This window comes from Opisthocomus hoazin, chromosome 1 (assembly GCF_030867145.1).
Source record: "Opisthocomus hoazin isolate bOpiHoa1 chromosome 1, bOpiHoa1.hap1, whole genome shotgun sequence".
NCBI lineage: Eukaryota > Metazoa > Chordata > Aves > Opisthocomiformes > Opisthocomidae > Opisthocomus > Opisthocomus hoazin.
Window position 1 is genome coordinate 150,273,391 of NC_134414.1, and position 60,948 is coordinate 150,334,338.

Genomic DNA, 60,948 nt, shown 5'->3' on the forward strand with positions numbered 1-60,948 from the left:
GCATGTACTTTCATCTGGGATGACCTAATATTTCTGACACCATTCCAGGGGATTGGCAGATGTTACACAGGATCTACAGGAGACCTTCTCCCTTCTGAGGGGGGCACTGGATACTAGAAGGAGGAACTAGGTGGTCTAAGATGGCTCTAGATGTTCACGTTTAGGTATCCCACCAGAAAACTCTCTGTACCGAGTGGCTTTTCCATTCCATCAGTAGAAGATCTTCAGGAATCAGTTTGCTTCTTTCAGAAACGAACAGTTTGGCAGTAATTCAGGCCCAGTGCTGGGCCCTGTTGCTGCTTCTAGCCTCTGTATGGCTTCAGCCAGGCAGCACATCGCAGCCAGCCACCCGACCACTGCGCTGGCTCTCTGGACACCATGGGGCAGTCAAGTTCAGATGGCCACCTAGAAGACCGAGGGCTGGGCTTTGAGCCTGGGCATTTATTGCTCCATACTTGAGGTATCTGTAGGAACCCCACTAACTGCTCTGGGCTGTTTGATTCTTCACTGCAGCCCCGACCCAGACCCCTGTACCTGAGCTGAAGCAGGTAAGCTCCCAGTGACCCAGGCAGGTAGGAGCTAGAGGGAAAGTGAAACGGCTGGAAACAGGGGCAGGGAAGGGGAGAGCAGGAATGGCAGAGAACTCCCCTCCCTGTGAGTGCCATGGAACTATTTGGTAACTACCACACCCTGCTACGTCTAGAGCTATTTTTATCTGGTGACACTTCTGTGCTGACTCATCTCAGTACTCAGCTTGTGACACACGCCTATGAACCACCAGGCAAAGTATCTACCCATGCTCACGCTTGATCTCCAAAGTCACTCTTCTCCTGCCTATAATGCAGCAGTGCTTTAAAGCATGAATGAAGCATAACAAGCTTCCTTTTTAACAAGACCCAGTGACATGCATTTACCCTGCCATCACAGCACAGTGATATTACCCACCAGCTCCTTAGATAATTAGAACGTGAGGGAATTAATAAGATGCTTATTTAAAATAAAGCTTTAGATAGAAAAAAACCCCAAACTAATAAAAAGCTCTGAATTTAAAGAGCATTTTCCAAGTTGTGTGTTTACGTGGTGTTGTGAATGAACTGGCACAATGCTGGCAAGAAGGTGCCAGCTTCATAGTCCCTAAAAACTCTCTTTTGCCCCAAATGATTATAGAACCATTTGCTACTTAGCCACTTCTCCCAGAAGCTGAGGGGAATTTGACCTGTTTTTCAGCTGTTCTGGTTTTTGACTGGCAAAGATAAAGCGTATAGTGGTTTTCTTCTGTAATTTATATACCTGTTTAATCAAGAATAAAGTGAGGTTTACTGCTTCACAGCCAAAGGAAAGCCAGACAGGAACTGAAAACCAAGAGCTGAAAACTTTCTAAATTTATTTTTTGAAAAAGTCATTACTGCCCTGTACTAAAAAGCTTTTAGTGGTCTTACAGCTGAAATGTGTCTTTATTTACGTTAACTATACTTCTCAGCTCACATTAGCAACGAGGAAAAGCGGTTGCCGTACCTAAAAGCACTCTTTCTCAGGATCTGGTTTCAAACATTCAGCTGGACAAGAGACAAGGAGAATCACAGAATCACAGAATCACAGAATCACAGAATGGTAGGGGTTGGAAGGGACCTCTGTGGGTCATCTAGTCCAACCCTCCTGCCGAAGCAGGGTCACCTACAGTAGGCTGCAGAGGACCCTGTCCAGGTGGGTCTTGAATATCTCCAGAGAAGGAGACTCCCCAATGGCTATGGGCAGTCTCTGAAAAACACCTCCACTCCTGTTCTCGCACTGGAACCTGGTGCCTTCAGCTTCTTCGCAGCTCCAGAGAGGAGCCTGCGCACGCAGAGGCCTCAGCCAGGGGAGGGCAGCAGCAGCTGTGCCCTGACACAGCAACAGTTCTTCAAAAATTGACTGAAAAGTCTTTAGAATCCACAGTTCAGCCTCAGGACGCTGAGAAATAGATTCGTACAGTGAATGATTATTTTATTTTAAAATCTGTTTATGTTTCTAATTTATTAACAAAGATGGTAGTAACAGATTTCAAGTAGAAAAAAAAAAAAAAGCAAGATCAACCTAGCAAAAACGCTAATAAAGACAGGAACCGGAGTCCCAAGTAATTTTCGGCATCTTACAGAAAGTGAGATTTGCAGTTACAGTAACAGGTGTCACTCATGCCGTCAGCTTTGGGAGAACAGATCCACGGTCACGTCAGTCACAAACACATACACGTTCTGCGCAGCCTTTGATGTAACTGCAGCAAAAGGCAGCTGACTTCCAGGAAGAGCTGCACAGAGCAGCTACAAGGGCACGAACGCCATCACCTGAAGCGATTAAATACTGCGAAAGCAGCATGGACATCGCTAAGAAGCAATCAGGGAAAGGCTCGAGGAAAATATTTCAAAAAGAGTCTCTCCCAATTTTTTCCTTCCTAAGGTCTGGAAGGCCAAGCACCCCAGTAAAGTAGAAATAGGCAATAATAATAATTATAGTAATAGTAAAAAGCCTTCCTGCAAAAAGCTCAAAACTTGTCTAAGCAAACCAGCTAGCAAAGAACTTTGGCAAATAGGTTACAAAGCCACAAAATCTGGAGGGAGAAAAATTCAGGAAAATCTTCCCCATGGCATAGAAATTACCTGATGATTTTTTTTCATGCTTGAGTCAAGAATCGTACCTGAGGGTTTGTAGGGCCAATTGATGATGCTTTTTTAAGCGTGGCAAGCAGAATCAAAGAATCCCTTGGCCTGTATTGTGGAGAAGGTTAAGCAGGTTCCTGCACCAGAAATTTGTTTAATGAGGGAGGCAGCAGGAGACCTGTATGTCCAACTGCAGTATCAGTTGATGAGATTTGAATATGATGTGAGGAGAAGAGCTAACGCGGACGTTTAACAGGGGCAGTCATGTTTCATCGATGTGCTAGAATTCTTCATATCTAGGCAAGAGTGATCTGATTTACATAATAATTTGAGATGTTTTTAAAAGTTTACAAGGAAATCCCTTGGAGTGTTTGAAAGAAAAGAAAAATAAAATGAAAAAGGTCATTTTCTGTATTATTGTCTAGTTAAGAATTAGAAATAAAGAACAGAACTAAACTGTTCGCTTTCACAAAGGACGAACGTGACTATGTCCTAAAAGGAACTTTGCTATGGCCTGTTGTGTTTTACGTGCTCATGAATGATCTTGCAAAATGGGTACAGGGGAGGGTGCAAAATCTACTGATACTGAATTGTTTAGCACCATAAGAACAAAGGCAGACTGTGAAGACTTGAGAAATACTAAGTACCTAGACAATAAACCAGCAGATATTCATTCATTCTTTACTGAAAAATGCAGAGATGCACATCAAGAAAAACAATCACACGCGTACGGACCGATCAGCTCGGAACTAGCTGTGGCCAGCTGGAAAAAGGATGCTTGTCTAGACCCACTTGTCCTATAGGGACAGTACAGGACATTTCTGGTTAGCAGCTCCAGCATATACTAATTCATCCGGTGGCAGGGCCAAAACAAACCAGCGCAGGACCTTTTCCCATGTTGTTACATTAAATTGTCAAACACGCGGTTACAGGATGCTGTATAACCCCAAAACCTACATCTACACAAGATAATTAGATGAATTCCTGAAACTCCTTGGAGGACTAGTAGACAGTAATACGCAAATATTGATAGGGAAAGTCACTAATTAACAGATTGCTGAGAGCTGCGAGGCAGGGCCAGAGGTAGTATCACTGCGTAATTGCCCCATCCTTCTTTTCTTGCCTCCGTATCTGCTTTCGGCCAGCAAGCGGGAGAGCACACCGCAGGGCAGGTAGATGGACCATCTGCCCCCGTGCGCAGCCCGCTGTGTAGCAGAAGCACATTGCCACTGATGGATATGGACCGGCTGAGTGACGACGCAGTCCTAAATGGGGAATGTCATCACCCACTCAAAGCAGAGAAGAGCCCCATCCAAAAGACACTTTTTCTAAGATTTAATTAAAGCCTATCCACCTTGATGACAGTCAATTTGTGAAGTAGTTTGCCACTCATTTTACAGAGGGACGGGGAGACCTGGAGCATGTGAAAGCCTGAGTTGTAGAAATGCTCACATCACAGACTCAGGGGGCATTTTCAGTGATGTGCACGTCTGAAAACAAAGCCAACGGATCTGTCACGGAACCTGCGACAGCCTTTACTCACAGCCACCAGACCACCGTGCAACGTGGCAGCACCTTGGTGTCTTAAAAGATTTTACTGCCTTCTTCTGTACTCTATCTGCCTACCCATTCCTTGTCTGTTGCTGTTCCTGAACAGGATGAAAGTCTCTCACGACGCGAAACACCTACTTTTGCAGCCTACAGCCCCAAAGGCTTTCTCTTGTGCGTAATCTCTTTTGGCCCTTTTTGCTATCTGGAACCACAGTTCAGTTCCTCCTCATGTAGCTTTCAGCCTGGGATGGCAGCTAGCAATTGGGAGCAAAAAAAAGTAAGCCACACTAGAACACCAAGTCGGATGGGGCGGTGAGGAAGACAGGTCAGGCAATGCTCTTCAGGCTCCCAACACGTTTAAGCTGTGTCTGGGGAGCTGAAGTGACCATCGTTTTGGTGGTATACAAGAAGCCAACTGTGCTGCATCAACCAGAGCTGTAGCTTTCCATCCCCGCTCATCTTTGAATGGCCAAGCTGGCCAGGAAAAGAATGACGAGATAGCCTAAAAAATGAAGCGGTTCTCTGAAGGCTCTCCATAGACCTTTCAAAAGTGATTTTTCTTTTGTTTCTGCCAGCTTATTTTATTTCAAATTTGGGGCTTTGGATGGTCCATTTTGTTGCTCTTCAAGAATCAGCAGAAATATTTCCAGCCCACAACACACTGTTATCACACCTAGCAAGGATGTGGACAGAGCATCTTTTTCTGCTTGCGGGGAACCTGACCTCTAAACCTGACATCTAAGCCCAGCCGAGCAGCCAGGGTTCTCTATCTCTTCGTCCTCTTACTAAAGAATAAAATTAAGGCACTACAGCATGGCAGGGCAAACACTGATGCTGATTTATTGCAATCCAGATTCCAACAATAACACAAAGAGGATTCAAAGCAAATTTTACAAAAGGATTCCCACCCTACAAAACAAATTCCGTACTTTAGGAATCAAATGTTCCTGCGAAGAAGCTGAAATCACCAGCTGATGACCAGATTTCTTCACTCTGTGCATCTCTTTCTATATGGGAAGAGAAGAAAAGAGTTAGATATCAAACCATGAGGCCCTGAGGTATCTCTCAACTGTCCCAGCACGATATAACACTAGGAGACTGTTCCATCTGATGGGAGACACCATGGGTATCTGCTAAAAAAGTCAGATAAAATGCACAGTTATGTTAGTTTGGATGCCTACAAAAAGTGCTCACTTACAAGGCTGATCGTTTCCTCCGGCATCTTCCTCGCTGTAGATGGATCCCTCTGTAACAAGACATCAGCAGGGTCACACTGCTGGACGTCACCCCCAGCGAAGGTAACAACGCAGCCCCATGCCTTGACCCGCCAAGCCAGACACAGCGATGCCCGAGGGCTTTGGTACAGGTCAGGGGAGTCAGGAGAGAACGCTGCAGGGAAGCGCAAAGACAGGATGCTCTGGAAGAGCCCAGGCTGCCTGTTCAACTAAAAGGGCTTATGACCTAAAAAAGCAGCCACGCAACAAGCAAGCGTAGGTAATTTTAATCTACCCAAAGACATCTTATGCTTTTCTTTCCACCCAAAGAAGTCACCTTCAGAAGCAGACATAACCCTACGTTTTAAAATGAAGATTTAGATCCAGTTCCAGATCTAGACATGTCCGATCTGATGTGGCAGACTGAGCCTAGTCACTAGCGAGCCAGGACCCAGATATGAACTCGAGGCAACAAGTTCTGCCCTTCCTCATGCATATGCAACTTCATAAACTTCTAGCAATGGGGGAAAGTTGCTTTATTTTGTCTAATTGGGCACCAGAGCACTGTGTCTAGATCATGAAGATCTGGGATCTCCAAGCTGACTGAGACCCGGAAGAACACAGATAAGGCAATATGCGTATAAAAAGAAGAGCAGGATTTTCACAGTAAAAGAGCAGAAAAAAAAAAGCAGAAAAGAAATGAAAACTCACGTGGATTCTCAATCACAGGCCCTTCATTGAAACCAATGCTGTGCTCGACTGCTGGCATAAGGAAAAGATGTTAAAAAACAACGGACAAGCAAAACCCAGTTAAGCCAGTTCTTTGCAACAAATCACTCTACAATTCAGCTGGTCTTTCTGCTTCCAAACTGGGTATGAGGTACCCAAAGGAACGCGATCCAGAAGCCCAGCAGTGCTGGTAACTGGCACACTGCGTGGGCCACCCGCCACTGGCACACCGGACCTGACGCCTCTCCAACTACGCTGTGCTTGCAGGGAAGAAGGAAGATGCAGCTGTGACGTCCTATAATGGTAAAATCAGGAATCCTAGGATTGCTGTGCAGTGGCCGCATCCCTTGCAACGTACATTTCTTCTCTGGAGATAACCCACGTCTTACCTGTTGATTTTTTATGCCTCGTTTCTCTTGTGCTGAATTTAGATCTGAATCCTAGCACAGCCAGGAGGCCTCCATACACGATATTAAGACAACTGCTTATTCTTTATATCACCAGAATATCTGGGTACACTCATTATGAACCATGGGACTGTTTTATTAGGCACCACTGTTGAATGTCACAGCAAAAATATGTTGCCATGTTTTCCTCAGACAAGAGTCACAGGCCTCATGCATATCTTTATCAAGTTACTGAGGCAAAAACTACTGATATAAAACTACTAAATAAAAATGTAGAAGAAATGTCTCACCTGTTCTCTTCTGCACGTGTTGCTCAGCAGAGATGATGCTGGGCTCACCTACAGAAAAAGGAAAATCAGTACTCCATGGCAATGGATGTTTCACATCCTTTTCAGCAAAACTCTTTGCAAATTGGCACCGCGGGGCAGCGCAGGGCTGGCTGCGCTCAGCAGAGGAAGCAGAAGCAACAAGCTCGCTGAGTTTCCTGCGCCCCCCTCCCGGCAATACCAGCGACTGGTAACAGAGCTTTTCACGCAAAGCCTGCCTTTGGTCACAGACGTAAAACCGACGGCGCTATTTTTGCCTTCTTAAAATAAGTGCCCACAGATACTTTTTCCCTTGGCTTATGCTTTATATACATAACTTGTATCTGCTGTAGGCTTGAAGAATTTACGACAAGAATAAAAATTAATAAAATGCTGGCAATACAACAGACAAAAAATGAAAGAAGTGCCAAATGAGAAGGGTATTTGGATATTGTTCAGCTGGGGTTTGGGGTTTTGTTTACATTTATTTCATGTCCATAGTACATTTACAGCTGGAGAAAGGAAATGATAAGAACTTGGCTATTTTTCCTATTTCCAGAATAATATAGCATACTAAAAAGAACTACTACCTCTCTGAGACCCCCAAGAAATTTTCTGACTAAACTAGGAGACCAGACGTGAACTTTTTAATATTTTTAGGATGATGAAAAAGGCCAGAAACAATAAAAACCCTCAGTCCTTCTGCCTCTCATCATACTTCACAAAGGAATAGGCTAAGAAACCAATACCCAGGCAATGACCACAAAATTTTCCTTCTCTCTGCAGGCCACTGCACACTGTAAGAATCTCAGGTGCGCGTGAGAGAGGGTAACTGTGAGGCTGTTGGCTGAAGACCTGTGTAGGCAGAAGGGTAGGAGAAACGGAGCTCCCTGGACATACCAGTCATGTAGTCTTCCTCTGTGATAGAGTCGTATTCCACTATTTAAAAAAAATATAATTATTAACAATAATATTGGCATCTTTTAAAAGGCAAAGTTTTCTAAAGGCTTCAGAAGCAACCTCAGCCCATGAGAAACATAGCGAGGTTCAAGTTTCATGCTGTGGAAGAACCACCCAAGCCAGATTTAGAAGAGCAAGAGGCAGACAATGGGATCCTGATCCACCCACCTCTCCTCCCCTTCACTCTAACCCCTCTAGAAACCCATACTATCACGGGAAGAGTATTAAAATAGTTTATTTGCTACTGGGCAGACTGAAAAGCAGTACTGCTGGTGGAAGCTAAAACCCTCAGATTTCTCAACAATTCTGGCCAACTGCACAAGTGTTGTGTGATGATACAAGGAAGCCGTGCTCCAGCTGGTCTCCTCTCTCGCTCTGGCACGCATCCCACCAGAAGGCGCTCGCCTCCCACAGCACGCAAAGGAAGCTGTAAGCACACTGACCAGCTGTGAACGTTTTGCATTTTCCTTGGATTTGGGCATCCAGGACACGAGAGAGGCTTTGGGGTTGTGTCCTACCCAAGCACAAATGCAAGAGGAAGGGCAGGAGAGCCGTAGTCAAGGGCCAGATGAGCAAGATTTGTGCAGACTGCATGAAAACACAGATAAACCTGAATTCTATGAAGTAGAAGAGCAACCACTGAAAGATCAAGGTTATCGAAAAGCTGAATTTGGAGCTATTTTTGTTGGTGTGGCAATTTTCCAAGTTTAATAATACATCTGACCTATTTCACATGGAATATTGTGTTCTTTTTTAACCAAATGTTGAAAAGAAAGAAGATAACCAGTGGCAGAGGATGCCGCAGTAAGGGAGGTGTGGAGGGAGGACACAGCTGTCATGGCAGAGGGAGGGTAGGTCAAGACTGGAGGGATACTGGAGGTGTTATTGAAGGAAAAAGATTTAATAGGAATAAAGCCTTCAAAATTGAGCCCAAAGGACTCTGTTGGTAAAGAGAGAAAGCAATCTGAAGAGCATTAATCGGTGACTTGGGTTCAAGCTGGCTTTCCCACAGTTTTGCGCTATGAAAACACGCTTGGGATCTCAAAGCAAAATCTACACACCTTTAACAGTCTGGGTCTTAGTTTCTCTGTGGCCCCCGCAGCCTCCCACATGGAGGGAGCTACAGCCTGTCATGCAGGTATCGCAGGATATATAGCACAGTAACAAGAGTTAGGTACTTTAAAAGCAACAGAAAGTACAAGACCAACTTACTGTATTCACTCCTTCTGCCTCTGCTTCCGCTGGTGGTCGCTTCATCTGCAGCAGCAAATACAAGAGATTACATTTGGGCCAGCCACGCTCTTCTAGCTGCTCTCTAACACCTACAAACCCTCAGGCAGACGTGGCCAGCTGCCGTGGCTGTGTGCCCAAGGAATTAGGTCAAAACATCTGGGCTACAGGGAAAATATGGCATCAAAGAGATGCTCGGCTGCATCGCTGGTATTGCAGCAGCCACGCCAGGCTGTGCGCGCTGTTACCTCTGCGATGACCTTTGGCTCCTTCTTGTTCTGTACCAGAAAATGTTCAGCTTTCAGCTGCGATCACTGAATTATCTGAGACATTGTGCTGTGAGCCCAGGCCAGAGAACTGGTCCAAACAGGGGAAAAAAAATGAAAAAAAGGAAAGCTGGGGTTGCAGCTCATGCTCCAATAATCAGTCAAGACCTTTAAAGAATCAGTCACAGACCGTGGCTAACAGGTAGCCCCTTTCTGAAAACAGCAGGGTCTTGTGCAGCACAGCAAAAGACAAAGTATAACACCAAAGAAAAATTTAAGTTGCAGGATATTCACTGAGCTTATCTCCATTTGGGTCAAAGGTGAGTTCAGCTAGGGAAAAAGAAAACATTACACATATTGCCAGGAATAACTGTCAATCACTGCTATTCTTTTATGCAGGACACCTTTTTCTTAAAAATGCTTTAAAACCACCTGCTACAGAGGGATTTCAGCGTAACGCGCCACCTCAGACTAACCTGCAATCACACCAGAAGCCAGAAGGGAGCAATTGCTGCGGGGTGGAACTAAGGTGTGCCAGCACAGCAACACAAAGCATTAAAAAAACCCCTTGAAGCTGCCCTGGGACATACTGAAATCTACAACTAAAGCTGTGGGGGGAGCCCTGGACTGGGCCAGCAGGGGGGCTTCAGGGCCAGAGCGCAAAGCCCCGGCAGAGCTACGTGAAAACAAAAGTAAAATAGAAATGATATCTTCTTTTAGGATCACTGGACTCAAAGATGCATATATTCTTCACTCTTTAATACCACACTTTAAAATTGAACTAATACACTTTACAGTTATTTTAATGTACTCCTTAGACCATCAGCAAACAGAAGAACAGGCAGGCTTACACATCTTGAAAAAAATTCAGTTTGTCTGACTTGTAACGACTGATCAGGTAAAGACAGCAGATATCAAGGCTGAGCAGGGTTTTGAAGAAAAGAAGGACGACACCCATTCACCTGTTGCCTTTCCAGCTGAGTCTTCGTTGTGAAAGGTGGTATTTAGGAAAGTTAATTAAAGCAGACAAATCAGTTAAGTCTTGTACACTCGCTGGTGTTGGCTGAAGATCAAAGTATGAAAGCAAGAGACTGAGACTTCACAAAAAGGCTTCTCCCTATTGTTCCAAAGATTATTTAAAAATGCTTGCGTTTTCTTATATTTCCTTATACTTCACTGTTTCCTGACAATTTCTTTAATGTTGTCATTGACAAAGAGCATAACAGATAAGAGACCCAGCTACAGGAGTCTTCTTTTCAAGAAAGTCTTTGATAAAAATTGTTCATTTCCAAAAAAAATGAGCAACGTCCACGTGGACAGCTGAACCGTAACAATGTCACGTCTAAAAGAACAATTTTCCTGACAGTACAGAAGACAGAGAGTACAGTTAGACTAAAGCAAAGGAAAAAGTGATATAATTACCTATAGCAAACCACCAGAGGGTAATGGAAAATTTTCTTAGAAAAAAAGTAGAAGCAGCACTGCCAGAGAAATGCATATTGCTATTCATTAATATGTCACAGGTTAGGAACTGAAATACTGTATTTTTCAGAGAAGAATTAGGACAGCTCAGATATGAACTCACTCCTTTTTTTTTCTGTACATGTTTCTCCTACAGAAGAGCTCAAATGTGGGATAAATCGAACTAGCTTTCATTCAAAACCTACAATACTTGCTGGAAAACTGGGAAAAATAGTCTTTTATTCAAAACCTCACCTTTTTGATAGTGTAAATTCATTATTCCTAAGTGCAAGATTTTAAAGTTCTTTTTTTCCAGAGAGGGAAAGGAGAAGATCCACTGTTTCATAGCTGTGCTTTTTCTTTAATATCACAAACACTGGGATATTTTAGAGGCATTAGCACGCTTCCATGGGATCCCATGTTTCCAGGAAATCAAATAATGTTGCAATTTAGGTGGAAACTCACCAGGTATCTTTGTTGTTCCTTCTTCAGTAGACGATTGTATGAAACCTGGTGAAACAAAGAAAGACTCAACAACAGTTGGAAGCATTTTAGAAAAAAATTATTACATTTATCTTCATTGCCTCTACCAGACATTTCATACTCTCAGCATGTGTGGCGAGTACTAGATGAGATTAAATGAACACAGGGAAATCTTGCCTATGAACATATTTCTAAAGAGTTAGTTTCTAGTGACAGCATTCCTCTAGGAAGTGGTGTGATTTACATCACTCCAATCTCTTGATCTACATACACTAGGTGACAGAAAACACTGTATGACTTAATCCTGCACAGACAAGAGCAGGAACAAACTATATGTAACAAAATTTCTTATATATCCAATTTCTACAGCATTGCATTGCTTCTCTTGGGCATTTTTGAAGACTTTTAACTACACTGGATACTAATCTGACCTAATCTAAAACCTGAAACAAGGCAAAACAAGACTCAGCACGTCTAGCATGTTACTTCCACTCTGTAAGAAAAAATCCAGACAGCTGCGCACCGTGCCCTCGAGATGCAGTTGAAACATGGAGCCAATTTCAATGTCAAATAAAAGACAGTGAAGCCCAAGCAAGATCCAGAAAGGAAAAGCAGTCAACAAACTCCTCTAGACATAAAGAACGGGGGTTGCTGCAGCACCAAGAACTCTGCATTGGTGCCTGTCCTGCCCAGCTGTTCAAGAATGCCTGTATAGTACTTATAAGCCAACATTTAAAAAGAAAAATGGTTGTTGGCTTCAGGTACTCTTTCTGGGGCTCAGCCTGAGATAATTAAAACAGGAGATCGCTTTTCACTTGCCACATCTAACACACAGACTGTTATGTACTTGGGATATTTCTACAGGAAAAGTTACATACATTCAAGTAAAACTGTATTTTATGAATGTTTGTGGGACTACACAACATTATTTTTGCTGTCCTCAGCAAGCTGGTTCCTTCTCTGCAGTCAGAGTTTTATCTGCTGGCTTCAGTAATTAATATTTATCTCTTCCAGCTCCTATGGACTTTACAGCGCAGATGGCCACTGGTTAGAGCCCTGATGTAGAATTTCAGACAACTACGTTCAAGTGCTTGTTCTGTCACCAAATTCCTGTGTGACTGATGGCGAGATGTAAAGCCTTTGTGTATGCCAGTGCCCATGTGCAAAATGAGTGCTGATCAACACATGAAAAGTTGTATGACAGTGATGGAGAGCATGCGAGTAGCCTGGATTAAAACAGAGATTCTCGAAAGCATTCTGGTTACCAGGTGTCCCCATTTTCGGGGTTGACTTTCACAGCAGGAAGTTTACACTGCTTAAAATGCCACGTGAGCCAGCATGCAATGCCGTACGTAAACCACCGCTCCGCACAGCTCCCCAGGGAGCTCCTGGTCTGGGTGTCCACTCCTTCTGGAGCTGGCTAAGGGGAGAAGAAACTCACCAGTAGCTTCTGTGGTTGAGTCCTCCAGGTAAGAAGCTGTGATGCCTGAGGACAATAATTACGAGAAATAATTAAGTATCTCCTGGACACGAAATACTTTCTGGAGTTTTTAATCTCCGCAGCACGTATCTGAGCAACCCAGCGCTCCCCACTGCCCTGACGGACCTTCGGCTGTGGGTCCCCAGGAGCTGTTTCGGTCTCTAGAGCCCGGCCCAGCCCGGCCTTGCTCAGCGACAGAAACCTCCCCGCCGTGCAGATTTCATCGGATCCAGCACAGCAGGCCGCCCGACCCGCCAGCAAACCCTGAGGATGCCGGCGAAGGGCCCTTACCAAGCACCCGGCCTAAGGCTGCGAGACCCCGCCCCACACGGCCTTCCGGGGACAGGTGGCCTACCCACAGCAGCCCACCGCGCCCCACGGCCCGCACGCCCCGGGCAGACGCCAGCCCCGCCGGGCCCGTCCCCGCTTACCCGGTGCCGCGGTGGCGAAGGCCAGCAGCGGGGCCAGGCAGGCCAGGAGGAGCAGGGCTTCCCTCGCCATCGTCCGCGGCCCGGCCGGGCAGCGCCGGGCCCCGCCGCTACTTGAGGAGCGGCCGGGGGGCGGGCGGGGCCGCGCCGGGACCACCCCGCAACGCCTGCCCGCAGCTTGCGGGCGGTGGGAGTCCCCCTCCCCGCCGCAAGCGTGGCCCGGGGGCAGCGCTCCGCTCCCCTCCCCGCCGCCTCATCGCTCCTCTGCCCCTGCCCATGGTTTTGACCATCGCCAAAGTGCAGTTCAGGGGCTATAATATACATAATGTATATAAAATATGTAATTCACCGGCGCTTTTAACATCTTTGTCGGCGACATGGACAGTGGGGCTGAGTGCACCCTCAGCCAGTTTGCTGACAACACCCAGCTGTGTGGTGTGGCTGACATGGTGGAGGGAAGGGACGCCATCCAGAGGGACCCTGACAGGCTGGAGAGCTGGGCCTGTGAGAACCGCATGAAGTTCAACAAGGCCAAGTGCAGGGTCCTGCACGCGGGTCAGGGCAATCCCAAACACAAGTACAGGCTGGGCGGAGAGTGGCTCGAGAGCAGCCCTGAGGAGAAGGGCTTGGGGGTACTGGTGGACGAGAAGCTCAACATGAGCCGACAGTGTGCGCTTGCAGCCCAGAAGGCCAGCCGTGTCCTGGGCTGCATCAAGAGCAGCGTGGGCAGCAGGGCCAGGGAGGGGATTCTGCCCCTTTACCCCGCTCTCGTGAGACCCCACCTGGAGTCCTGCGTCCAGCTCTGGAGCCCCCAACATAAGAAGGACATGGATGTGCTGGAGCGGGTCCAGAGGAGGGCCACGGAGATGATCCGAGGGCTGGAGCACCTGTCCTACGAGGACAGGCTGAGGGAGTTGGGGCTGTTCAGCCTGGAGAAGAGAAGGCTCCAGGGTGACCTTCTAGCAGCCTTCCAGTACCTGAAGGGGCCTACAGGAAGGATGGAGAGGGACTTTCCACAAGGGTGTGTAGTGATAGGACAAGGGGGAACGGCTGTAAACTAAAAGAGGGCAGATTTAGATTAGATATTAGGAAGAAATTCTTCACCATGAGGGTGGTGAGGCCCTGGCACAGGTTGCCCAGAGAAGCTGTGGCTGCCCCCTCCCTGGCAGTGTTGAAGGTCAGGTTGGATGGAGCTCTGAGCAACCTGGTCTGGTGGAGATGTCCCTGCTCATGGTAGGGGGGTTGGAACCAGATGATCTTTAAAGTCCCTTCCAACACTTACCATTCTATGATTCTATATCCAGTTGTTTAGGAGGAGCCGGGTGGGTTTTACTGTTGCAAGATGCTTTCAAGTGTCAAACAAATAAAAGTTTTCAGAAACATTATGTAGGTCTGGAATAATTCCCAGTACAGGTTCCTATAAGAACAGGAATTGTGGGAGGAATACAAATATTAATCAGAAGGAAAGGTTCTAAATTGGGAAACGGCTCTGGCAATGAGACAAAAGTCCAAGTCATTAGTGTAACAACCTCTAATCCCTATCAGAGCAGCCAGTCTCATGACAGAGATGGATGTGAAATGGCTTTGTCGGTAAATATTTCAGTTTTGATTAACTCTAGCATTCTGTGTCTGGACGTAAAAAATATGTTGTGAAATGTATCATGAAAAAACAGAGACATTTGGCTGAATAATCCAAAACCATGTAGAAAACTCATTTTCCAGGAAATGGAAAAACAAATTTTAAAGCTGTTTTCTTCTCAAGTCGATGCAGAAAATTCCCTAGTGTTCAACTCTGTAAAAGAACTTCTCCCCAGAAAAGCAACCTATCTAATTAAGTCTAGAACCATGCTACCATTTTGACCCTCATTTCCACTTGCAACTCCCTGACAGGCACCAAAATCCAGGTACAAAATACAGGCACAGATCCACAGCCCAGGAACCGACAGTCTTTGGCTTCTCGACGAGCAGCAACACTTCTCCTGCACGGGCACACCAAATACCCGACCGCAGGTGAGTGAGCACTATGAAAAGGTACAAAATGAACCAGCACAGCTCACAGACGTTCCTCCGTGTTCACGGCTTAGGGCTTAACCGGACCCTTGGTCTCCCAAGCATGTCGGACCCTGGGTCTCCCAAGCATTTCCAGTGGAAGATATGGGATGCACTGTGGCTCCCTTTGCTGCCCGAGCTGTCTCCTGTCCTCTGCCCACATGGAGGCAGGACACAACTGAGGGCAGATCTCCCGCTTTCAAGTTCTCCTGGCTGTAGGGGTGACTTTGTTCTGCCATGAGTTTCTGCACAGGCAGGTAGAGAGCTTTTTCTAACCAACTTCTCACTCTGTAACTCGTTGCCAGGTGTTGGGCAGAACAGCATTCTGCTGCTTTCCACATCAGCAGACTTTACAATTTCTTTCAGAAATTGATGCAATGGTGAGAATCGCTAGGCAGAGCCTGCATATTGAGTGTTCTGCTAGCTCAGAGTTTGCCTGTCTAGGAAAGAAGGTGTACAGGGTTGAAAATATGAACAAGAATATCTCCTTCAGATGTGCTCCTGTCCCTCCTGTTCCCACACTGCAGCCTTTAAGAATTGTGCTGAATTTCCAAAGAAAATGGTTTGAAGCTACCCCTATTTCAGTTTTTCAGTCGTCCTTTCTACATTTTTACATTTGCCTTCATCACGGTCCTAAAACGTTTTCTCTAGCCTGTGCAATTCAATCAAGACAACCCTTCAGTGGCTTGTCTGCATTCTTTTAATTATCTCCTTCAGCCTTTACACATGCATTGCTGTGTCCAGAATACAAGGGATGGCGCTTATCAGCCAGGGCTGAGAGAACGGCTGAAAGGCCAGGCAAAAAAAGGCCAAGCCAGAAGAGCAGGAATGAGTGTCACTCATACATCCCGGAGGTGCCTGAAGCCACAGGGAGAAAGAATGCCCTGTAAGGAACTGGGGAAGCTCCAGGGAATAGGAAAGGAACAAGAAACAAAGGACAGAGACAAGACAACTCCCTAGTGCCAGATTTACAGTCACATACAATTTTTTAGATGTCATATGTAACATGCATGATGTCCTATATGTAGCCTGTGACCAGGCAATCTGGTTTTAACAGCTCAGTGACAGACAGGGCATTTTCCTCTCAAACTGTGTCTAAGAAGGATGGGAAGCAGAGCATTAATTCCTTGTTTTGCTTTGCTTGTGTGCATGGCTTTTGCTTTAGCTATTAAGCTGTTTTTATCTCAACCCACGAGTTTTACTTTCTTTTCATTCTCCCTCATCCCACTGAGGTGGAGGAGGGTGGTGAGCAAGTGGCTGTCCGGTGCTTAGTTGTCTGCTGGGGTTAAAACACTACACTGTCCCTGGGAGCAAGGAGGCTGATGAAGCACAGAGGTGACCCGCTGGTGTGGCCCAGAAGTAACTGGAGCTCAGCAGGGATCTGCAAGATCTGTAACAACTTGCTGCTCACCTGCCCGTCCGTCATCCGTAGCTTTCTGTCTGCCTAGAGCCATCAGCCGGGAAATATTTCCCGTTTCAGAGATGCCAAATAGATTATACACATTTACAAACTCCCCCAAATTCAGTGAACACAATTGCATTCTCTGCCTGCGGAGCGTGAAGCTCGGATTGAAGTTTGTTGAACTTGCCTTAAATGCTACAGTGCCTTGCCAAAGCCAGTGTCACAAATCCTCGGTAGCCAGAAAATACCCAGTCACTTCAGTTTTAGTTAACAATTTCAAACAATTTTAATCAGAGTACTTTCCCCCCTGCAGAGTTACTGGGCAGTGTATGCACGCTTCTTACCCAGTTGTCTACGCAGTGCAAATGGTTGCCTTTCAGATGCTAGGACCTGCCACTAAAGTTCCCGGCGACCTGCCTGCGGCAGCTGGAGACCTGGTTATCTGCTGAGTCCCTGTCGGGCTTGGAGTGAGTGATGATCTCCAATTGCTCCTGAAATGCCTTTCCCTTTGCTGCGTTTGCACACGCAGCACCTGGATGGGTGAGTTCAGTTCAGCTCCTTCTTCTGAAACAAAGACTTTCTACTTGGTAGGACCTGTACGCCAGGAACAGCGGCCGCTGCTGCGCGTCCCTCTTCAGCAACCTGCTATTATTGCACAAGCTGTATATGCATAACCACGTCACTTTAGCTCTCAGAGACTGGATTTTTTCTTGCATCTGAAGAAACCCGGAGCTAATTAGTTTGGACTCGCAACTTCATTTGGTTGTAGGGGTTACCTGAAGTCTGATGTGACAGACAGCTATCTTAAGAATCTTCCAGCTAAAATCAGATAAGGTTAGTGAATGACAACAACATGCAGGTCCATTTCAGGTCAAAATGTCACCTGCCACCTCTTCTTTTATTATCTCTGATTTTCAAACATATCATTCTCCACTGGTATTTGAAGACCTAGATTTATCCCAGAGCACCTGGTATACAAAAGGATGATCTCAAGAAAAACGTAACCATTTTCTTCTGCTATTCCTTTGGTGCTCTGCTGTGTGGGCCAGGGATTCTGTCTTTAGACTGTACTTACCAGCACAGCATCCTGCTTCACGACAACAGCTCAGAGGTGTTACAGCCATACAAATGCAAAATGTTATTTTTCTTTTAGTTTGACTAACATAGGAACAAACACCAGCACGTCACGTGCTTTACTAAATCTCTTTATTGATTTCTGGTGCATATACTGTAAAAATGTGGTGCATTATAAACAGCAACAACAAGGCTTAAGTACAGATAAACTTAAATACAGGGAACAATTCTAGAAGTATTTGCTACACAGACCCCTCCTGCTCAGGGTCTGAAAATCATTGATATCAGCCTGCCCAAAAGGAGTTCTAACATAACTGATGAGAACTGAAAATAATATAAAAACAGACAGCAAAATAATAATTACAGGCAAATGCATTTGAACCTGAGGTGGCTCAGTTCCAGTGGAGGACTCTGATTTAACTGAAGCTACAGCATTTGGGGGAAAAAACCCCAGACAAATACAAAATTAATTACTACCCCAAGACAGAGACAACATATTGTATCTGTGAGAAACTCTTCTGGACAAGCAGAACAGAAGAGTTGTATTCAAGCCAATGGGGAGATGAGGCTGAGAATTCTCTACTAAACGAATACAGTTTCTTGCACCTTCAATACCCCTTTCATACAAATCCCACTAAAGGCTGTCAGGAGAAGAAAAATCACATCCAAATGTGAGCTTCATAAAAAAGTTCAGTGCAACCTTTCACATTCCCTGTTTTATCCATGAATTTTTGCACTTGCACATATGGAATCTAAAAGCTTACCTATATGGCAAATTATTGCAAAATCAGATCAGGTGTGAATTAAAAGTGATGTCTCAAACCAGTCCACCTGGTCACTTGTCTAGTCTAGACAAGACCCAAATCCAACTTTTGTTGCAGCAGCTTGAGCCCGTGCCTTGGTACACGCACTGATAGAATTGGATGATTGCTGGCGTTACAGGATTAAGCAGACTCCAAATAAAAGTTATAATACATGTTTTGTCCCTATATGGAGATGTCAGAGGTTTAATGGAGATCCTGGAAGACACAACTGAAGAGTGATCAGACTGATGGCATGTCATCTTCCATAAAGGTCTCTTCAGAGAACACAATGTCAATGTAAACAAGCTTTATGCCTTGTTTTGTGGAAGAAGCAGAGCCTTCTCAAGTTGAGTTATCTGCAAATGGAAAAGACAAAAGCTAACAGAAGTCGAGTATCTGACTGAAGCTCAACCTGCTGTGAGTGTCCTGTGAGTGAAGAGAGGGCACCTGTATGCAAGATGTGCTGTGCCTCGGGTGGAGGTGTGATTGTGCACACCTGACTCGTGAGCCCCTCACTGACAGGGGCACTGGTCTGGCACAGGATGGGACATGGTGTCTTCAGTCTGGCCAGTGACAGCTTCCAGGGAGAGCGACCTGGAGCAATCAAACACGCTTTGCAGGTCTACAAGAAGCACTAGGTGTGGATGGGAAGGTTTTCTCTGGAGGGCTGTTCACTGCCATTCCTAGTCCAAATTGGACAACTCTTCTGGTTTCCTTCAAATCCCAGACACAACAATACCACTTGCTTGTCTCCTGCCAATTCACCAGGTCACTGTCAATCCTGGCCTGGATAGTGGTGGTTATGGGAATCACCTCCAGCTGCACCCGGCCATGTGCTTGTTTCACACCATGGCCAGCCTGTGGGGTTATTTCACTCCACAGCTGGCAGGCACCTACCATTAAGTGATGAATTTTCTTGGGCTAAAAGCAGCAGAGCCCACTTCCTGCTCTGCCAGGTGGTCCTGGTGAAGCTGCTGGCTATTGGGACATGCTCCATTAAGTACAGTCTGCAGCAGCAGCAGGGAGCTGGGTGCTATCTAGTGCGACTGTGAGTGGCTGACGGGTTGAACATCTGACTGCGACTTTAGCATTTGGTTTGGGATGATTCCTTGCACCTTCTCTGATAAACGCAAACCTACTGTATGGAAATACAAACACAGCTAATAGCAGCTTACCCTGTACGTCAGCAGGATGGCAGGGTCCACCTCAGAGGTGGTGACATTTCACCGCCAAGACGATGACGGTGATGAGCAGAATCACTGCGGTGAAGTACAGGGTGACTGCAACGTAACACCAGTGCGAGTTCTCCAAGCAGGTCGCTGCCAAAGGGACAAGGGAGAGGGGTCTCACCACAGGCAGAAGCAAGATGACTTTTAATCTGAGTTAAGGTAGTATGCAAAACCATGGCAGCTAGGCCTTCAGCAGGAGCTTGTTTCACTGTGTGCTATAGATCTAGCGCTTGTGGACAGTGAAGAGCAAGTTTATGAGGATATCCTTGGTGTGCTGCAGATGCAACTGAAAACTTTTTGGAGTTTTTTTTCAGATAAATGTGCCTGCAGAAGATAAATCTTGCTTTGGATATTCTTAACCAAAAAACAAATGCCTGAAATGTGGTTCCTGGCATTTTAGTTATTAAGTGAAAAAAAATCCCTATATATTTATATATGACTATAGCTTTATATGTATATATGTATATAAACCTGTACATGCGCATAAGTTTACGTAAAATCACATTTTCAGGGTGTGATTCCTGGCATTTTAGTTATTAAGTGGAAAAATCCCTATACATTTATATATGAGTATAGCTTTATATGTATATAAACCTGTACATGCGCGTATGTTTACGTAAAATCACATTTTCAGGGTCAGAAAAACCCTTTTCCTGCCTGTCCTAGTTTTTCTCATCATAGCTGTTGAGAAGATGCCTCAAAATGTGACCTCTCACCCTCTGTGGCAGGGCCCAGCTCTGCCAGCCCTGCGGTGCCAACACTGCCGTGCGGTTTGCCTGCGACGCCGGCACAGTGCTGCCAGTGCTGCTGGGTCTGGAGTGTGCCCTGCCTTTCTCTGGCAGAATGGCTTGCAATCGCCATGCTGTCGGGGGTTCTTTTGCTGGGGTTACACAACTGAAGACCCACAAGAAAATCCTCAAGTTCACAGACAGAATTAAAAAAAGCGTTTTAGAGGTAATTTGAAATTCTAGAGACTCTTTCCAGGTTATCATCCTTTTTAAGCACAACAAAGAAACACATGTTTGATTAGTCATTAAATCCCTGCCTCCATCACTTTCTGCTCCTGCTGTTATCCTGTCCAGGATTTCTATGTTCTTTTGATCCCCACTCCTTAACAATTCCCAGGCTGACCTGTATGGCAAAAAAAAAAACCCCAGTCTGAGCCAGAATTAGAATAAACACCTGATTTCCGTGATTTCAAAGAGGTTTCGGTGAAGAATGTGAAGGGACAGAGGTGACCTACAGCACTTATCCGTATATAGCATATATGGATTTTGATATTCCTAGAATAAAATTCAGAAAACCTGGAAATGCAGACAGTGTGGGCAGAATCCAAGAAACACGGGAGGAAGTGAGGACTGGGGTGTAAAGGGCAGTCAGCAAACAGGTGGGCTCATGGTGATATATCAAAATTGCATTGCTGACAATACTTTTCCTGCTGCAGTCCAGTCCCAGTTGCACTGGCATAAAATCAGAGGGCATTTAAATGGAGCGAGTAAATGGGTTTTGCCTTTTCAACAGCAGGACTGAGATCTCCACTTGGCCCACCCTCCTGTCTGCCCGACTGCCACTTTCAATCAGAAAGACCATCGGAAGCTTTCAGTTTCTTTCTCCTTGTGGTAAGGCCAAATTAACCCACCGATGGAAACTTTCGTTCTCATTCAACATTTTCTGCAGCTAACATATTTTCCATAAATAATCTTAATTGTTTTTATGCTTCACATGAATGCAGTATTTTCCTTCCTTTTCTTCATTTTCATCTCCTACAAGAGTTAAATCTCATATCCAATATATTATTTCACTTTGCAAAATGAAATTTACTTTCAGGGCTGGTTACACAGTTTGAGAAAATAGTATAATGTGCCTTGAAATCTTCACTTTAGATAGACACAACTTATCTGAACTTGTCACATAACTGTTCAAAACCTGATTTTTGCTCCCTAGCCATTGCTTTCTAGAAACAACTCAGTTTCTGTGCTTTAAATGCTATCGCTGACCTGTTCATTCAGCCTAAATGCATGTGGAAGTGAAAAACGAAATGCATGAACCAGCAGCTGGGAAAGGTTTTGAAGGTCTTTTCATCCGCCTAGATCGTATCAACATCTCTTCGGCCACCAAGCTCAAAGCAACTCCTCCACTACATCTAAATATGTAATTATGATGGTACACAAAGAGGATAAGATATAATGAGAACATATGAAGCGTCCTGTGGTATTGCAGTACCTGTGTGCCTGGTCTCGGGTGTGCTGTCCCATCTGTCAGATCGCCATTTCACATTCACCTCGGCGTATGTGGTCCCATCACCTGTAGAGACAAAAACCGCTGAAATTAGAGAACCTGCCCCCGGCCAGCCCTTGCCATCCTCATGGCGTCCAGCACCCCTGCAGCATCAGACCTGCTCCGAGAAATTAGGAAGAGCAAGAACACACAAGAGAGGTTGTTTTCTTTTTTTTTTTTTTGTCTGGTAAGACTTGCATGTCGCTAGACGAATGTGCCAAAAAGAAATTACTAGAAGAGCTCATGCAAATAATTGTCCTGCTGTGCAGTTTTCCAAAGAAATACAAAAAAAAATTATTCTGTTATTAAATTTTAGAAGATTTAAAAAAAAATCTATGTGACTGTAGGTTATCACACACAGAACTACTCTATTATTAATTCTATTTTTTTCTTATTATTCCATGTCTTATAGACACATGTACACATTCTGTCAATCTTTAAGCAAAAGTTAACTAATAGCTACTTTTTTGGCTAAAATAATTTTTTTCTGTTTACTTCTCCATAAACATTTTCTTCCTAGTGAATTCAGATCTTGTACATGGGCACAAAGCTTGCCTGTTTTCTGCTGTTTCTTTTACAAAGAGGAGTGCAGTTGCTATTGGAACAAAGCTCTGCATGTGCACAGAGCAGAGAGAAGCTATTTTTTAGTCACTTATGAATTAAACATAGTTTTTAACAAAGCAGAATAAATCAACAGATCTAAAACATTATGTAAAAAATAAACATAGTATTTTCATTTCATCCACAGACTTTTCTTCCTCAAGTTCATTCTTCCAAGTCTTTAAATGAGGTTTTAATTAATGGTTGGGAGGCAGCACTGCAAACAGCACTGATTTTCAGTACAAATTAATTCAGCTTTCTCCACAAAAAGGGGAAGGAAAGCCTATCTGTAGTTAATTCTCAGCCAGAATAGTCCAAAAGCAGCTTCCCTCCTCCCCCCCGCCTCGTTGTTAGTCACAGAAGACAGAGACTTGGGGAGAGAAGACTTAACAACAGACTGATCTGAATCTTAGTTGCCTTGCTGATTTATGACCGTTCTCATTTGTCAGCAGAAGAGAAGGCCCTCTCCTCTCTTACATCCGTGACCTGGACACATGCTTTCCATGACTAAGAACCATTTGCAAGGGAACCTTTCCATTTTCGACGCAGAGCTGGCAGGGCCGCTCAAATTGCAGCAGCCTTCATCTCTGCTGAGTCAAGACACCCGTTCCTCCGGGCTTGGAAATCCCCGTTTCACAAACCCAGGCAACAGAGCAGGTCTTTCTCTCACTGTGAGCATTTGTGCTGTTTGTTGTCATGAGGTCTAGAAACCAAAGAGAACAACTGATCTTCCTCCAGTCACTGCTGCCTTCTCTGTTTCTTCTGAGTGTTACTTGTCATGTTCCTTCATGACTTTTTTCATGTTTGTCAGCTGCTCATCAGGATAAAGATCTTACCAGGCCATCCTTGTTCTCAGATATCTGTTTTTAGAATTTATTTTGCAAAAAAAAAAAAGCTTCTCTATCCTTACACTTGATCTGACTACCTTTACACACATCAGGAAGAAGCCTTTGTCAGATGCTCGTGACCCAGAGCATGCACCCATGCCCTCCGAAAACCACCTAGCATCTCCAGACTGCTTGGAGATATTTGCCTCCATAAATTATGCCAGACTCAGATCTGAAAGAACCACCTTGAGGTAGAGCACATCCAGGCAAAATAAACCATGGCTTTCCTAATACTGGGAGACGTGCCTTCCAAGTGCAAAAGGGTTGCCTCTTGCGTGGAGCCTGTGGCAAGCACTTTCCATAGCGCTGTCTCACAGGAGGCTTTCAAACGTGACATGGCAGAGATCAGCGCAGGTAGCGGGGCTGCTGGACATCTCCCCATTCTGCATCTGGTGGTCAGTCAGTAGAAAACCCTCCTATGTCCTGCTAACCACTAGTGTGGTTGTGACACTCGTGCTTGCAACCATCAATATAAAATGTTTTCACCATGTGTTACAAGATTTTTACAACCAATGGAGAGCATAAAAATGTTGTCAGGGTGTGTTTGCCCCAAGGTGTGGGAGTGCCTGGCAAACTGCACATTCCGTTCCCTGCCTTTCCAGCCTCAATGGGGGAGAATTCCCTGCCTGCTGTGCTGTCGGGAGAGTTTGATCCCCCGGGCGGATTGGCTAACGATAATGCAAGTTGGGCTGGAAGAGGAATTAGCCATGGGATTTTCAGCAGCAGCCATACATTTTCCCAAGAAAGTTTGCTGAGATTGCTTTAACACCAGGAGTTAAGCATTGCTCTCCTTATCTCTGGAGGCCTTGCCTCCACTTGTCCGTTATTATGTATGGATGCTTACACCGGCCATCCGCATAACAGAAGAGATCTGTCTCACCATCGCTGTAAACCCTTTGGCTGGGTAGTTCGGTGGCCGGTGCTAGTAAAGCTCAAGGACCTGACCTCTATTATGCAGTGGAGCTGCATCACGTAGGCAGTGCTTTCAAATTTGTATACTTAAAGGTATGCCCAGAAGACATCTCGCTGCCCAGAGGGTGCCTGCAGGACTGGTGGCCCAGACCAGCAATACCATAGAGTCAGAAAAGCTGGTGGGAAGAGGTGTAAGTAGGAAGATGACTGCAGGTGTAACGAGGTGGTAACTGCCTCATGACACAGTTTCTCCTCGTCTTGCGATACGAAATCCGCAGCTGAACTGTCAGAGTAGGAGGGAGAGGGAAAGGGGCGAGTGACGGGCCATGCCTGGCTGACCCCGCAGCTTTCTGTAGGTGTGGCAGCGGAAGGAAGGAGATGTATTTTTATATCAGTTGCAACACACCGCCTTGCAGGTTGCCTGCTTTGCATGTTTTGCCTCATTTCCCAGGAGCTACTTACATCAGTTTTGCTTGCTGACAGTGTATGAAATAAGACGTTTTTTTTTTTTTCTGAAGAGAGCAACCAAAACAGATTTTTCTCTGAGGTGCCATGGGGAAGACGAGCAAATGCAAACTTCAGCAGTGTGAAAGGCGGGACAAGTCCAGCAACATGGAGATTAGAAGCTCTACCCACCACAGGCGAAAACTCAAGGAGGCAGAAGGGGGTCGAAGGGAGGGGATAAGCGGGGGGGCAGATGAGCTGGGGGACAGGCATAGTGGCCATGGGGAAGCAGACCAAACCTAGAGCTATGTAATCAGATAAGACAGCACAAACATCGAAGCCCGTAACTCAGAAAAACAATGCTCAGAGGCAGAGCCGTTTTCTTTGCTGTCCTAGGCTGTTATTCCTGTCTCACAGAAGCCCCTTTGGCCTGTGCAAGTCTTGCTGTATCAATGATCTGATGCAAAATATGCATGGAGTAAGACAGCAACTGTTTCCTTTGAGCTTCTTCAGGCAGGTGGGTGATAGCCAACTTAACTGCTCTGAACTCACTGTAGCATGGCAAATACCAAGCTTTTGCCTGAAGAAAAGCAACGTCCTAAGGGTGCCAGAGCTGTGGAGATCTGCCTTAGGCTTATGAAAAATGTCAAATCTAACCCATTTTTAGTACCAAGCACTAGCAAATCCCTGTCGTCTTGAACGCAGCATCTTTCTCGCGCAGCAGCCAAAGAGTCAGAACGGTTAACAGCGTTTGGCAGATGAGGACCACAGCTTCCTGCACTCGTGCTCTCAACTGTGAAAGCAATGGAGCATATGCAGAAATCGAAGACAGAAATTGTAAGAAATTTATATACATAAGAACATGAAAAAAATTAATTATATATATAGGAGTTCTTTTCACTTTATCTCACACTGATGCTATTAATAGGTGGAAAATTCAAGAGGGATTTAAAGTATTTCTTCATGCAAGATATTAGAATCAGCCTGTAGAAGTCACTGTTTTAGGATGTTATTAGAGTAAGCATTTATTAGGACACCTAAAGGGATGCAAGATTCACAGAAGCGACAAGAATATAGATATTGCAGTTGAAGAGATTTTTCAAAAAGATTATGAAAGGGTAAGCACTACGCCATCGTACTCTACAGCACAAGAAAAACATTTTGCCTGAAATTTGGTTACTTAATTTTCCTCATAGTTGGCCATCAAAATATTTTAGACACTGTCTGTCCAAGGTCCTCATACTGGCAACTTTCAGAAGTATGTTGCTGGGTTAGGGCTCTCCGGATAATTTACGACAGCAATTTCTAAGCATAATTTACTGAAGTGTATTAAAAGCTGTGTGAAAGCACTTAAAACTATAAAATACAACTGGAAATTTAAAGGGTAGACTCAGTTGAGGAAACAAAAAAAATTAGATGGAATAGACTTTCGTGCTCTGAAATTTTGAAACATTTTGTACAGATGGTTGTACTGGGCACGTGTGGGCATCTCCAAGAAGTCCTTAGGAGGTAGTTCTACACTGGGGCACCAAAGATTGTCCTGGCAATGCAGCGCTTCAATCGAAGGGGCAAACTGAGTTAACACACGAAAGACAAAGATGTCGTAGCTGTACAGATGCTTTTAGTACTGTGTGCTAAGGAGCAAATCTACAAAGCTTATTTTTATAGAATAAAAGTTGCTTTGCTAGCATATTCAGGACACATTTTTCTTTTATACTGTGACCTCTGAATTTTATAATTTTAAATAATTTTTCCCTGGTTCATTTCCATTAATGCTATCTTTTGCACTTTATTTCTTGAAAACAAATTTTTAAAGTAATGCAGTTTTACAGTTAAAGACGTCAATAGGCCATGTACAAATTGTAGGACTATCAGTTGCCAAAATTATAGAAACCTCTATTGATTCTTGACATGTATTTTTCTCAATATAGAACTTTCAGAAAAGAAAGAAAGAAAGAAAGAAAGAAAGAAAGAAAGAAAGAAAGAAAGAAAGAAAGAAAGAAAGAAAGAAAGAAAGAAAGAAAGAAAGAAAGAAAGAAAGAAAAATAAAGAGAAAGAAAGAAAGAACAGACCTATCATTTTACGAATTAAAAGTATTTCCAGTGTCTAAGAAAATAAATCAAATTAAAATATGAAAATTAAATATACTGCAGGACAGAGAACCCCATTCAGTGTCATCAGTGCACCGTAACTGCCAATGAGTTTCCAATAATCTGTATTAGTATCTTCAATTTCTGATCATTAACGTCTTTCAGAAACAGCACTTCCCAGCCATACTACTGAAATACAGAATGGGATTTTACAAATAATTATTTGCTTTTTCTAGAATTCAGTATTCCTTCTATTAATAAACATGAATTTGCCAAGCAAATAGATATATAATAAACATGGATAAATAAGGATATTAATAGTTACAAAAATGCTTGCAACGTGACTTCAGCTTCTTACGAATACTTCGATTCCAGAAAGAACAGAAGTTTTAAGAATGTGGCACAGAGCAAAGGAAAGGTAAGTAATATTAAGATGGCCATTTTACCTGTATCTGAAGTTTGTGAAGTAAAATGCACTCTTTCCTTGGGCGATACCTCTGCATAAACCACCTCACTTGCCATTTTGAAAAGATGCTTTCAGATCTGCAACCAAAATGGACTCATTGAAGAAGCAGTACCCCGTACTACATCCTTTCTGGCCTCCCGCCACCCATCACACCACAGTCGGTCAAAAGAAATGTTTAGATGTCTGTAAAACGGAAGGAAACTAGATACTTTTTTTTTTTTCAAATGTAAATTCTCACCTTGTAGCTTTTGATAAACAGTTCTTAATTCTTAGCCCCTTCTGTTGGTGTGTGTTCTAGTAAAAGATTATTTTGATGAGATGATTTGCTGCTGCCTGTCTTCCCTGCTAAGGCCAAGCTCTTTTTGCAGCCTGCCAAACCATATACTTTGAACAGGTGAAGAGGAAAGGTTAAGGAAAATTGTGTTGATTTTTTTTTAATTCTGCTCCAGTGATTTGGAGTAAATACACTGGAAGACTTGCTGAAAACCGTCAAGTTCAAACTGGAAAAACAATGATAGTCATAGAGATGATTGCCAAGAAAGAGAAAAAAATGACGAAATAAGAGAAAGGCAGAAAAACAGCCATTTCAGAGACAAAAAGAAGAAATGAAACATCGCTAGCTGAGACGTATGTATGATATGGGGCCAGCACAGCAACAGCATTGTGACATAATGCAGCTACTTTTTGTTTGAAGGATCTTTAGAAAACTGTTGTACATGTGCCTCGATAGATATATATACATTTAATATACATCTAAATTAAACACATTTTCCTGTTTAATGCCATGGTAACACAGACTAAGTTTTCAACGTCTTTACTAACAGTGCCAGAGAACGAGCCCTCGCCCCCAGGCCAGACCTCCAGCTGCCTGCTGGCACTGTTGGTGTGCCTACACCGTTCAAGTACAGCCACTCTGGAGGCACCCGGATGTATGCACACTGTAGATGAGTTGGTGTAACTGCTGCCACTCTGCTACCTGTATCCCACATGCCTCTCCAGCACGTACCACACTAACAACTCACCCGTGCCGTGCACAAACACCGCTGTGCCACCGTGCTCCTTATCTGGGTGCTAAGCACTGCAGAAAACCAGAAGCTCTGCTCAGTGCTCGTAGCAAATACATGACCTCTGCTCTTCCTCATGCTATGTATTAGCGCATCATTGCCTAGGACTATTGCGTATCCAAAGAGCAACAAAGCTGGTGAAGGGTCTAGAGAACAAGTCTTGTGAAGAGAGGCTGAGGGAACTGGGGTTGTTTACCCTGGAGAAAAGGAGGCTGAGGGGAGACCTTATTGCTCTCTACAGCTACCTAAAAAGGGGCTGTAGTGAGGCGAGTGTGAGTCTCTTCTCCCAGATGACAAGTGATAGGATGAGAGGAAATGGCCTCAAGTTGTACCAGGGAAGGTTTAGATTGGATATTAGGAAAAAATTTCATCGGTGAAAGGGATATCGAGCATTGGAGCAGGCTTCCCAGGGAAGTGGTTGAGCCACCATCCCTGGAGGGATTTAAAAGATATACAGACGTGGTGCTTAGGGACATGGTTTAGTGGTGGACTTGGCAGTGTTAGGTTTACAGTTGGACTCGATGATTTTAGGGTCTTTTCCAACCTAAATGATTCTGCGATTCTGTAGTTCTACAATTCTGTGATTGTATCACATATTGTTCATGCAATAGGATGATTGCAGGTGGGTTTGCATTTGATGTCATGCCATGCTTCAGCAGTCTCTAGGGATTAGAAGAATTTACTTGCTAAGGGCATTTTTAGTAGCTCTGGCCCATCATGAGCAGCCTGATTACAGAATCAAAGAATCATAGCATGGTTTGGGTTGGAAGGGACCTTAAAGATCATCTGGTTCCAACCCCCCTGCCATGGGCAGGGACATCTTCCACTAGACCCAGTTGCTCAAAGCCCCATCCAACCTAGCCTTGAACACTTCCAGGGAGAGGGCATCCACCACGACTCTGGGCAACCTGTTCCAGTGCCTCACCACGCTCATGGTGAAGAATTTATTCCTTATATCTAATCTAAATCTACCCTCTTTTAGCTTAAAGCCATTACCCCTTGTCCTATCACTACATGCCCTTGTACAAACTCCCTCTCCAGATTTCTTGTAGGCGCCCTTCAGGTATGCTATAAGGTCTCCCTGGAGCCTTCTCTTCTCCAGGCTAAGCAACCCCGACTCTCTCAGCCTTTCTTCATAGGAAAACTGTTCCATCCCTCTGATCATCTTTGTGACCCTCCTCTGGACTTGCTCTAATAGGCCCACGTCCTTATTAAGTTGGGAGCCCCAGAGTTGGACACAGTACTTCAGGTAGGGTCTCATGAGAGCGGAGTGGAGGGGCAGAATCACCTCCACCTGCTGGTCATGCTGCCTTTGATGCAGCCCAGGATACAGTTGGCTTTCTGGGCTGCAAGCACACATTGCCGTGTCATGCTGAGTTTCTCATCAACCAGCACCCTCAAGTCCTTCTACTCAGGGCTGCTCTCAATCCATTCTCCACCCAGCCTGTATCTGTGCTTGCCCCGACCCATGTGCCGGACCTTGCTCTTAGCCGTGTTGAACGTCATGAGGTTTGCATGGGCCCAGCTCTCAAGCCTGTCAAGGTCCCTCTGGATGGCATCCCTTCCCTCCAGCATGTCAACTGCACCACACAGTTTGGTGTCACCAGCAAACTTGCTGAGGGTGCATGGCATGCAGTCTCACTGTCCATGTCGCCGACAAAGATGTTAAGCAGCACTGGTCCCAGTAGTGACCCCTGAGGAACGCCACTCGTCAATGGTCTCCACTTGGACATCAAGCCATTGACCGCAACTTTTTGGGTGCGACCATCCAGCCAATTCCTTATCCACCCAGTGATCCATCTGTCATATCCATGTCTCTCGAATTTAGAGACAAGGATGTCCTGCAGGACAGTGTCAAATGCTTTGCATAATTCCAGGTAGATGACATCAGTTGCTCTTCCCTTATCCACCAATACTGTAACCCCATTACAGCAGGCCACCAAATTTGTCAGGCATGATTTGCCCCTAGTGCAGCAGTATTCACCAATCATCTCCTTATTTTCCACGTGCCGTAGCATAGTTTCCAGGAGGATCTGCTCCAGGATCTTGCTGAGCACACAGGTGAGACCGACTGGCCTGTCTTCCTTTCTTCCCTTTTTAAAAATGGGGGTTATGTTTCACCTTTTCCAGTCAGTGGGAACTTCACTGGACTGCCGCGACTTCTCAGATATGATGGATAGAGGCTTAGCAACTTCATCTGCCAGTTCCCTCAGGACTCGTGGATGCATCTTATCAGGTCCCATGGACTTGTGCGCCTTCACGTTTCTTGGATGGTCTCAAACCTGACCTGTTACAGTGGGCAGTTCTTCATTCTCCCAGTCCCTGCCTTTGCCGTATGCAACTTGGGCAGTGTGGCTGGAGCACTTGTCGTGAAGACTGAGGCAAAAAAGTTGTTGAGTACCTCAGCCTTCTCCATATCCCAGGTAATCAGGTCTCCTGTTTCCTTCCAGAGAGGGACCACATTTTCCCTAGTCTTCCTTTTATCACTGACATACCTATAGAAGCTTTTCTTGGTGCCCTTGACATCCCTGGACAGATTTAATTCTGTCAGGGCTTTAGCTTTCCTAACCTGCTCCCTGGCTGCTTGAACAGTTTTTCTGTATTCCTTCCAGGCTACCTGTCCTTGCTTTCACCCTCTGTAGGCTTTGTTTCTGTGCTTGACTTTGTCCAGGAGCTTGTCGTTCATCTATGCAGGCCTCCTAGAGTTTTTGCCCATCTTCTTCTTTGTTGGGATGCATTGCTCCTGAGCTTCAAGGAGGTGGTCCTTGAATATTAGCCAGCTTTCTTGGGCCTCTCTTCCCTCCTGGGCTTTATCCCATGGTACCAAGCAGATCCCTGAAGAGGCCAAAGTCTTCTCGCCTGAAGTCCAGGGTAGTGAGCTTTCCATTCACCCTCCTTGCTGTCCTAAGGATCCTGAATGCCACCATTTCATAGTGACTACAGCCAAGGCTGCCCTTGATCTTCACATTCCCCATCATCCCCTCCTTGATGGTGAGAACAATGTCCATCATAGCACCTCTCCTTGTGGGCAATTCATGTTCATGTTCACGATTCAGGACAGTCTTCCTCTGCAGAGCGGAGGTTTCTGGCAAAGTGAGACAAGCACCATCAGGCTGGCCTGCATTATTTTATGCACCTGGGATGATAAGTGGCAGAGAGGTTACTCTCAGAGGACATACCTTGGAGCCAGGTTCTGCCCTTCAGCAGCAGCTCAGCACACTGCAGGAACAGAGGACATACCTCTCCCAGTGCCTCCTTCGCCTAGTCTGTCCTGCTGGGAGACATTCAGGGACCTTTCCTCTGACCTTTCAGGATAAGAAGATAGTACCCTGGAGGTACCTATTTCTCTCTACTGATTGGGAAGTAAGAGTAAGTAAACAGCTTAGATTTACACACCTACCCTTAGGTGCCTAAATGAGCGAGCAGAACATCTCAGGATTAAAGCATTTGTGTCCAAAGGAACATAGAATCATGGAATCATACAATGGTTTGGGTTGGGAGGGACCTTAAAGATCATCTAGTTCCAAACCCCTTCCAGCTCCAATATCCTCCCCTTCCTTTAGCAGGCAGGTGACAATTCAGTTGAAAAAGACACTTACCTCCTGAGGCAGATTTTTTACTTCAGCAAAATAACACGAGGAAGGGATTTGTACTGGCACTTAGGCACTAAGCTGTGCTCTTGGTGCCAGCGATGCAAAGTGAGACTTAATTGATTTTTTGTAGCATCCAAGGCTTTTGAAGACACCTGGGGAAAGGAGGAAAGAGGCTCTGGAGGCACGGAAGCTAGTGGTGTTTGATCACTGTATTCCATCCTGTGCGTTACTAGTTGCACAGAACTGAAAAAATTATTTTGTCAGTGGATGTGAGGAAAGCATGCAAAGGTGTACCTATCACTAGAAGGGTGTTTCGAGGGTTTGGAAGAGGTCTTTTGCCCTCTTGCATCAAGCCTTTGCATTTTACTAATACAAAATAGTCACTAGATGTCTCCACTGTACCATAAAATAGATTAAAACGCCCATCGAAACGGAAGACCATTTTATATGCTTGTATAGCCTATTTTTTTAAAGTCTGAGTTGCATAAAATAACTTGTCTGACTTAGCAAGAGTGTGAAGGAGAAGGAAGCCTGGAAGATAAAAAAAGAGTGGATGAGAAGGCTATTGGCTACAAATCCACGAAGCACGAAAGACTTAGCAGTAAGCTTTTCCTGACCAATGCCAACATAGTAAAGTAGCGTAGAGATACTGGGCTATAACTGCACCCCTGTGGCTGGAGTACAAGCTTAAGCAGATTAAATCAATCCTGATGGGAGAACAGGATCGTGGGGGAAATGCGGAGCCAGTGTTGTGGACAGACGTGCGATAGCCATATCCTGTGATTAGTGTTGATGGTGGCAGAGATGAGGAGGGTGTCAAAGACGATGGTACATACCTCAAGGCCTTTGGCTAAAGAGATCATGAAGGTGGTGCTGGGTGATGGGACTTCAGCAGAGCACAGCAAGCAGCGTGCTGGCAAAGCTCGAAGGGAAGAGACTCAGAGACGTCTCACTCCAAGCAGCTCTCTCCCAAGGGCAGCGATTACCCGTCCACCTAAGACTGACCTGTTTGATTCCTTGAGTTTCTGCATATAAGCCTGCTCTGTCCCAGGGCCTGAAGCTCCACTATAACTCCTAGTTAAAGGAAATCCCATGGTTTAGGTTAAAAGAAACAGATTTTTTTCCCCTGAAATAGATAATCACAGGTTGTTGTTCCTGCACTGGGTCTGGACAACCTATGGAAATCTTTTCTCAACCTTTTATTTTCATGATTTATAAAATGATTTTTTTCATGATTTTGAACCCTTCACTGTGAAGAATAAATTGATATAATTTATATCCGAAACAACTACACAACTTATGTGTATAAATGTCCATGGATATAAGCCACTGTATCACTCAGTCTCAACTTTTGAGCATAAGGTGGGCTAGAGCTGAACGAGCAAAATAACAGTGACTGAGAATAATTTAAAATAGTCTTTTTTCCCCCACTTTTTTCTTTTAAGCAATCTGTGTGAGGAGGCAGATGCAAACCTAGTATGCCCGGGGAAATAAATCCTTTATTTTCAAGGGGGTGGAGGCCATGCCATCTCATAATTAGTCACCATTTGCCTTGAGAATTATATGTTTTCCTAGAAAGGGAAGAGGCAAATACTTTTATTATTCCTTCTGACCAAGATATCTCTTAAGAATGCATTCAAAAGTAGTGGAAAGTTTTTTACTGTTATTTATTAGACTGTCCACAACTTGACTTTTGTCTCACACACGTACTTAGTGAAAAGACTAAGATGAAGTGCGATGCTGTACTGCAACACATTCAGGTAAAATTCATTCTTTACATAGTAATCAAAGGCAAGGGAAGTGTTAATGCATGGTCTTTTCTCTGCTTACTGCTCTACCAGCTCCTGTGATTTTTTGTAAGAGCAAGAACAGCCCGGATGTGGAGAGCCTGTTCTGAGCCAGTTCCCAGTCTGTTTCGGAGACTAGAGACACAATACTGTTTCCTTTCGTAGTTACCGGCAGAAAGCTTGTGACAAGCTGATTTCAAACATTTTAGGATCTTCCTAAGTGAGAGTAGAGCAGTCTGCATGTATTGCACAGTGTATATCACAAAGGGCACTAATGTCAAGGACATGACGCTGGTTGAAATGAATAATCAGTTGCCTTCTGCCAAAAAGTAACACAGTATTTTATACACAACATTTAAAAAAGCCTTGATTTTAAAGGTTTTATGATGCATTAAAAAAACTCAGAAGTGTTGTGAAATACCACTAGAAGCAGTGGTACTTCAGACAAAATTCCTAGGAAAATATGTTAATGAAAGTTTGAATAGAAGAACTGAAAGCTCTAATACTGATGTTTTATTCTTGCAGGAAACATCACAGAAGTTTATTCTTGTTCTTATTCTTATTCTTATTCCTATTCTTATCCTCATTCTTATCCTTATCCTTTTCCTTTTCCTTATTCCATGCTTTCTTAGTTTGGATATGGGATTGAAAAGGCAAACCATTGAATTCTGATCCATCCCTTGCTCAGCTCACATAAGCTATCGTATACAAGCTTGGATAACTTATTTTTGATTGTATAATTTTGAACAAGTGTTATGTAGATGTTAAGGCATTAAAAGAGATAAACCCTGCAATTCTGAAATGAATAAAGTCCCCTGTTGTTTCAGGGGTTTCTGTCCTTCTGTTTCAATCAAATAAAACGTGAATGGCTCCAACAGCTTAGAAGAAAGCACTTAGATACAGGTATTCCATAAATGCTAGGAAACACCAGAAGTGAATTTGCTGAGAACGACAGCTACTCCTACCTTTCCTTGTGATTTCCTTCCTTTGCTAATGCTGGCTAATTTCCTGCGGTGTCCAGAAAAGCATGCACAAGAGAGTTAAAGACAATGAACCAACTGAGCAGCGCTTTCCCCTCTCTGTCCTCTGCTCTGAGGGCTGCCCTGGATGTAACACTCCTGGTCTGGCCAAGTCCTCTGGGAAGCCCAAGCCATGGAGGGGGAGGAGACCTTACCTGACTGAATTACACATTTATTCTGCTTCTGTTGTTCAAGATGGACACAGAAATTTTGCCTTGCTGCATCAGTACCTCACCTCATCTCATCTCGTCTCCTGAGGAGGGAGGCAAGGGACGCAGCACTTGCTGTGCAAGCCATTGCTGGTGATCAGGATCCAGGTTTCAGCCAGGCAAACGCACACTGTGCAACCTTGCTCAGCCACGCAGGGGCACCTGAACCGTACGAAAGCACTGTCAGGATCCGTATATATTGCTTTGTGGCCAGGGCAGTGCAGCACGGAGAGAGGAGAGGGAATACGCTCCCTGTACCGATCTGCCTCAGACCAGCTGGAGGGGCAGAGCTGCTCCTCTCCAAGCTTACCCCCATGGATTAATTTCTGCATACTCAGGAGGTTTCAACTCAGCCAGGGTGTCCACCGTGGACAGCATACCCACCAAACCCCAGCATCTCTATCTGTGAATTGCCGGACACTGGGCTGAGCGGCCACAGGCACCTGGGGGGGCCACGAAGGGTCACTGGTTTCCAAATGTAACGGTTACTTCTCTTTTCACCACAGTGAATGGTGAGCATACGTGGGACGCTACCTTGGCAGCTGTGTCGCAAGTTCAGCCCAGACTGCTTAAAGGTCTCCTTGCACATCCACCGTACCTGAAGTACAAACCTTTCTCCATCTCAACTGGAAGCAGCAAGTCCCTCATCGAGCCTTTCACGGCACCCTGCCTGTAACCCTTCCCGGATGGACTGTGAAGACCTGTTCAGTTCCTCTGGCCTCCTCCTCCTCCTCATCACTGGTGCTTAAGCCTCTTTTCCCTCAGAGGCAGTCTAAAAAAGAAGCAGAAGTGACTGGAAGCGGTTTCTAAAGAGGTCAGTGTGGAAATGGCTGTGTAGAAGCAGGGACCAGCCTGTCTGGCAACGATGGAGAGAAGTGGACTCCAAGCAGCCCAACTCAGGGAACGGAGTATGAATCCCCCTTACCTAGAGGCAGCTGCATCACTGGTATCTCCTGCCTTGTGGAGATACTGTAGAGCATCCAAGGGTTCAAGAGTTGTCCTGGACCAACAGGCATCCAGCCCAGCAGCTCTGCAGGTGGGACAGCCATGGCTGAAGCCAGGAGTGATTTCGCAGGGTAAAGCTCCATGTGCACATCTGCCTTGTGCACCCTGCTCTCTCCCTGCCTCCTTCTCCCCAGAAAAGGGCTAAGCAGAAGCAGAAACAAGAGAGAGATATGCTCTTTTCTGGGTCATGTTTTGGGAGACTTCACGCCCAGTCAGATTGTGCATGTCCACGCTGCGGTACCGCTCTGCTGGGTTGGATTCCCTACAGGAAGCACAAAGCCAGTGGAAACACTCGTGTGCGTGGTTTGCAGCTTTGAGAGCTGTAAAAGCAGGTGCTCCTGCCTCACCCAAGACAGAGTTATCCCAGGCATGGGGAAATACAACAGCATCTATACCAGCGCAGATCTGGCCTTAACATGACGTGAAAACACGGTATAAAGGTTTTTGCAGGAGCAAAAGATAAATCTTGGGGGTGATGGATGGACAACGGACTTTGACACTTACAAAACTTGCAATCTAATCCTGCTGAAATGAGAACTGTCTTTATTTTAGACTTGCTGTTGGAAGAGGCCACAGGTTTGCAGGGTAGGAAATTCAGCTCACACAAACTTCTGCTCTTCTCCTGGAGTTCAGCACTGAGTAAAACTTCCAGCTACTGATTATTTCTCACCAGCTGGGTTTATCTGCCTGTACCAGTCCGTTCTTTTGAATGACAATAATATTTCCATCAGTTACAGAATGAGACAACATGAATCCATTGGGAATTGACAATGTTCACAGCATGTCCAAGTGTTGTAGGGGAGCACAGGGAAATCACAGAGGAATTTCACATTTTGGGAGGTTATTTGGTGAACTAGGAACCTACTTTTGAAAATGCATGTAATTTGTTGGAACAAATCCATTTACTACTGTATTAATTGATCACAGACAAGTATGTTGGATTCTGTGCAGATCATGCAGTGAAAAGTGATCTGCCTGCCAAAGAGCTCACTGCACAAGGACTTTACAACCTAGCAAGCAAGATATAAAGTACCCACCCAGCCCATTTCAGTGTTAACCACAGTGGTTAAATAATCCAGGAAATGTACACAGCAATGATATTCATCCAAGTATTATTTTCAGCTTCCGTTTTTGTGGCTTGCTACTCTGAAAGCTTACAAGGAAATTGCTTTCAGCAGTTTGCCTGTTAGAATGCATTACAAAATCACTGCATGTATACTCTGTTGCTATGTTCTTAGCTGAACTTTGCTTGGGAAGCTCACAACACTGGTGAATATTGTGTAAATTTTCTGTGACAGAAAAAGCTTAAAATGAGGGGAAGTTCACATGAGTTTCAGTTTTCTTAAAGCTATTTCAACTAGCTATTAGCAACTAGCTGTAATTTAGCTGCCATGTGAGACTTTTAATGTGAGCAGGGAAGATGCAGTCAGTAGCCTGGCTCAGCCAAGCATCCACATCATCAGGGCAGGTCCCAGGTCAAGCTGGGAAATCCACAGATCCAGAACAACACGGGCACAGTTGGGCACCAGGGTGGATGGAGACAAGCGCACCCACAGCATAGCTCAGGCAGGGACTGACGGCCCAGGGCCCGGCCGAAATGGGGTCCTGAGCGCATGGGCTGGGGCATGGGAGGTCCCCGGAGAGGCTGGTCAGGGCCATCAAGCCCAGTTAATGCCCTCAGGGCCCTGGCAGCCATGCTCTTCTGGCCTTCTATGGAAGATGCTTCAACAGAAAAAACCATAGCAGGATGGAGCAAGGATGATGCCTTGGTTTCTGGATGCTTGAGGGGCGACCCTTCAGAGGCAGGCTCATCATGAATTCACAGGCTCTGTCATGGTCCTGCGCGGAATTTCAGTCAAAAAATGTTCTGTGCCCACCTACAGACAGTAACTAAACACATGTAGGGAAGCAGGTATCACAAGGCAAACAAAGCAGTCTTGGACCACCACAAACCTGAAGCAGAGCAGCGAGCTCAACCAAGACCAGAGACCCAAAGCATCACACAGAGCAACTACTGGAAGTATTTGTTGGCGTATTTACAACGTACAAAGACAGCAAAATGGACTTCTCACACTGTCTGGCACTTGATGCTGACGTTTTCAACTGGACTTTTGTCATGTGGTGGGAAATAGGTCCCTATCCTGGCAATCTGAACCCAGGGAACAGTTCCTTATGAGGTGCTGCCCCTTCTGTTCTTGTGCTTTCCTGGGGAATGACCATGGGGAACAAAGATATACAGAACATTCTGTTGCAGTTTCTCCTCTCACCTATTTCTTTCCCTCCAAAGGAGTACATCTTCTGGATAAATACCAAGTGCATTTATAGCAATTTGCAATTTCTTTTTCCCATTTCTTTGAAGATCAATATGTCAGACTCTTCATCTTCCCTGTGAGCTTCTCTGAGCTTAACTTGGTATTCTGTTTCCAGACTAGAACATTTTCCTAGCTTAAAAGGCCTTTCTTCTGGTTCACATTTTTAAAGGCAGTAACCACTCTCTGCAAATGATATGTCTTGGGAAGCAGCCTACAGGTATCTGCTGAATCTGAGAGTGAACAGGCAGGAACCGACAGATCTTCCAGGTGAGCCTCCCATGCCTCCACTGCCCACTTTCAGGCATCATACGAAGAATTTAAACAGATTAATCCAGGGCACTATGCTATGTCAATTTAGTGCTTCTGTCCTTGCCCACACAAGTCACTTCATAAAACAGCCATGCTGGAGACAACGAAAGCATTTTTTTCCCCTCCATAGGCAAAAAGATGAACACCATAGCACCTTACTTTAAGCTGCCCTAGAACCATTTCCATGCTACATACACGTCTCTCCCCTTCTAAATGCAGTTGATTTCCTCAGCCCTCCCAAAACAACAGTTCTGTGTGATTCAGTCTGGGAGCTTACCTGTTGCAGCCACATATTCAGGGAAGTTTTGGGCAGTAGAAGTCCTGTTTCCAGATCAGTCCAGAGGGACAGAGAACAGTATTTGTAATCTGTCCCACTCTACACACCCCGTAACAGCAGTGCCATTCGCCAGAAGACCTAGTCATTATCTGCCTTCCTGGTTTACAAAGCTCCCATTTTTATCCTGGGGCATTATGTACCAATCACATTCAAAAACCCCATGGAAAAAGACAGGAGGGAAGTCAAAACACCTCACAAAACTTCACCCACTTACTATAATGACCAACTGAAAGTTCTCAGACAAAGAATTACTGAGCTCCACAGAAAACCGGAAAACCCACTTCATTGGGTTCACTATGAATTGAATTTTCAGGAAGACCTTCATGTCCATCTAGCAACATTTTTAGCTGCCCTAAAAACATACATTTTGCAATTGTGAAGAGTTCTCAAGGAAAGTATCCACTGCCATCTCCTTCAGCAGTTTCAACAATGAAACGGTATTACCAAGCAGCAACTTTTGTTATTTGCCACGGCTGTTGTAGCATTGTTTCCTCTTGGTACTGCCACTTCTTAACCAAATACCTCTTTCACATGGAGTCACTATTCATAGAATCATAGAATGGTCAGGGTTGGAAGGGACTTTAAAGATCATCCAGTTCCAACCCCCCTGCCATGAGCAGGGACATCTCCACCAGACCAGGTTGCTCAGAGCTCCATCCAGCCTGGCCTTGAACACTGCCAGGGAGGGGGCAGCCACAGCTTCTCTGGGCAACCTGTGCCAGGGCCTCACCACCCTCATGATGAAGAATTTCTTCCTAATATCTAATCTAAATCTGCCCTCTTTTAGTTTACAGCCATTCCCCCTTGTCCTATCACTACACACCCTGTGAAAAGTCCCTCTCCATCCTTCCTGTAGGCCCCTTCAGGTACTGGAAGGCTGCTCTAAGGTCACCCCGGAGCCTTCTCTTCTCCAGGCTGAACAGTCCCAACCCTCTCAGCCTGTCCTCGTAGGAGAGGTGCTCCAGCCCTCTGATCATCTTCATGGCTCTCCTCTGGACCCGCTCCAGCACATCCATGTCCTTCTTATGTTGGGGGCTCCAGAGCTGGACGCAGGGCTCCAGGTGGGGTCTCACGAGAGCGGAGTAAAGGTGCAGAATCCCCTCCCTTGCCCTGCTGGCCACGCTGCTCTTCACGCAGCCCAGGATACGGCTGGCCTTCTGGGCTGCAAGTGCACATTGCTGGCTCATGTTGAGCTTCTCATCCACCAGTACCCTGTATTGCTTCTGGAGAAGTCTGTATATGATCCTCACCACAGCACCTCTTGCCCCTGTGGACCTCCTGCAGCAAGGACTTTCAGTATTCTGAATTCTAACTTCTCGTGGAGAAAGTCTCTGTATTTGCACAGCCAGTTGTTCCCTATTAAGAACTTGTCTGGAGATTAAATTGACCAATGGTGCAAAGCCAGTTCCTGAGTGAGGAGCACCTCCTCGTAGAGATGAAGGATGAATCTATATGGACACAGTCTCCATCATTTGTTACATTGACATAAAATCTAAAAAGCCAAGAGAAAAATAAAAATTAGAGCAGAACTTTCGTCTAAAAATTAGAAGACCTATTTCTTATTGTTTGTAGAACTGGTTTTTCAAGACTGCAGAGAACAAGCTAGAGAATGATTTAAAATTAGTTTCTCGTTGGGAGGATCAGAATTCACGTGCACGTGAAATGCATGGTGATGCTCTGATGCACCTTCTACTAAAGCAAGCTGCTTTGACCCCTCCAGAGATGTACCGCCTGTACTTGCACTTCACAGTCTACAACGTGTTGTGAGCACAAAGGGCACAATTCTCCAGAGCAGGAGAGAGAGGGTCCCAGCGGGACCTGTGGCAGCAGTACTCCTCCGGCACAGAGTGGGGCCCTGCCACCTTTTCCCGCGGACTTTGTGGAGCCTCTGCAGAATTCACGGGATGTGGCTGCGAACAAAGCCAGTCTCCGGGATACAAAGTGGGCAAAGGCGATGCCTTCTGAGACACAGCCCCCCAGACCAGTGACCTTCCAGCGTGGTCCTGAGCACCTCAGTTGGTCTTAGGAGGCCCTGTCTATACCGGCTGGGTGTCGAACCCCGCAAGACCAACAGGCAAGCTAATTCAAACAGTTTATAATGTCTGACATTGGTAATTCTTCTTAATAAAGCAAATGTTATCCATCTCATGTAGTGGGACTGTACAGAAACAAGTTACTCTAGGCAAAACCTAACAGCCGCTATGCAACCAGATGAAAAAGCAGGCAATGACGCCCCTTCCTCCCTTCTCTGGGGACATAACTAGCTTTACTGGCATGCTATTAGCATTTTTACAGTCATGTGACAGCCCTCATTTGGTAAGATACACCAGTTTATCTACAGTGGAATAGAATATCTTTTCTGCTTGGACAAACACCTGCTGACTCTCTTCCAGCATAGTGTATTTGAAAGAAAACTCACAAGTTTGTGTCAAATGACTCTCCATTCACCCAGAAGAATTTGTTTCCTTTCCTGTGCAGCCCAATCCAGAAGTCCGTTACGCGTAGTCAATACATTATAAAGTTCTAGACAAAACACAGAATAAAATGACATATGGCTATTAGTTTTTTTATGATTATGATTGTATATCTTTTTATATAAAAACTGCAGCTATAAATATATATACAATGGGGGACTTTTTTTCCCACTAATGTTTTAGTGCTAAATTTAATTAGATGAAATACTAAAGGAAACCCTAGATCCATTACTAACAGTCAATGATGTTCCAGCTATTTAGCTGTTAGTTACACAAAGTGTTACTGACCATCCAGCTACACCCTGCCTCACACCGTCATTAAAAACATCCACGTATGTCACTAGATGTACCACACCACATCACACAATGGTCAACCAGTACAGTGGTTTCTCTGTATCATCAGGAGAATGAAGTTTCAGTACAAGGATGTCTATTTAGCGGGGAGACAGTGCCTGACTGCACAGGTTGCCTTGACTGTTAGGTCACCATAATTCCTTGGACATGAGTTACATGGCCTCTCTATCAAATCCAAGTCACACATTTAAAATCCCCCAGCTTCCCAATTTTCACACTTTTACTCTTCACGCTAATTGTATCATAAGTGTGTAAGTTCATTCTGTTTTCTTGTTCCTCATATTCCTGACCGTGAAGTCAGCTGGGACTACCTAAACCCAAACTCCAGGACATTCGAGGGCATGCCTGTAGTTTGCCATCTGCAGAATGAATAAAGTAAAGACTTTCTCAGTTCTTTCATTCTGATCCTATTATCATCTCTGAAAACACATTTGCTATAGTGCTATTTTCTTTTGTTTTTCTCAGCCATAGAGAACACTCTGAACTGATGGGACACTGCAGGAGATTTAAAGAGCACAGCAAAAAGAAAAATGGTTTGAAACCAACAAAAAATGCAGGTAGAACCCACTGCACAATCCGGGTATTTTCAATACCATGGGTCCCAGCAGAAGAAACTGAGAAATTGACTATTGTGGAAACCGAGAAATTGACTATTTCACACAGAACTAACAACACATTTCTGTTCCTCAGCTGGCCACTAAACCGTCCGTCATGCACCCTTTAAAAGAACCGTGTCCTTAAAGAGCATCAAGAAGATAAAACACATAGGTGTGCACCAGTGGTCTGTAAACGTTAGAGGTCATATTTAGTGTGAAAATTGTTGTTGACTGTGTTTTGGGTACCCTGGAGAGGGAACGAATGTCAAGAGGGTGTGAGGGGAGAGGACAGGATAAATTGCCTAACTTTTAATGCCCACATAAATTGCCAGTTCAAAAAAACCAACCACAGCTTCTTTATTAATTAGGAGTCACAATTCCGTTTTTATATTCTTTCAGACTTTTAATTTATCCGTAGTTTGCCTTTTAAATTTATGCAATACCCTCTAACGCAATAACAGAATTTCTACAGCAGATTTTAGTGAACAGACCACGGTCGCGCCGAAGAGTTCTGTAGGTGGCACTGACTCAGAGCAAACAAGTCTGCCGCACTTGTGCTGGGTTTCCAGCTACACGAGGGAACAAGGGATGGAGTTACAGAACCTGTTAGGGCAGCAAACATGAGACTGAATCCAAGGTGCTGGACACCTTACCAGCTCTTGGCGGCTGTCAATCACTGCAAGGGAAGCTCCGTAATCAGAGCAGAACTCCTGGCTGGAACTCCAGTCTGCCGTGGCTCCGGAATGGTAGTAACACTTCTTCTTGTAGTACAACCAGTCATCAGGGCACGGCTCCAGCTGCGGTAATTTAGGTGGATCTTTCGTTCAAACGAAGAAATGAAGAGGACATTATTACTCATCATGACGTATTTAAAATACAATTGTACAGACATTTACACATTCTGGACCTGCTTCCTCTAGCTTAAAAATATCTGCGACTGGCACTGAATTAAGCAGGAGACGGGTGAACACAATACAACTGTAGGACCGTCCGCAGCTTTTTCCGGTTATACCAGCTACGGCGTGTCCAGTAATCCCCAATGACCTGCTCCCACGCTGGGCACGTGTCAGCAAACAGACTCTGCCACGTGCGAGTGCAAAGCTCCAGCTACGCCGCAGACACCACGGGGAGAAGGTCAGGGCAGAAGGCCGCCTTCGACGAAGAGTGCAGACACAGACACTAGTTATCTACCATGAAGCAGCTAAAATTTGAGCCTGAACAGGTCACGGTTCCACGTACTCAGCTGTAAAAGCAGCTCTACAGGCCAGGGCCAAGCCGAGTTAACAGGTCAGGATTGCCTCCCGGACTCTGCTTATGCCTTTGCCACACCTCGGCACTTTGCCATGCTGCAGCGCAATGAAACCCCGCAGGGTGCCCAGTGACAGGACAAGGGGCAATGGGCACAAACTGGGGCACAGGAAGTTCCGTCTGAACATGAGGAAGAACTTCTTCCCTCTGAGGGTGACGGAGCCCTGGAACAGGCTGCCCAGGGAGGTTGGAGATATTCAAGACCCGCCTGGACAAGGTGCTGTGCAGCCTGCTGTAGGTGACCCTGCTTGGGCAGGGGGGTTGGACTAGATGACCCACAGAGGTCCCTTCCAACCCCTACTATTCTGTGATTCTGTGATTCTGTGATTCTGTGAAATTAAGTCAGTTTAAGTATCTAGGGTCGGTTTAGTTTCACTTTCCGTTTGTGGATCCGAACCTCTCCGTGCCAGCGGCCATGCCAGCGTGTGAGGGAGCGCGGGAACCCCGCGGAGACCCCTCCTCGGCCTCCGCAGCGAGGAGAGGGGCCGGTACCCAACTCCTCTCTCCCGAGCTGGGGTTTTTCCCAGAAACGCACTCACTTAGCGTAATCCACCATAAGAGCAGAATCACAGCGACAGCGACGGCGATTCCCGCGATTCTTCTCCAGAAGCAGAGGTGTGAGCAAGTATCTGAGGAGAGAAAGCAACGTTAACGCAAGCCGAGGGACAGAGCGGCTCACGCCGGGATCGAAGAAACGGCGCGCAGAGCTACGGGAACTTCCCAAAACCCTCCCAGCGCCCGCACCCGCCCCGCTGCTGCCGAGCTGCGCTCCGACCCCGTTCCCGAGGGCGTCCGATCGCCGAGCCCCGCAGAAACGCTCGCCCAGAACCGCAGAAACACTCGCCCGACCCCCGGCCCCCCCCCGCCCCCGTCCCGGCTGTCTCACCCGGCGCCCCGGGCAGCCGCTCGCCCTTCGCCACCGGCTCGATCGCCGCCGACCGGCGGGCCGCGGGGGGGGTCCCGTCGCCGGGCGGCCGCCGGGCCGGCAGCGGGCTGGAGGAGAGCCGCCGCCGGAGCCGCCGCAGCCGCCACAGCTCGTACCGGCGCCACAGCGGGGAGAAGCCGCCGCCGCCGCCCGCCTCCTCCATCGCCGCCGCCGGCCGGAAGCGCGCCCGCTCCCTTTCGCTTTCACCGCCGGAGCAGGGACCGGGCCTCGACGGCGGCCCCGGGACTGCGCCGGTAAGGGGCGGCCGGGGGGAGCCGGGCGGGGAAGGAAGGGCCGGGCGGGCGCGGGAGCCGGCTTCGTGCCCGGGGGGCGGCCGGTGCGGGGCCCCCGTGTGTGGCGGCGGGCGGCCGGGCTGGGCCCGGCGGCGGCCATGCGGGCAGGGCCTGCTCCGCGCTGCGGGGGTTCGCGGGGAGCCCCTCCGCCGCTGGGCCCGACCCGGCGGTTCTGCGGCCCGGCGTTTCGGGGACCTGTTCGGGGCGCTCGGAAGGGTCTCCGAGGGATGAGCGGCTTCCTCCTTCCCGGAGAACGGATCGGCAAAGCCCGAGTTTCTGTTTGCTGCCGCGGGATGGACCAAGCGCCAGTGGGGTCTGATTCCGAGAAATACCCAGGCGCCTGATTACTGTTAGCAATTTGTGGAGTTGATGAGGCACGTGCCAATTAACATAAATAATAATAACAGTAATATATAGACAATATAGACAATATATAATAACATAAAGGTGTTGGAGGCTTTTCCGAAAACGAGTGGGTTTTTTTTTCCCCCATTTTCCCCATTCCTCACAAAGACGAATTGACATTTCTGCACGGACATGACAGTGTTTACAGCTGCTTATTCTGCTCTGGGTGACTTTGAAGTTTATGTCATTAGAAGTTTGGTGGAAGAAAAACCGCGAGGAAAACCTCGGGACTGAACTAGAACTGTGAGGAGAGCATCACTCATTGGAGTGAGCGCGAAAGGGGACGGGAAACTTGCCCGGGCAGACCAGGTTCAGCCTGGCTTGGGGAACTGCCCAAACTTTTCAAGCGCAACCAAAACTACTTTCAGCTACATTGTGGTGAAGCGGAAAGCTCTGGTTTTTATGGTCTTTCTCTCCTGCCTTGATATGCCGCATCCCTTCCCTATCACACCGTTCCCATCTGCTCTGTCCTTCCCTCTCCCTCCACTATGGTCCTCGTTCCCCATCACCCTGGGCAGCAGGTTTTCTCCCATACCTCTTCCTCCTTTTGGGGGCATCAGATGTGTTGCACAAGCTCCTTGTTTTCTGTTTATTTCCTCATTTCTCCGTCCACCCTGCCCTCATCCCCTCAGCTACAGGCAATAACTAAGGCAGCCTTGGGATTGCTACTATTTCCGCTCGTTTATAGGCAGTAGGGGAAGCGCTGGTTAATCCTTGCTTCTTTCTTCTTTTCCCAGCTGTAGATGAAGTCTGAAGATGCACAGGAGTCTGAGACCGCCCAGCTGGCACAAGTACCTGCTGGGAACGTAGGCTTCAGCAATGCCAAACAAGATGCCGAAGAAGAAGAGGCAGCATGGTTGTGGAGGATAGGAAGGCTTTGTAGAGAGTGGTTCTTTCAGTCAAAATGTAAGATTTTTTTCTTTGGTGTTAGGTAACACTTCCTGCAGGAAATCTGAAGTCCAGCTTTAAATCTAGTTCCAGATCCCTTGGCTTGGACAAGGCAGAACCTGGGAGTTTTCTCCTAGGCAAAGCTGTAGAGACAAAAATTAAGACAGCTGTTTGTGTTTGATCCAAGCGCTCTCTTTTGTGTGGAAATGGGCATTTTCCCATGTGGTAGTTTACCGGTATGAGATAGGCTTAGATAAGATGCAGAAAGTGAAGCCAGACCTCATTACAGAAAATAGTTTGTGCCTTTGCAGCAGATGAGCTTGCAGGTCTGCGTTGAAATTTATGTGTGAAGGAGAGCTTGTGACGAAGAGAAAATACACGTGATTCAAGACTGCAGCCATACTCCGAACCTCAACTTTTAATGTTTGAATTGCGTGAGAACATTCTCCTGTTTCATACACGGATGTAGCTTAAACGGTGTCGGTGATGACCTATGAGTTCTCGGCCTCCAGAGGTGATTGCTAAGTGGTCTGCAAAACAGAGGAGATGATAAACTGGGGACTGGAAGGCCAAAGTTTGCTGTGCAGGGGTCTGTGCATTAGTGGAAAACTTCAGGGTGTACACAGATTTAAAAAAAGCCAATTCAGTGATAGCTGGCCATTTTATTGAACTGTCCAGTCACATAAATGTCAATTCAGGGTGCCTTGGCTGACTTCAGCAGTGCTTTGTATTTACATACTTGGAGTTTAAATGAAAGGCTGTCCTGCCGCTGTCTCACTTAATACTGAAATGTAGTCTGAGCCTAAGTGCTTACATATACAAACCATTAATGATCTTCTTTCTCACAGGTTTTTGTCTATGCCTACTCTTTGGAGTTCTGGTGTCAATCATCATTGTATTACTTGGTAAGCTTTTGGAACATTTTCCATTTGAGATATGTTTCCTCTGACTACGGGGCTCCAGAATCACAGCAGTCAAGCGCACCAACGTTAGTACTGCACTGCCTGCAGAGTCACAAAACCTGGGACTTCCATCATGATTTCAGTTGTTTTGATGTCGGTATAAAGTTGAATAACCTCCAGGCAGAATTTAAAAGGAGAGAGAATTCTCCCTACAGATAAAATCCAGATGATTCAGCTGTAGACTTTTTTTCTTTTTGCTGCATCCTTATTGCTCTTAAGAGTATAGTTTCTTGCCTGGCTGTGCATGTGGTGTATGAATGTCTTGTCTGTGTTTATCACCAGTAACCTACCTGTTTACACCAGCTAGTGCACTGTCAGCATCGCATCTGCAGGGGTAGACTCCGGGCTTCTTGTGTGGGCTGCTCATAGATCTGGTCTTCAGGGCTCCTTTATTGTCACATGTGGAAGACAGCTACGTAATACAGCTAGCTTATCTTTTCACAAATAGTCTTTTGGGGTCATTCTGCCTTTCTGTTTTTAAAAATCTGTTTGTGTTATATGCTGTATTTTTAAGAAGAAGTCACTGGTATGGTAGAAGCCAGATGTGCTCCTGCTGTGCCACGCAGAACTCTTCTGTGGGAGCGAAGGCTGTGCTGCCTGCAGTATGACCTGAGGTGTGCCAGTCGCTGGGTGCATGTGTATCTTAATGGAGCCTCCACGGCCCCGACTGCATAGCGAACTCTCGAGTCTTGGCATTAAATCTGTCTTCGGTCTGCCCCTGCAACAGCGTGAGGTGCAGTAGTGAGGTCCTCTGCACGCACATGGAAGCGACATGGAGGATGACAGTGACGTCTATCCCAGTTGATTTTTCTTTGCTTTGTTAGGCTTTTGTCACATTTTCTTGGAGGGGGTGAGGGCGGTGCTCACAGGTGACTTGCTAATGGGTCTCCAATTATATGTAGCAAAGAGAGTAGCTGATTAGAAAGGAAAAGAGAGCAAGCGTGGACACAGCAGGCTGCAGACTCTGGGAGATCAACTCAATTTCTGCCAGTCCCTCTGCTCGCATAACGGCCAGTTACTGTCATTCCAATATTAGCCATCTCCAAGCTTAAGCAGTGGATAAATGCACTTTGGGTGCAGAAGGTCTGGATTCGATCCCAGCAGGATGACCCAGGAAATACACTTTATACACTGGGTAAGCCTGGGTGTGTTTCAGAACACACCATGCTGCACAGAAAGGGTCACTGTAACCATTCAGTAACAATCAGGGCAGATTATTCTTGTTTGGAAAATAGAAACCAAAGTAAATGGAAATTAATTCTCTTCATTGCAAGAAATTAAACTCAGCACTGAAGCGAAACGTGCCAGTGAGTTCTGTCATCCTCACAGAGCTACTACAACAGAAAGAAGATGAGGAGAGGGCATCAAAACGCGCTGGGGAATGACTCCAATGACACATTCTCTAAGCAATTTTCTCCAAATAATAATAATTTTTATCTTTTCATTGACAGACAAATTTCATCAGCATCATATCAACACCTAATTCACTTACCTTCACACAAATTTATCAAACACTTGAAGGTCTGATACAAAATCGAAGCAACTTGTCTTCATGAAATATCTCACCAGTTGTAGATACTCAATCAACTTCAGTACTCAAAATTAATTTGGTCAATAAATTAACAAATGAGGTTTGTGACCCTATTACTGGATTTAAAATGTGCAGAGTATAAATTGTCAATTGTCAATGCCTCTAATTCCCTAAAATTCGGGAGTGTTTTCCAAACCCTACTTATTTTCTACTGATTGTGATAATTGGAAGGCAGCCCCCGACTCTCACATTGCTCATCCGAAGACAGTTCCTGAAAGGCAGGGAAGGTCAGGACCCCTACCCTTCCTTTGGCTTCTCTTCTGGCATCTAGTGTGGCATTTGCTTACAAAAAAATCTACATTTTAGGTTGACTTATGCTAATGAATGCTAAGATTTTACCAGGTAGAAATTTTGTCCTCTCTTTTGCTTTGTAGCTGTAAAGCCTGAGACATCTCATGACGGAAAGTTTCTTCCTGAACAGTGCCCCAGCGAGTGGATAGGTTACAAGAAGAAATGTTATTTCGTCTCAGAGGAGGAAAAAGACTGGACGTCTAGTCAGACCTTCTGCGCTAGGAATGAATCCTTGCTAGCCATTTTCGAAAACCAGGAAGAAATGGTAATGGGACAAAAACCCAACAGCAAAACAGAACACAACTTCTGTATCTCTCTCTTTCCTTGACAAACTTTCTTTTCTTTTCCTTTTTTTTTTTTTGTTTTTGCATGCAATACTTTTCCTTTAAATCTTTGTAAAATAAGTAATTTGTGTGAATGCAGGCGGTGGGAAGTACCTGCTTTGTAAGTAGCTGGCTGTACCAGCAGTGCCAGCAGCCCCACACTGCTTTGGTGCCTGGATTTGACCTGCATGACTGTGAAAAGCTCTTTGTTACCAGTTTGCCGAGTTTTGCTTTTCTGTCTTATGGACCTTCGTCTTCAAAGCGGGTGTAATCTGTCCAGCTTCCAGTACAGACCAATAAATGGATACTTTTTCTATGAGAAACCAAACACTTAAAACCGTTTCTCAGCGTAGTGGAAATTATCCTTCTTTATCTGCTTGCATCTGTTTTTAGATATGCCTTAATGCCTCTTGTTGCATGCTTGTACCGGTGGTGGGAATATACCCTCACTGAAGCTGGTTTGGACATTTTCTCATGCTAATAAGTTTGTTAAAAAACTTTGATTTGCCTGTATTATGGTCCAGTTGCACTGAGTTGGTGAATGCTAGTGACATCTTACTGCTGCATGCTACTAAAACTGGAATATGCTTTTACAGATCTGCTGTCTTTTGGGTATTATTGTGAAACTAGTTTCATCAAAGAGTTAGTTTTTAGATAGATGGTCATTTGATCTTGCTTGTTACTGTGATTGTTGAATAGAGGTCAAAAGGCTACTTTTCCGGTTGGCTGTTACAGATTAGTGGTGTAGCAGATATTGAAGTGGAGGACACCTCCGTGAAATGACACAGATTAAGTCACATCTGAATTTGACTTGAGCTAATCAGTATTTTTACAGCGACAAGAATTTCAACAGTGAGACAGAAGCGGGGCCTAGGTCTTACTTCATGTATGAGTCCCTTGCTAAATGTGGTCTCTCATTTTATCCCATCATCAGACCCCTTTCTTTGACAATAATTCTGACCGTATTTGCCAGCTTATCCCCTCGCCACAAGCCCCTTCTGTGCTGTGAGTGATCACCTCTCGCCAGATTTGTAGATGCCTCTCTTCCTTACTTGTCTAAAAGCTTCACTTCTAATTCTCTGCCTGCGATAGTCAGCTGATAAGTGGCTACGCAGAAATTGGTGCTATTTAAACTGCTGCTTAAAACCTTCGTACCGACAAACTGTGAGCACAGCTTGTGAAAGAAAAGCGCAGTAGTGCTGACATTGGCCTGCTGGGTCAGATGGGTGCTCTGTGGTGTGCCTTCTCTGGTCTCCAGCACTGGATAGCGTGAGCCACACCAGAAGAAGTTACACCAAAAACTGTAGAAATGGCGTTGGGACCATTCGGAGACAGTTTCTTCTGAACTGAAGTTGCTAGGGGAGAGTGGAGGAGTAGAAGGGTTAACTCTTTCCATGTCCTTCAGAGTCCATGCTGATAGCTGATATTTATATCATTTTTAAGTTCGCTGAGTCTAATGATAGCTTGTTGCAGCGAGTTCTGTAATAATAAGCCGTTGCAAGTGCTGTTTTTGTTACCTTCCATCATTCCGTGCTGTGTTTGATACAGGTTGTTGCAAACTTCTGAAGCAGTGAACTGTCTTTTATTGAGCAGTGAACTGTCTTTTATTCTTTTTGATTGTACATACGCAGATAAAAACCTTTAAATTTAAATTACTTAAATAATAATTGGGAAGGGGAGGAGTTCCCATGTGCCTATCTGAAATGTAGGAAACACCCGTTTCGACCAAGCTGCATACGCAGAGATCAATAAACATATGTAAACATAACCAATACATGGTGTTTACGTATTTGTGTGTGTAGTGAACAGTAACAATTTTCAAGGGCATAGAACTGAGTAACTTCACTGAAGTTTATGATACCATAAGGGTCAATTCAAAGGCAGAAGTAGACGCTTAACTCTCAATGAAATGCTAATGGAAGTGTTTTAAATGACAGAATGATGAAGTAGTTCTCCTCAAAAGTCGCAGGAGAGATTTGCTTCTCATTGTGAGAGCTCCTGTTGACAAAAATCAAAAATGTCTTCTTTTTTTTTTATAGCATTCTTTAGCTAAGCGTTTGAAAATAGATGACTCCTGGATTGGATTGCGCAAGAAAGGTGAAAGCTTCTACTGGGAGAACGGTGTTGCCTTGCAGATGGACTTGTAAGTTCCTCGTGACTGTCTAACACATACTTAAGAAAATGTAGAATTGGAGTTTGCAGCACAGTGTTATTTCTACCAGGATTCCTTTTTTTCCTGTGATTTGTAACTATGACTTTGACAGTGAACTCTTTGCAGTTTTTACTGATCTAACTCCAGTAGCATCAATGTAGAGAAGTCCCTGATTCAAGAAGGGTTTTTTGGTAGCTCAGCACATCAAGGTAATGTTACTGATCGTCCCTAGTTACCTTAATTTACACATGTTTTTCAGTACATAGCATAGACATTTCAGTCTCTTGTCAGATCTTCAGAATTCTTGCTTTCCAATGTGATCGTTTGTGCTTGTCTTCCTGAAATACCCAATATCTAGCAAATACACATACAATTTTTAGGGATGAAAGAGAGTCAAGTGACAGGTATGAGGGAATAATCTTCGGATGGATTAAGCAGCTTCATAAGAAAAATCATATCTGCTTTAGTGAGTTTGTCACAAGCTGCAGACAGCCCCGATTTTCCCCCTATTTATATTAGAAAGTGAGTGGGCTTAAACAGCTCTGCGTGAGGCCCATCCAACAGCAGTTGCCCTTGTCTTGCTTTCCCAAGCAGTTACGACCTCAGTAATTCTAGGCAGGATATGTCATAAGCTGTCTTTTGTCTTTCCTCCTGTTACTGTATGATACCTGGTAAGGACTGTTGGTAGAAATGGAGACTCACGCAACGCTGCATGAGCTAAACGGGCTTTGCTAATGTGATTTATCACTCACCTGGCTTTTAGCAGCTGAAACTACCATATCACAAAGGACCAAAGTCAACTGGAAACTGCTCCAGCCGAAGTTTTGTATTACAGCAGGCTAAAATATTTGGCTCAGTAGTAGAAATTATTTAGTGATCATTGTTTTCTTCCTGTATTTTTTCAGGTTCCAGATACGGAATCACTCTGAGTGTGCCTACCTGGACACCCTCACTATTTCTACATCAGCATGCTCTTTGCCCAGGCGCTGGATCTGTATCCATTTTCCCTAAAGGACTTCGATCTTCATCTGAGATAGATAACTAAGACATATCCATTGCACAGTCACTTTGGACAGATGGCAGTCCTGCTGTGGCCATACTGTCTCGGACCATCTAGAGGCCTGTATCAGGCGAGAAGAGGTTTTGTCTCAGCTTTCAAAATGTCCTTCTAGGTCTTCTGTCCTAGGACAGAAGAGAGATGTGTTCAGTCCAGTTTACAGATCACCTGCAATGGAGTCTGTGAGTGCTAGCTAATGAAGCTTCAGGTTCAGTGGGGTTCCTGCTAGTCTTCTGACAAAGAAGGATCTCTTTTGTGATCATCTTCCTCTCAGCATGTGGCCTTGGTGATACACAGCAGCCAGAGACACCAGCCAGCCAGCACACCTACAGAAAGAACTAAATCAGGGCTCTTTGGTTTCTCCGAAAATGCCTTGTGCTCTTTGCTGAACTTTGTACTGACTGAGTGTTTCAGGACATTTCCCTATCTGCCAGTCTTCTGACCTCTCCTTCAGCCCCTGTTTGTCCCTCTTACCTCCTTTTATTTCTGCCCTGACCTACTAATCTTATGTTTTTCCGTTCAACTTGTGTTCTTTTAAGCAAACAATATACTCAGTCTGTGGCCACCACTGTCAACTCCTCCCATGGCCGGAGTGACAGGAAGTTCAGTAGTTACAAAAGGGGCTCACAAAGTCTTTCCTAGTCCGTCTGGTTTTTGCGTGGGCTTTGCTGTTAATGTTTACCAAGTTTGTTCGTGCTAAGAGATGAGCTTGTTCAAAAAAAGCAATATGTACCCCTCGCCACAACACAGCAGGGTGATTTGTGGCCAGTTGCATTATCTGCACATCTAGTGCACAGTGATCTGAGGAAAAGGGCATGCTCAGGGTTTTTTTTTGCACCCCCTGGAAGCATTTTTTTGTCTGTGCAAAAAATCTTCTGCCTGTGGAAGGGGAGTGTGGTGTTTACTGAACACAAAGTGCAGGAAGAGAATGTTCTGAGCAGACAGCTGTGGCAGACTGGGACATGAGAGCTGCGACCGTTTGCTGGTGCCCCTCGGCTGAAGCATCTCGTACACCATCAGCACAGCCCCTCAGCTGCTCCATTCCTGGCACGAGCGTGAGGGGTCTGCAGCAGCTGCTCACATTTGGGCTGTGTTGCAGAAATCTCCAGCAGACGGGTAGAGCAGATACCTGGGGGCAGTAACTTGCCTCGGTGAGGTCTGTTGGGGTTTCTGGTGGAGCCTTCAGCTGGCTGGTTACCGAAAGGACATCAGCAAGGGGTTGTGCATTTCGCTACCACTTGCATCTTGCCTGCTAGTGACGATAGAGTCAGAGAAACATTTAGGCTGGAAAAGACCCTTAAGACTACCAAGTCCTACCATAAACGATGTAGCAGCCTGCTAAGAAATTCTTGTAAAATGATCAATATATACGTGGTGCTACAGGTGACAGGCTGTGTCCCTGAACACAGCTCTGAGCAACCTGGTCTTACTGGAAGATGTCCCTGCGCATGGCAGGGGGGTTGGAACCAGATGATCTTTAAGGTCCCTTCCAACCCAAACCATTCTATGATTCTATGATTAAATGCTGTGTGTAGGAACACTAGTTCTTGAATCGGGTCCCACGGATGCCAGCTTCACACCCAAGTGCCTCCACAGCCAACTGCTCTGAGATTATCCTTGCTTTTCACTGGTGCAAATGAAGTCAGAACTTGCACTCTGCATTTCAAAAGCTGTGCAAGTCATGATGTAAATAATTTATTTTGATACGAACAGAATACTAAGAGGAATGTAATGAATCTCGAGGACTTGCAATGTGGAAAGCTCCGTTACTGAGCTCCTGGGAAGGGGCTGTTTGAGAGAGGAGTAGGAGGAGGAGGTCTAAGACAGTTTGGGGCTCTTACCCGCTATAACTTGGACTTTGCCTCTGGGATTCTGAGACAAAAAGGTAATCAGGAACTGTCATGAATACACTGCACTTGAGTACAAATACAGATTTTGTTTTGTGTTTGTCTAGGCTGAACTAAGCTATTTTCTTTATAAGGGCCTTCCCCATGTTGGCAGTTTTCAGGGATCATTTTTATTGTTGAAAGAAGGGTTTGACTTGCGATCAGCAGCTTTCAGGCAGCACAAGCAGCTGGCATGCCAGTCAGTGGTGCTTGCACAGAGACACGCTCCTTCAGCTTGGTCTTCTGAAAGTGGTGTTCAGGATCAGGTGCTGAGGACATGCAATATGCGTACTGCAAAGGGAGGTCACCAAGAGTGCCCGATGTAGCAACAGTGACACGCTCACGCAAGCCTGTGCTAAATAAACAAGCATTGCAATAACTAATTCAAATGTTTCTAAACAGAGATGGGAAGGCCTAAATGTCTAGTCGTGCATGATTACTTGAAGTTCAGCAGAGTCGACATTTTCTCATAGGTTTAAACAGATCCTTTCCTTCTTGCAAATATGCCAGTTTTCGCTGTTATAGAAAAAATCAGTTAAATGTAGGAAGAGTCGCTGTTTTGTCTTCTGGTATACTACTCATATGTATGTTTGTATTACTAACTTGCTTAGCATTAATGGCTGACTTCACTGAAGCCTTAGGCCGCGCGTTGTGAACTTGCCACCTGGACACAGTGAAGTTTCGTTGAACCCTGGCCAAGCTCAGTGAAGGAGGGCCCCAGGGACCCAGTTGCAGCTAGAAGATAAAGAAGTTAAAAAGTCATCAGCTGACACCAGCAGGGCCTCTTCGAAGATAAGGAAGAAATATTCTGCCTGCCCAGAGACAGTGAAGGACCTCAACGAGGGACAAAAGACCCCAGACCCAAAGAACACCGTTGGATCAGCTGCTGCTTGGACACCACATGGAGAACTTGTCCTGCGGGGCGGGAACTTAGATTGGAGGGGTGTAATTTCCCAGGGATTTCTTTGTTCGGGGTCCCTCTCTGGAGGCACCCAGCTCGAGCTGTTTTACACCACTCTACCACTCAATAAATTTGTCTGGTGTACGTCATGTCAGAGACTTTGTTTCAGGAAACCTCAGGTCAAGCCTGGGGGATGAGGAAGCGCCCAAGAGCGAGTGTGTGTGTAGGGGGGGAGTCAAAAAGGGGCACCCACCGGCTAACTGGAGTCACCCGGTGCAAAGGAACTCCAGTCCTAGCAGTTAAAGTGTTGGGTGGGGTGTGTGCAACTCCTGGAAGGGTGTGTGAACGCTTGGGCAGCACCTTCTCCTTTAACGCAGCTATTTTCCAGCCCTGCATGGTAAACCTAAAAAACAGAAGACACTTCAGAGGGATGTCAATCTCAAAGCCAGCAGTCATTCAGATTAAATCTTAAGTCTCCAAATCATTTCTATTCAGATGTTGTTGGACATCACGATCCTGATTTTTTTTCCCACATTTGAATTTTGCGTCTCCAAAATTATAGGGGGAAAAGGGAATCTCTCCAACATTCACACATTCTGCAGCATCTTTAGCAGGTAGAGTACTATACTGTCAATCAGAAGAGTAGTACTGCAGTGGGAGTATATGAATCCAGAGTGACTGAAAGAAATTCCACCTCCACCAGTTACAGACCTGAGCAGAGAGCATGATCCACTGCAAAATCACGGGCACTTCCCAAGAACTCCAATTCTGCAGGTTACTGAGGGTCACTGAACTGAGTTTCTTTCAATCAGAATCAGAGTTGATGTGCTGCTGAAACACGAAAGAAATGCCTCCGTCCCCAGAACAAGGGCATTTTCACCATGTGAATTATAAATTCTCAGTGTCAAATGAAAGTAAAGCCACTTCCAGAAAAGTATTAATACTTGGATTGGGGAAGAAAACACAGAGAGATGACTACTTAAGCATCCAAGGTTTTAAAATTGTATTTTATTCCTATATTCTGAGCCCTGTGTATCCTATATCCCACCTTATAATTTGTGCCTTATTTATATTCTAAATGTATGTTTCTGAGCTTTCTGTAGTCTGCCTCATCAGAATCTCAGGACCAGCAAGTGTAAAGGCAGAAAAGTGGGCTGCTTTTGGAATGTAAGATGTGATGTTTTGTATTTTGGGGATGAGAGGAGAGGTTAGCAGCGCGAGCGGTGGGAAGAGGGAAGGAAAAGCACTGGTTCATGCAGTATGGTCCAACCAACAGGTCAGAAGTAGGCTGTAGGAGCAGCTACATTCGCCTTAGAGAAGACAAGAACAACTGTTAGATATTTCCTTCCACGAGCAGGTAAAAGAAGGGGTGGGAAAGGAGATAGAGGCCATATGGCTGTAACCTTGACATTCAGACACAGGCTGGTTCAAAGGACTTCCAAGTGGAATACCCTTGTTGACTCCCTGCACTATAAACTGAAGTTAGCAGGGAAAACAGAGCTGATGTGAGGAAAAAGTAGTGAATGGTGAGGTTTAATTTTATCTGTACGCTGAAGTGGCTGACCAGGCTGACCCTGACGAGGGAAGGGGGACAAAGGAGTCTGCAGGAGGCAGAGTTAGGACAAACAAAGGAACAGGAACAGAGTGGGACATACCATGGCATATAGCAAAGGATTTTGGACTTACAGAGGGTGAGCAGCCTCCCTGCCTAGCCACCTAAAATTAGAGAGGCTCTGAGGGAAAATTCGGTTCAGGTATTTTAGTATGAGATACTTGGTTCTTGGAGGGTTTGGCTTCTCACTACTGCTTATAGAGGAAGCCTAGACATAAAAATTAGACTACATCCCGACCTTTACTGACACTTCTAATGTTAAGTGAGATAAATGTCGCTGTTTGACAAATTCCTACTTTCTGAGAAGCTGTTCTGTCTCACTGAAATCCTGACAGTAACCACTACATTTAATTTATATGGCAACTGCTTGTGTCGCATGCAATAATCCTGTTTCCACTAGCCCTAACTGAAAACTCTCTGGACAGCGTGGTTATAGGAACCCACCAGAGCTAGAGGTTTTAGCGTTCAGAAACCGCAGTGATTGTAACAACCAGCGATGCTGCACACAACTTCTGAGGTCTGGTGTCCTCAGACCTGAACAAGGTGAACATCACAGCCCTCCCGACGAGGCAGGCTCAGGGACTCGCATCCGCAGTCACTCAGAGAGGGGAAGAAGAGGTGGCAAAGTGGAAGCTGTCTGCTGCGTGGCACTGTGGCGGCTGGGCAGCTAGGCTGTCCCGTTGCACCACGCATCGATGCGGTGCCTGCTGCCCAATGGCTCCTGCAAATGCAGCTGCAGAAGTTTTTCCCCCTGTGTCAGGGCTGAGGGCTACTTACACCTACAGAGACCTATCTTCTGGGCTCCCCAGTTCAAGAAAGATGAGGAGCTACTGGAGAGAGTCCAGCGGAGGGCTACAAGGATGAGGAGGGGACTGGAGCATCTCTGCTATGATGAAAGGCTGAGGGAGCTGGGCTTGTTTAGCCTGAAGAACAGAAGGCTGAGATCTTATAAATGCTTATAAATATCTGAAGGGTTGGTGTCAAGAGGATGGGGCCAGACTCTTTTCAGTGGTGCCCAGCGACAGGACAAGGGGCAATGGGCACAAACTGAAGCACAGGAAGATGAGGAAGAACTTCTTCCTTCTGAGGGTGATGGAGCACTGGACCAGGCTGCTCAGGGAGGTTGTGGATTCTCCTTCTCTGGAGATATTCAAGACCCGCCTGGACAAGGTCCTGTGCAGCCTGCTGTAGGAGACCCTGCTTCAGCAGGGGGGTTGGACTGGATGACCCACAGAGGTCCCTTCCAACCCTGAACATTCTGTGATTCTGTGTGATTCTGTGATTCTTCCTTCCCTTGTTGACCCCGATAGTGCTGCGGGGTTCCTGGAGGGACTCTTGACAGTCCCCTGGGAGGACATAACATTCAGTGCAGGAACAAACACCAGTGTGAGAACTGTGCCTGAGGTCTGATGCTCCAACTTCTACCCCCTTTGCAGGGATTCCTGCTGTGACCAAAAGAGCACCAACTGGCAATAAATGGCAGGTTAAAGAACTTGACGCTGAGTGTGACGTGGTAGGTGCTGCAAATGGAAAGCCTGAGCATAGAGAAGAGATGGGTGATTTATCAAGACCGTAGACATTACTAAGCCCCGCTCCCAAGGCTTCACCTCTGACTTTGTGCCCGTGCGCCTGCCCGCCAGCCCTGATGCAGCTGGAAGGCAGTCGATGTGGCAGGCTGTGCTCATCTCAGCCCTGGCGAGGAGAGAATGGAAACTGCCCTTGTGTAGACACTACCTCCACTTCCTGCAGCAACCATTTTTGCATAGCTCGGAGACTTAAAGGTTGCTGAAACCACAGTGGTATTTGCTGGTATCTCAAATCAGGTCATCTAAAAGCTTCCTCAGGTGCTATTTGTACCGTTTTTCTTAAAATCGCCCTCCTAATATCACCTACTAAATGTGGATCTGTTGCCCCGGAATAAACAGCTTTACAAGGAGCTGTCTAGGAAGCATAACACATTACTCCATGCTGCTTTTCAGAAGGCAAAATTAAGATGGAAATTGCAGAAGCAATCCAAAGGCAGAATAAGGAGCTTTATGGAAAAAGAGGGCCTCTGGCTTCTTCTGACATGACGAGATCTGCTTGTGATCATAGTGCTAGCAGACAAGAATGGTTTTGAACTTGTGAACACAAGACTACAAAAAGCATCTGTAACCTGATAAGAGCTGCTCCGGGAACTTGTAATTCGAAAGATTTGCAAAATTTGCTTGCTCTTGTTTTTCTTCTGGCTGTATGAGAGCATCTACGTTCTATTAAAGCACCTTTACTGTCCTTTGATCTGTATCATGAAATCTCTAGGTAGCTTCCTGCTTTTTACATGATGTCAATGCCACTTACAGGAATTCTGATATTCATTTACACAAAACGTGTTTTGAAGTGGAATTTTGAGAAATGTGGTTTTATTACAGGTTGCATTGTAACAATGTTCACAACACCATTAAAATATCTGCAGAAAGAAATTTTATTGCATTTCACAGTGAAATAAGTTTATTTTCCCAATGCATCTGAGTGATAGCAAACCACTCAGATCTGCTAAAAACTAGCAATAGTTGCTTTTAGGCGTGCAAAGAGATTTCCCAGACATAAAGCCCAAACATTGCAAAAAGTCTCCACCACTTGTGTAGCCAGAAACTCCTGAGTTCTTGTGGTTCAGGATTTTCATAGCATTTTTACAGTTTATGGGAGACATCATTGACCTAACAGAATATCACAGCATCCAGAAATCAGAGTCAATGTCATCTCAAGCATACTTCCCAGAAAGGCCCTAAGGTCATCTGCCACAGAGCAGAACTGGGAAATGTAGGCAGCCTGGACTCATAGGCATAGTGTGGACACACGGAGCCTGCTTTGGGCTTCAGGCCAGGAAGCCTGCCAGTCCAGCTACCACAGGGGGTCTGTTCTTAGCTCCCAACATCATCACAAAGAAAATATGTAGTCTGATGATGAAAATATAAGAAAGATCTATCTTGTTTGCCCTTTGTCCAAAGCTAGACCTGAAGAAGCTTTGCTCAAGTGCTGAGTCTTCTCTCTGTAGGCTGCTCAACTGTAGAAAACATCACGTGTGGCATGCAAGGCTCTTTCTCACATCTGGCTGTGGTCTCAACCCTCAGAATCACAGGAGGAATGTCACCTCCCCAGCTGGAAAGAAATACAGAGATTTAGCAGTCTGCAGGCAGTGTTTAGTAGAGCGAACCACGTAACTTCCCAGAAGTCACATCCCATCACTGATCTGGTGGTTCAGACCCCTGTGTAAGCACGGGAACGGTGCATCTGCACATTGTGTTAACTGTTGCCAAAACCAGAAGAAACGCTTTGCTCTTCAAAGAAATCTGCAGGGTAGGACGACAGCCTCAAAACAACAATACTGAGACTGGCTTTGTCTTACGGGAGGCCTGACGCAAATTTGATTCCATCAAGAGCAATGAAGTAAGGCGTAAATTCAGTAAAAGCAATACATTCTTGGAGAGCTAATGATTTCTGCGTGCTGCCAGTGGTGCTGTGAAGCCAAAGAAGAAACTCTTGTTGTAAGTGTCCTTTTCATTTTCCTTAAGTCAAACTGGTGAGATCTAGAAGCGCTTATTATCCACCTTCAGGTGTGTCTTAACATAACTGCTGAATTTCAAAGGCTAGATGCAAACATTAAAAGCCCATGAACAAACACACAAATTACATTTACACTTGGAAAATGATCGTAAATCTCAGCAGAGGATTTGTGAATTCTGATGTGAAGCTTTATTCTACATGTTAACCACAATAACACACACGCTGGGGAGCTCACTTGTGTTTGTGGTGATGGTGGTAATTTGAAAAGACAACACACTTGTCTGAGACTTCAGCTAATGACCAAAGCTAATTGAACTAGAAGTGGAAAAGGGCAATTTTGGAAGTGTCCCAACCAGCTCTATTAGCCATATT

General features: G+C 45.5%; 2 protein-coding genes across 2 annotated transcripts; one reads left to right on the forward strand and one right to left on the reverse strand.

Annotated features, from left to right (window-relative positions):
• Window positions 1–36,532: 36,532 nt before the first annotated feature.
• On the reverse strand, window positions 36,533–44,920 carry LOC104326409 (C-type lectin domain family 2 member L-like). Its single transcript, XM_075441614.1, has 5 exons — window positions 44,634–44,920; window positions 44,287–44,376; window positions 43,093–43,256; window positions 41,435–41,538; window positions 36,533–40,507 (listed from the first exon to the last, which is right to left on the reverse strand). The coding sequence occupies exons 1-4, from the start codon at window positions 44,833–44,835 to the stop codon at window positions 41,521–41,523; spliced, it is 474 nt and encodes a 157-aa protein (XP_075297729.1). The 5' UTR covers window positions 44,836–44,920; the 3' UTR covers window positions 36,533–40,507; window positions 41,435–41,520.
• Window positions 44,838–55,565, forward strand: LOC142363941 (C-type lectin domain family 2 member B-like). The gene is made up of 6 exons (XM_075441599.1): window positions 44,838–44,926; window positions 46,108–46,276; window positions 47,107–47,163; window positions 49,186–49,367; window positions 51,465–51,568; window positions 52,483–55,565. Exons 2-6 carry the CDS (start codon window positions 46,114–46,116, stop codon window positions 52,586–52,588), a joined length of 612 nt encoding a protein of 203 aa, XP_075297714.1. The 5' UTR covers window positions 44,838–44,926; window positions 46,108–46,113; the 3' UTR covers window positions 52,589–55,565.
• Window positions 55,566–60,948: the final 5,383 nt, after the last annotated feature.

What these genes read in the sequence shown, in the direction of transcription:
- LOC142363941 (XM_075441599.1), top strand. Translation starts at nt 46,114, where the DNA reads ATGAAGTCTGAAGATGCACAGGAGTCTGAGACCGCCCAGCTGGCACAA. An exon ending in GTGGTTCTTTCAGTCAAAAT is followed by an intron (nt 46,277 to 47,106) that starts GTAAGATTTTTT and finishes TCTTTCTCACAG; the next exon opens with GTTTTTGTCTATGCCTACTC. An exon ending in AATCATCATTGTATTACTTG is followed by an intron (nt 47,164 to 49,185) that starts GTAAGCTTTTGG and finishes TTTGCTTTGTAG; the next exon opens with CTGTAAAGCCTGAGACATCT.
- LOC104326409 (XM_075441614.1), bottom strand. Translation starts at nt 44,835, where the DNA reads ATGGAGGAGGCGGGCGGCGGCGGCGGCTTCTCCCCGCTGTGGCGCCGG. An exon ending in GCGGCTGCCCGGGGCGCCGG is followed by an intron (nt 44,377 to 44,633) that starts GTGAGACAGCCG and finishes TTCTCTCCTCAG; the next exon opens with ATACTTGCTCACACCTCTGC. An exon ending in CTTATGGTGGATTACGCTAA is followed by an intron (nt 43,257 to 44,286) that starts GTGAGTGCGTTT and finishes TTTGAACGAAAG; the next exon opens with ATCCACCTAAATTACCGCAG.